Source organism: Chenopodium quinoa, unplaced genomic scaffold (assembly GCF_001683475.1).
Source record: "Chenopodium quinoa cultivar QQ74 unplaced genomic scaffold, ASM168347v1, whole genome shotgun sequence".
In the NCBI taxonomy this organism is placed as follows: Eukaryota; Viridiplantae; Streptophyta; class Magnoliopsida; order Caryophyllales; family Amaranthaceae; genus Chenopodium; species Chenopodium quinoa.
The window spans coordinates 2,074,823-2,146,911 of NW_018744498.1; the positions used below are offsets into that span (position 1 = coordinate 2,074,823).

At 38.0% G+C, this 72,089-nt stretch overlaps 1 protein-coding gene across 1 annotated transcript; it reads right to left on the minus strand.

The window, feature by feature from the left end:
- Positions 1–21,037: 21,037 nt before the first annotated feature.
- LOC110697775 lies at positions 21,038–22,441 on the minus strand. Its single transcript, XM_021875156.1, has 3 exons — positions 22,058–22,441; positions 21,368–21,892; positions 21,038–21,277 (listed from the first exon to the last, which is right to left on the minus strand). The coding sequence occupies exons 1-3, from the start codon at positions 22,439–22,441 to the stop codon at positions 21,038–21,040; spliced, it is 1,149 nt and encodes a 382-aa protein (XP_021730848.1).
- Positions 22,442–72,089: the final 49,648 nt, after the last annotated feature.

Here is a 72,089-nt window from a genome sequence, read left to right on the forward strand (position 1 = left end):
AGAATGAATCTAATTCCATATTCTTTGCTTATTGGATCGATCATGTATGCCATGATATGTACTAGACCAGATGTATCGTATGCCTTGAGTGCTACGAGCCGTTACCAATCATATCCAAGAGAGGCCCATTGGACTACGGCCAAGAATATCCTAAAGTACCTGAAAAGGAACAAGGGTAAATTCCTGGTATATGGTGGTTCAGAAGAATTAGATATTGAAGGTTATACCAACGCAAGCTTCCAGACAGAAAGAGATGATTTAAAATCGCAATCTGGATATGTGTTCTGTCTAAATGGGGGAGCGTTTAGTTGAAAGAATGCCAAGCAGAGTACAACTGCAGAATCTACAACTGAAGCCGAATACTTAGCAGCTGCTCAAGCGGCTAAGGAGGCTGTTTGGATTCGTAAGTTCATTGGTGAGCTTGATGTTATACCCTCCATAAAGGGTCCAATAGCCCTCTACTGTGACAACAATGGAACTATTTCTTAGGCCAGAGAGCAGAGGGAACATCAGAAAGTCAAAAATGTCAAACGGCGGTTTCACATGATTCGAGAATGGAAATCAAAAGGTGAAATAAAAATTTGCAAATTGGAACGGATGACAACGTAGCCGATCCACTTACTAAACCCTTGTCTCAGGTGAAGCACAATAAGCACGTTGAGGCAATGGGAATCAGGCATGTAAGAGACTGGCTTTGATTTCCCTGTTTAGTGTTTTAGTTAAAATTTTGAACATTTAATGTAAGACACTAAGAAAAATCATTCATGTTTTAGAGTAATATAAATTTCATGAAATATTTTATTACTCCGTTTTCTATTTAATTGTGGTTTAGCTTGATAAGGAAACAACTATTAAGTGAACATTGAATATTATAATAAAAAATTGTCCCTAATCGAGGTCATTTAAACGATGGACGATTAATGACCAATTGAGATTAGTGTGTAGTTTGATTTATAGCACTGTTTCGTATGCTACGAGGACATGATTGTCATAAATAATTTGCACATGTATTGGTTTAGAACCATACTGGATCGACCCATAAGAATACTTTAAGAGATAAAAAATCGTCATAAAGTATACTTCTCATTATGGCTATCGGAACCTATTTCCTTGACCATGAGTATTGTGAGTTCTCTTTTTTGAGTACTAGTCCGTTTTGATGTTGTCAAACGCCTGCCATAATAGGGGATTATAACGGGAACACTCGTGCGGCTAAGTCCACTCAGTAAGAGGAGCTACATTACAAGACTAGGAATGTCCCCCTACTAAAATAGGGAGGATGTCTTTGTTGTAAACAAGGCCTCTCATAGAGCGAGACTGTAAAAAATGCATGGCCGTGCTCGGATGGATTTTAGAAATCATCTGTTTATTGGCAGTCGGACTTGGAATCGAGAAACACTTCTGGACGTAATAAGGTTTACGAAATAATTTTACCTTATAGTTCATGAAGAAGGCATGAAGAGACATAGGAAAAAGGCGATACATTAAATGCTCACTTGTCTGGAAGGACAAGTGGGAGATTGAAAAGAATGGTGTCCTACGAACAAGTGTATTATTTTGATAGCGGGTTAAGAATTATAAGAAAGGTAATTCAGCAAAGTCAAGTGATAGGAATGCCTGGGTGGAGGCCGCTTCCGATCAGTAATATTAATGTATAATTAATATCACAGCTTAATCTTAACTGATCCCTTCGGGTCACACCCTAGAAAATATACGAACCAACTCGACGAATAAATTTTGAAGAAATTAATTCGTCGCCCGAGTATAAAATATTTAGACGACGAAAATTCAAGCTTAGAGCGTCGAAATCGAGCGTTGGAAGTCGAGTCAAAATAATAAAAGACGAGACAAGAAAATAATAAATCAACAAGACCAAAATAACCCTAGCATCGGAATGCCCTGAGCATACCGAGTGCTAGGGGAATTTCGTATAGCATGGTGGCTAGCATGCGCACCAAGCCGAGCCTAGGCTGGCTGGTGCGTGCTAGCGCACCGATGCCCATGCTAGCAGCACTGGCCAACGCACGCAAGGAGTATCAGCACTCAACAGCAGCCCGCATCCTTGATGCGCAGCTTACTAGCCGCGTGCACGAGTAGCCCGCACAAGTCGTGTAGGGCTTGCTGGCCAGCAGCGCCTAGCAGCCCGCACGCTTGTGCTAGGCCTGCTGGCAGCTGCACATTGCTGCCCACCTTGGGTGCCTTGGTGCCCAAGTGTGGTGCCATGTGGTGCATTGTAAGAGAAGGCTTGTGGAATGAGTTGGCCGGTTTTTGGAGAGGAAGTGGGGGGCAAGATTGGTCCCCCCCCCTCCTCCAAATGGTCCTCAAATTCTCCATATTGATGGGAGAGCTTTTTCACTCTCTTGTTTTCCCTATAAATACCCAAGTTGGGGTATTAGGAAAATCACTTGAGTGAGAGTTGAAAATGGCATCACCATTGTGAAAAACTTTGAACTCATTTAATCACTTGGGTTTTGGTCGGACCTTGCTAACTCCAAGGTAGCGGACCTAAAAGTCAGTGTTCGTCCTTTATGGGTGGATACCGTTGGAGGCTCCGTATTTTCGGAGCTAAATATTTCAAGTAAGAGCCCATTAGGTCGGCCAAAGCACGCGTCAAAGGTAAATTCCGATTTTATCCTTTTATGTTTATTTGTTATGCTTTATGATTTTATTAATTGCGAGTGGTTCTTTGGATCGGGGTCGTTTCTGCGGTAAGTTGGACTTACCAAACCCCAACAGTTTAAAGGGAATTTGTACTTGGAATCACGCTTAATAAGATAATTAATAATCTTGTTTAGGGTTAATTTGATTATAATTCAAGTGATCGCCAATAATAGATTTATTTGTGCATTAATATTCAACCAACATAGATAAACGGGTTTTAGGATAAAACTCTTGATTGCATGTTAGTTAGAAAGCGCACATGAATATGAGAAGAATAAAGTAGAGGCCTATTATTAGGGAAGGTTCAAGCTCTTTTACGTTGGATTTGTACCTTCATCCCCGAACTTCCAGTCTTGGCTACAGACCTATTGGAGTTAACGATCTCCTGGATCGTTAAGGGGTGTAACCTTCACCCTGTGAACGGTTTACAAGTTCCTAAAACATGTTAGCGACTCTTTTTCTCTAGCTTCCTTCCCTTAGGACGCCACCATGCTTAAGTGTATGATCACAGTGGGGTTCAAGTTTGGGGTAATGCTTGAAATATTCCCTACAGTTTTTGGCGACTCCACTGGGGAGGATTTCTATTTTAATTCCTGAAATTTATTTCGGCAATGATTTAGAATGGGTGGATGAGATTCAAAAAGTAAAGTATTTCATGTGCGTAATTTTGATTAACATTATTGTCATATGCATAAAAAAGATCTCATTGGAAACACCATCCGTAATGAGTGAAAACATAGGATTTTTACACGTAGGAAATTTCAGGAATGTCTTTCACAACTAGAATCGAAATAATGCTGCGCGAAACAGGAAAATTTAATCGAGCACATAATGCTACTGAGGCATGTAGGAACTGGCGTACAGAAAACAGAGTCTGTTCTCAAGATTTGACTCTGTCACCAGGCAATAGAACCAAATTGTGGTGACAGCCTCTGTTTGCTAGCGCCAAGTTCTCCAATACCGAGCTAGAACTATGCGTTCTAATTTTGACCAGTTTTTAGCACTGTTTACTCGATCCAACTTCTTGATTGAGTTTTTCTCACTTTTCTAAAACCCATATGTGTTCTACATATGGACATAACCCTCTAGGAATTCATGCTCCATCTACCTGATTGAACGCTGTGTGCAACAAAGGGTACATACGAGAATGTTGAATTCAACAAACCATGGAAGCAAGTTTTTAACTCGCAGTGTCCCATCCACTCGCGCCAACCCTTCAAAAGGTAAGGCTTTCGCGTGGTGCATCCGGACAAGAAACCATGGACCCTCTTTGACTAACCCATATCCCGTACTTTAGAGAAATATAGCCATGGTTAGGTTGCAAGCTCATTGCATCATGTTGTGACTACATGCATAATTGTGCATTATTTGTTGTGCATACTCTATGTGTTTTTCCTAACCGTTTGTTTGACTTGTGCTTAAGACTAAGTAAACTGATTAATGACTAAAAGGACTTTTTCTAATTAATTAGTTAATTAATTAATTTGAGTAATTTAAGTCTACTAATTTTATCGGAATTGACTTAATATGACTTTAGGCATGTCCCGTAGTGTTAAAATACTGAAAGTAGTCCCACATTAACGTTCCAGCAATGGCTCCACGATTTGGACTGCAGCGCCACACTATGTTGTGCAACGCCTGGTGACAACTTTGTCGTCTAACGCTGCACTGCAGAGTGCGGCGACTGTCCAGTTGCTTTGGAACAGTTCAGTATTTTGCTCAAGTCATCACTATGAGTCTAATTAAACAGTTTCCTAATCAATTTGATTATTTTTTTAATAACAGCAACTTTTGTTGTGTCCTTAATTGTGTCTAAATACTAAGTCCCATGGTCTTACACAAGAGTCAAAGCATGTCACTTGCACTCACAATATATAAATCACACACTAATATGTATATACACTTTGACCATGTCTAAGAGAGTCTTGTATGTGCGTGTTTTTCGTCATTTTTTTAGGGGGGTAAGTCGGATATTAATCCTCAAATTAAACGACTTGTTTGAACCCTATACTTGATTCCAAAAAATATACACCTTATTTTTCCTTTTTTTTTTCTTTTTCTTTATAAACCTGTAAAGTCAAAGTCAGTTTGAGTCAAGTCATTAAAACAAAAATGGTTTAATTTACAGCGCGTGGTCAAGAAAGGAAGGGCATTTAATCAAAGACAACCTTTTCGTTCAAGTACAACTTTTTAACAAACCAATCGCTCGAAAAAGGAAAGCTAAGAAGATAATGGCAACTCAGGAAGAAGTGAATGATCTTAGGAATCAATTGACTTACATAACTGAAGTATTGAAGGCTTTAACCCCTCGAATTAATGACCCTGTGAAGCAACAACAAATGGATCCTATGCAAGAAAGCTTGATCAAGCTATATAGTGACTACAGGTTTCAAGGCTTTAGTTCACAAGGGGTCTCGGTGGACAAGGAGCTTCTTCCGCAGAAGTTCAATGCCAACAACATCCCAAAATTCATGGCAACTAACAACCACTATTTCCATTTAAGAGCTTTCGAAACAATAATGAGTATTAATGGCATTGATAAAAACGTATTTCTCTCTTTATTTTCCTTATATCTTGAAATCGTTTGCCAATAATGGTTCTACTCCCTTGACAAAGAGAAAACCTCTACTTGGGAGACAATAGTAAATGCTTTCATTGATAGGTACAAGTGCAATATTCAAGTTGAAACTTATCATAGGGAACTTGAAATACTTAAGCAGAAAGACAATGAAGGTTTCACTTTTTTCTTCAACAAATGGAGAGAAACCTCTGCTAGGATGATTGAAATACCAAGCGAAAAAGAATCTGTGAGGTTGTTAATCTAGAACCTTCAAGAAACGTACTCCAAGCATCTCAAGTATCAAATTAATCTACACACCTTCATGGCCGTCTATGACATTGGAATTAACATTGAAGACGACCTTGAAAAACTAAAAGCTGCTAATAATAACTCCAATAGTGGCTGGAAAGGCAAGAAGAACGACAATCCTTCTTCTTCTAAAACCACCCACTAAAACAATGTTATCACCTTTAATTTGAGTGAAGTCCTTGCTATGAACAACCAAGGAAAAAAGAAACCATTTAAGAGGAATTTACTCCTATTGGTATGAGTTATGACACCGCATTTGACAGACTGAATACAAAAGGTCTTATAAATCCTATTTGACCATTTGGGGACCCACCAGTTGAAAAGAGAATAGCTAATTTGAACCCCAATGCACACTACAAATATCATCATGGTAAAGGCCATCTCACTGAAAATTGTTGAAAGCGTAAGGAAGATATCCAAGATTTAAATGATAACAACAAGCTACTATTTCCCCCTGCCAGTAAGAAGCCAAGCATTGACAATGCACCTCTCTCCCATGCCTTGGCCATCTCTGACGAGGAAAACGATATTGATCCCTTATCTCTCATCAAACCTATTGAAGAAATTCATACTGTCGAAGAAGAAGAGGTGATCTTTTTTTATGCCATGGATGGTTTTCCAGAACTTGCAAGCAAGGAAGATGTGCGAATGCTTATATGGTCCATGTGGGAGGGAACAGACTTACTATGTGAGGCTCTTGAATTTGCAAAGAAACAAGGGGAGGAACTTATGAAAAAGTATGATAAAGCTCCACCGATGGCAAAGAAAACGTTCCCTCTACAAGTAATTGATAAACCTAAGAAGAGTCATAACTTTTATAATCCAATTGGGACTACTTATGCTAAAATGTATAAAATGCTCTCCGATAATGGTAAGGTCAAACCTCTCGAAACGAGATCATTTGAATCCCTAAAGAGGGCAGACAGGTTCTATTGTTAATACCATCAATTAGGGGGACATACCATTGAAAGTTATTTTAAATTTAACGATTTAACTTAGAAGATGATTGATGATAAGAAGTTAGTTCAAATCCCATAAGAAGAAGATATAAGAATCAATGAGGTTTGGAATAGCGATGAAGAAGACGTATACCTAAAAGACATGGAAATCCTCCACTTTAAGTGTCGTATTCAGTAGGTGACTTTTGGGATGAAGAGGATTCACCTATAAACGTCCTCACATGATTTAGGAGAGCACAACTTCCCATCTCTACACAACCTATGCCAATCATGAATCAAGTTCCCGTACCTATCATAGAAGACAATTATATTGTCAAGCAATTAAAAAAGACCAAGGTCGAGATGAATGTATGGAAGCTCCTAGCTATGTCTCGAGAACATAGGTTGGCAGTAATTAATGCCTTGGTTAAATAGGGATATATTATCACACCACTCCTGAGGGGTTGGATAACTTCCTTACGAGTGATATCCCTAGTCCTATCAACTTGATCACCTTTTCTGACAAAGATTTACCTCCAGAAGGTGACAAGCATTACAAGGCACTAAACCTCACAGTAGTTTGCAAGAGAATAAGTGTCCCAATGATTCTTGTAGACAATGGATCGGCAATTAATGTATGTGCACTCAGAACTGCGAGAATGTTAGGCATAAGGGATGACAATACTCGTCGCCAAGCTCATGGCAAGATTACTATGAATGTAATGGAGGGAGCAATAGAACATGCCACTACCTTCCAAGTTGTAGATATTAAAGCTTCATTCAACTTACTGTTGGGACACCCTTGGCTTCATGACCTCAAGGCCGTCCCTTCATCTCTTCACCAATAGGTAAAAGCCATAGTTGGAGGAATCCCCATCACAATCGATGCTTCACCCATAAGGATTAAATCTGTTGAAAACCCGATCATTAATATGGAACACAATGAAGATGATGAAGACTTGTGGGGCTTTAATAAAGAGGTCTCCTTAATCAAGGAGGATGAAAGGACCCCTCTCTGTCACGACCCCCGTTTCAATATGACGGTAAATGCTATTCTCAAGAGACAAGGGCACTTTCCTAGAATGACTTTGGGAAAGAAGAAAGGAATAGAAAAACAACTGGAATTACCTGGCCTCCCTAAGTTAGATACTTTCGGACTTGGTTTCGAACCGACCCGGGAAGATGTTAAGCGAGCTCATGAATGGTCTAAGGCGCGTAGGAATGCTCACATCCAGAAGAAAGCAATCCCAATGGATCAGTATCCTCTTACTCTCAATGGGACAGTTCATAAGAGAAGGAGAAGACTACCCACGCTATGAATTTCCCGAACCTTTTGTTGTAAACAGCATAAGGCAACAGGGATTTGAAATATTTCTGGATTGCTACTTACTAGATTAAATCCCAACTCTTATTTAGAAGGAGAAACCACCCCCATGCTTTGAATTTAATGTCATGGGATTACTTTTTGGGAAAGAAAAAGATGAGCCAAGATCACAGAGGATAACTCCTCGCTCATCCAAACGATCCTACATAGCGAGAACTTTGATCCTTCAAAGCTCATCACTCCGGCAGAAGGATTAGTACAAGGGTGGCGTAAGACAGTCAAGGTGACTACTCCAAGTTGAAGGAAAATCTCCATAACAGTAGGGCAAGGACCAATTTTTGAAGAGTCGTCTGAGTTAGAGTCAGAATCTTTTCCTGTAGAGTCATCCAAGTCTTTAGTTGTAGCACCCCCTCCTTCTTCTATTTCTACTCCTAGGATATTTAGTAATCAAGTCCCTGAGGACATTTCTCTTTTTGATGTAATGATTTCAGAGTTCAATAATATGTCTTTTTCTGCTTACTCCTCATGTTTTTCATTAACCCAAGATGACGAGCATTGCTTAACTAACAATGAAAATGACAAAGAAATCATTAAATCAATGGAAACACTCGAAAAGAAAACACCAATAATTGAGGAAACTGACACGGTTGATATCTCAAACGATTCAACCATTAAAGGAGAAGTTAAATCAGACTAAAACTTAATGAACAAGAATGAACCGATTTAATTAATCTACTTAAATAATTTATCGATGTATTTGCCTGGTCATATGAAGATATGCCAGGCATTAACAGAGATGTAGCTCAACACACTATACCACTAATTCCAGGAATGAAACCTGTGAATTAGAAGTTGCGTCGAATGTAATCCAACGTAGATCTTAAAATAAAAGAGGAAGTTCAAAAACAAATAACTGTAGGTTTTATATGGGTATCTAAATACCCCGAATGGGTAGGATACGTGGTTAGTTCCAAAGAAGGATGGAAGGTTAAGAATGTGTGTCGACTATCGAGATTTAAATAAGGCAAGTCCAAAGGACGACTTCCCTTTACCACACATCGATATTTTGTTAGATAATACAACAAATCATGCACTTCTCTCGTTTATGGATGTATACGCATGATACAATCAAATTCTCATGGCAGAAGACGATATGGAGAAAATAACATTCATAAAACCATAGGGTACTTACTGTTACACGGTAATGCCATTCTGGTTGAAAAACGCGGGTGCTACTTTCCAACGAGCAGCGACTTCCTTACTACATGACATGATGCACAAAGAGGTTGAGGTATATGTGAACGACATGATTGTGAAGTCAAAAGATCGCCCAGGACATCAAGTAGCCTTGAGAAAATTCTTCGAAAGGTTAAGAAAATACAACATGAGGTTGAATCCATCCAAGTATGGTTTTGGAGTGACCTCAGGAAAGCTCTTGGGGTATGTCATAAGCTCTAGAGGAATAGAGATAGATCCAACCAAGATCAAAGCAATCATGTCAATGCCACCGCCCAAAACTGAGAAACAAATTCGATGATTTATTGGTCGGTTGCAATATATAAGTAGGTTCATATCGAAATTAACAATGATATGTGAACTAATATTCAAGAAGCTAAAAAGGAATGTACCGATAATATGGGATGATGAGTGTCAAAAAGCCTTTGAAAAGATCAAAGCCTATCTCGCAAATCCTCCCGTATTAGCACCAGCACTTCCAGGGATACCTCTTAGGTTGTATCTAACAGTCACAAAGGAGACAATGGGAGCCATGCTTGCACAAGAAGTAAAAGGTAAAGAAAATGCAATCTATTATCTAAGCAAAAAGATGCTCGAGTACGAAGTACGCTACACACCACTTGAGAAATTGTGCCTCGTATTGGTGTGAGCCATAACCAAGCTAAGACATTACATGCTCGTGCATACATTCTTTGTAGTTTCTCGAATGGATCCACTTAAGTATCTATTCGAGAAGTCTACACTCAATGGGCACATATCAAGGTGGGTAGTCAACTCAGTCTAGTTCGATGTGAGATTCATGCCTCAAAAATCTATCATAGGATTTGTGGTTTCGGATTTCGTAGCGGATTTTCCAATAGAAGATTCAACGCCAATACACGAGAATGAATTCCCATACGAAGAATTGATGATGGTAACGGAAGATGATACTTGGACTTTATATTTCGATGGAGCCCTCAAACCAAAAGGGATGTGGCGTTGGAGTATTATCAGTATCACCAAAAGAAGAGCACGTTCCGTATTCCATAAAGCTAGATTTTGACGTTACCAACAACGCTGCTGAATACAAAGCATGCGTGGTAGGCCTTGAAACAGCTTTGGCGTTGGGACTAAAAAAATTACGAATATTTGGAGACTCTTCATTAATCATCAATCAGATTTCTAAAAGATGGAAAGTAAGGAGCGAAAGTCTAGCCCCTTACCAAACTTATCTGGAAATTCTCACCAATCACTTAGAAAAGATGGAATACACTTATCTAATTAGAGAGGAAAATCAATTTGCTGATGCCTTGGCAAGACTAGACTCAACGGTTAGGATTCCTACGGAAATCGAGAAAATGCCTCTAACCATAGAGAAAAGGCACAAATGGCTTATATTCAAGTCATAGATGATGATGAAGTGGTCTAAGATGAATAAGAAAAAGAAGAAGAAGAACTGTGGTATACAGATATACTTATTATGTCACCAAGGGGGAATACCCTCCTCATGCTGACAAAAGAGCAAAACGAGCATTAAGACTGTTGGCTTCCTATTACGTACTCATAGACAACGAGTTGTATAAAAGGGTACCTAAGGGCCAAGCTCTCCTATGTTTAGGGAAAAAGGATGCCCAAAGAGCTATGAGGATAGTCCACGAAGGCATTTTTGGAACCCATGTTAATGGCAAAATTCTAGTCCAAAAGATCATGCGCAAAGGATACTATTGGACAACCATGAATAGGGATTGTCATCAATATGTAAAAGATGCCCTAAATGCAAAATTTATGCTAATTTACAACATGTTCCTCCTTCTCTACTTTACACCTACACCTCACCATGGTCGTTCTCTACATGGGGAAGTGATATTATTGGTAAAATTACCCTTCCAGGAACAGGAGGTCACAAATACATCCTAGTAGCAATTGTTTACTTCACAAAGTGGGTTGAGGCACAATCATATGCTAAACTCACTACAAAACATGTAGCACTCTTTATCGAAAGATATAATTTTTCGATACGGAGTCCCACATGAAATGATAAGTGACAATGGAACTCACTTTCAAGTTGAATGTGAAGAATTGTTACAAAGATATTGCATTCAACATCATCATTCTTCCCTTATAGACCTCAAGCAAATGGAGCGATTGAAGCAGCTAATAAAAATATAAAGACAATTATCGAGAAAATGACAGAAAATTATAAGGATTGACCTAACAAACTCCATTTCGCACTTTGGGGTTATCACTCGTAAATTCGAACATCAACAGGAAATACGTCATTCTCCTTAGTTTATAGAATGGATGTCGTATAATCTGTAGAGCTAGAGATACCCTCTCTACGCATTGCATTAGATAGTAAACTCGATGAAGTCGAATGGACTAGAGAAAGGTATGAAGAGCTAATTCTACTTGATGAAAAGCGACTAGAAGCTCTACACCATACCCAATGCTATCAAACTCGTATGGATAGACATTTTAATAAGAAGGTCAAGACAAGAAACATCAAAGTAGGAGACTTGGTGTTGAAATCATTAAGGAAAAATGTCTTAGATAGAAGAGGCAAATTTAGGCCTAATTGGTCCAGACCCTATATTATCAAAACAATCCTATCAGGAGATGCAGCAAAACTAACTGACATGGATGGCAATGAGTTCTCAAACATGACAAATCTTGTCTAACCTTAAAAGTACTACCCATAATTACTTGAGTAGGACACTCAAGAGAGCTACGTTTGGCCTAATTCCTTAGGAAAGGATACGTAGGAAACCCTTTACAAGGTGCGGCCACTTTAATTTTCGCAAAGAAATTCGACAAAAATTCGACGAAACAGAAGCGTCATAGAAAAAAGTCTGTCGCTTGCTGACATACTGCAGCGCCAGGCGACAGACAGGAACGGCCGGCGACAGCCTCGAAACGGCGGCGCCGCTCTTTTGGAAGTACCTGGGCAAATTTCAGTGTTTTTCAGAAAATTATCGATTTTCGTACTTGAAAAAATTTCTGGAAAATAAAATTTTCTGTTTTCATTCTTTAATAAATTAAAAAAGTTGATTAAAAGCCTGAAATATTATTAATAAAATTAAATAAAAATTACATTATTCATGGAATTTAAATAAAAGCTTAATATAACATATTCACATTAAATTTTAAACAAAGTTTAATAAATTGGAAGATAAGCAATGCTTCAATCTTTCTTTTCTTTCTTTGCTCTATTCCAATTTTTATCTGCATCCTCTTAATCATCCATGACTTTATCTAGTAGGCATCTTTTAGAGAACCTACATTCAATTTTGGAATAAATGGTTTCTCCCTTAGCTAGGAGTCCATGTTTCTTTTCTACCAAACCTTTTTTCTCTGAAGTGTCAGCTTTTCTTTTCCCTTTATCCTTTGTAGAGTCTTTCTTCTTAGGAATCATAGGTGTTTTGAATTCAATCTTTTCACCCAAGCGTTTCTTAATAGGAATTACTTTGTCACCTAGGCGATTCTTCACATTAGTTTTACTCTGATTTGTCTTCATGTCCTTTGAAGGTTTCTTAAGAAGTCACCTCTTTACATCATTGGGCAAGGAAGGAAGAACTTTTTGGGTAATCACTTCCCATAAAGGTCAAGTGCTCCAATATGCATCAAACTTCTCTACTTCTTGTGAAACATGGAATTCATAGGGACGACGAAGATCCCCAGAAGGAATTGTTTGATGTAGGCTGTACTGTCTTTTTACCCTGCTTGGATAATAAAAAGTCATGTTGGTTAAGCTTGAAAGACGGCAGATTGGTTGCTTGTTGACACCAACCATCTTCTCTATTTTCCACCAAGGGATGACCCACTTGATAGCAAATTTTCAAGAGGCAAAGACTCTTTTCCACTCATGGCACCCCATCTTAGAAGCATTTCTTTCGCCTCACAAAGCAATTTGGAGTATATTTTTCAACATTGTCAAGAGGACTAATTAATTCTAGCCTCTCCATTAGCCACATATATCTGCAAAAATTCAATGCAAATAAATTAATATTACTATACAAATATATGTTTTTGATTTTTGTAATTAAAACTATTAGTTTTCTACCTGTAATAAAATTGGAGAGCCCCGAAAAAAGTGCTTTTGGATTTCTCTTCAATTCATCAAGACTAAGCATAGTCTCTCCAACAATTAATGACATTGGATTTCTTCTAGATTCAATCTTCTCCAAAACAGTTAATATAATTGCTCGACCCTCATTAGTTCTACAACTAGTGAGAACATATTGGTTAAGCATGCAAAAGAGAAAAGCCCTTCTTCTATAAACATGAAAAGATTCAGAATAAGGTCTATCAAAGTAATGGCGTGCAAATTATTTCAAATTAACTATGCTACCATCTACAATATTTGTTAGATCTTTGTCCCTCAAATTAATGAAGCGCTCAAAATCTTTATAATAATATTCATTTATTCTGGGGATTACCGCAAGATCTAATGAAGGGAAGCCTAACTTGCACCAAATTCTTCCGATAAAGGGAAAATTTAATCACACCATACTCTAAATCAATGAGTATTTATATCCCAATACTCTAAGGCGGTATGAATAAAATCTATATCAAGATCTACCCCCTTAACACCATAAATACCTCCCATGTGAAAAAATTCAAGTTCTTTTCTCTCTTTAGCAGTTAAAGACCGACACCATTCATGAGTGAAATTGGTAAAACTCTTAGTAACTAAAGACATGATTATTTGTTGGGAAACTAAGACTATGATTAATCTGCCGGAATTATGAAGAAATTCGGCAGATTAGGGGGCTATTTATGCACAAAATTGACACAGTTTTACTCTAGAAAGGATTCGGAGTCAGCACTCTGTATTGCCCAACGACGACCCTGACGCCTAACGACAACAGCAACGCCTGGCGCCAACACAAAACGCTTGGCGACATGTGGCGCTGCAATGTTTTATCAACGAGCTATGTAAACCGCGTTTTTCTGGCTATGATTTGAACTCGTACAATGACTTTATTATTTTATCCCTTTCTACAAATACCCTTACATATTAATTTCATATATTTTCCATCAATTTTTCTATTTTGGATTTATTCAGACTTAATTTAATTTTAGGTTTGTTGCAAGTCCAATTTATTTTTTCTTTTTTCTTTTGGGGTAGAAAGTCAGATACCCTCCATTAATAATAAAAATGACTAAATTTTTTTGCGCAAAATTAATCACAATTTTATCACAATTCTTTGCACACACAAATATGCACATAAAAATGAAAAATAAATACAAAATAAATTTAGTCATAATAGATAATAATATCCATATACAAATATGTCTAATAAGTGAGTCAATCAAGCAAAGTCATATACAAGTCAAAATAAATAAAACACAAGTAAAACTACCGCGCTGGAGGACGCAATTGATTAGGGATGTTCATCATATCAAAATGCTACGCCGATCGAGGAGTATGCTCCCCACCAGCTCCAGCTCCACTCTGCAGGAGGTGGAAAACTCAGCTCAGGACCCGTCCACCCAAGGTCGCCATGATGAATCAACATAGGCTGAGGCTACGGAGCCTGCTGCGATAACGAGCCAACCTCGTACATCCAACCAACTCTAAGAGACGAATTGGCCTCTCCTTGGCCTACCGACCTAGCCAGTGCACCCTCAGATGAAAAGCCTAAGCATTCTACTGCCTCGGTCCTGGCATCGTCAAATCGACCACCCCGACCAACATAACTAGTGCGGCGACGCCTCGAGCTAGACCTCGCCGGCTCTCTTAGAACCTCATATCTCGTTCGAGTAAGAGATGAAATGGGCTGTCCCTACAAGGAGAAACCAACTCAGCAACAATAAAAATAAAAATATAACAATGTAGAAATAAGGAGAAAAGCTACCTCCTGAACAGCGTCGCGCAAGGACATGTAGCCACATTCCGCATCCGCACGAGCTAACTCCGAAAAGCGTCTATGTACCTCGCCATCTCCATACACCTCGCGCGAGAACTGTCAAAGAAATCAAGTCAGTAACAATACAAGACAGATATAAATAAATAGCAAGTAAATAACTCACCCGAGTCTAGTGGCGAGGAATGAATCGCTCCACAAATCGCTGATCCTCGGGAGTCGGAGGAATCATCTCCTCGATAGGCCCGTATATCCCATGGTAGTGGATGGACATACGAAGGGGCACAAGCTCAGTAGGCCAAGCCTGACAAAAAGAAAATCAAAGTGAATAACATATCACTTTTGGGCTACTTTGCAAAAGGTAAAAGATAAAAATAATACCGCCGCCTCCGCAGACAGAATAGGGGCCGGAGCTAACAACGACAACAACTCCTCCTTGTAGCACCGCCCCGGGATCGCATGAGATCGCCAAGGGGTACCAGCAGGGGACCTCTCGGACATGTTGAGCAGCCTCACGTCATTGAACATGTGACGTGGCTGAGAAGAAGGGACGACAAAAATATCCGAGGAGTGGTGAATAGCAACTTTCTCTACTAGGTACGCCATTGCCCCATACTTCCCAAGGAAGTAGCGACGCTCAACGCTGTACTGCGCGGTCAGCGTAGGGACAACTAAACTGTCCCATGGCATGTAAAACACCTCAAGCTCCTGCAAAGAATGCTTATGAGATAAAGATCTACCAAAATGCAATACAAAGATGTTAACTATGCAACAGATCATACCGAGAGGATCTGCTCTCGAATATGGGTGGTAGTCGTCCGGATATAGCGGCCTCCCCAGCAGGCACCAACGGGAAACTCGCGTTGTGATGGCCTCACATGCGCGAGTGAGGGAAAGTACTCGTAGAACCAAATCTACAAAAGATAAAAGATATCAGCAAACGCTAACGAAAAGCTTAGAGCTAATTTTATAGGAGATAAAGTATACGTCTACGACTCTCCCGAAGCCGGACAAAGCGATGTCTCCTGTGTAGGACCGGTGTCGACACGAGTCTCGTTACGCACGCAAAAAGTCGACATAGGCCAATCAAGCCAAGTTATAAGTCCCGATAAGGTTAAGATCGCGGACAGCAGGAAGGTAGTAAAACAGCGCCCTACTACCCTTGTCAGGGGAAAACGTCCTTGACAGCAAAATAAGCGCAAAGATGTGCATATGCTGCTCTCGGTTGGTCGCATCATCCTCAAAAGCTGCCGCCAAATAAGACCGGGGAATGCACTTGGTGCTGAAATTTGAGGACTCCACCTTTGCACGGGCCCGAACAACGATCGGACCCAACAGCTCATCAATCTCAGGAGAGTAGATGCTGATGGTGCTGTCAAACGAAAGCGTAGTCGAACTAAAATCTAGTCCCGAGATGAGACTTAAGTCGGCTGGGGTTACCATCATCTTACCCCAAGGAAAGTGAAAAGTGTTGGTGGTGTCCTAGAGAACTTTACCAGGGCGCAAGCCACACGGTGACCTCTGTCAAAAGAGCTCATGGCCTACGTGGCCTGAAACAGGGCAGTCAGCCCACAAGACTCCTAGAGAAGCCGCAAACTCTCGTCGACGCTGAAGAATGTCCAATACAGCTTGCCTAGAGTGTTGTTGCCCGATCCGTGGCATCGCGTCCTACCAGCAGTGATCCCACGACGCACCCTCTCAGAAATGTGGTGGTATATATGATTTAGTGTTTAGTGACATGCTATGATTTGTTATTAATCTTGTTAGTATCATGCCTAGGATCTTATTGTTATTATGTTTTATTTTTAACATGATTATTATGATTATAATTGTTATTATTATTATGTTGCTTGATTATATTTATTGTTATTGCTTGATCACACCTTTTATGCGTGTTTAAAGGGAATTTGTACTTGTAATCAAGCTTAATAAGATAATTAATAATCTTATTTAGGGTTAATTTGATTATAATTCCAGTGATCGCCAATAATAGATTTATTTGTGCATTAATATTCAACCAGCATAAATAAACAGGTTTAGGGTAAACCTATTGATTGAATGTTAGTCAGAAAGCGCACATGAATACGAGAAAAATAAAGTAGAGGCCTATTATTAGGGTAGGTTCAAGCTCTTTTAGGTTGGATTTGTACCTTCATCCCCGAACTTCCAGTCTTGTTCCTTAACCTTGTTGGCGATTCTTTTGCTCCATCTTCCTTCCCTTTGGACACCACCATGCTTAAGTGTATGATCACAATGTGGTTCAAGTTTGGGGTAATGCTTGAAATATTCCCTACAGGTATATACAACCTTTTTTTTTCTTTCTAAGTTTGTATTGGTCACGTACATATTTGTTATAATTCTTGTTGTGCTAGTGTTTCTATGAAATGTTTCTTGCAAGGGCAATGTAGTATGTATTTATTATATTCTTCTTAGAAATTATTGATGTTTTGTTTGGTAAAAATTGCATGACAATGCAAGCATCACGCATGGTGACAGGCTCTGTCGTTTGGCAATAGCTTTATCGTATAGCGCTAATTAAAAGATAAAACACGCTTTTCTACGGAATCCTCTTCTTAATATAATTAAGCAATTTAAACTTAGTTTTAATTAGTTTTGAATAAGATTATATCAAAATAAAATACTTGTTTTATTTAAAATCAAATTCATTATTTTTCTACAAAAAATAATTATCAATCCTAATGCTATTAGAACTAAAAAAAACCTTCTAGACTATTCTAGAAGATAAGAATTAATCCTAATATTTTTAGGAATAATAATTAATGGGCCCTCCACTAGACCATTGGGCCATAAAATCGTTGTAGACCTAATTTAGTATCTTGGCCATAACTTCCTCATTATTCATCGGAATTAGGCTTATAATATGTCATTGGAAAGCTCTTTACGAGCTCGACCCAACTACACTATGATTGGACCCTTTTCATGGACCAAAATAATTGGACTAGCTATTTTCATAAAATAGGGAAGATTTTGGAAAACGGAAAAAAAGATTTTATTAAAACGATTGCATCACAAGACTTTTCACACTTTCAACTCAATCGATAATCAAGCAACGTGAAAAGTATTAACAAGGGAATAAACGCGTCGTCAAATGCCTATCCCTAGATCAAATACAATTTATACAACCTAAACAAACCTAATATGAGTACAAGGCAAGCATAGGGGTCGAACTACAGGGAACGAATAAACACCACCAAATGTTATCCACAATTAAGCTAGTCCAAAATCGGAGATAAATAAACTAATGTCTAAACACACTAAAACTAGAAGTAAAACACTAAGGGAAATGGTCTAGGAATAGCAATCACTCAAGCTTGAACAAAGGCATAGAAGTTGAATAAATTATGAACTTAACATACTCGAATATCGATATAAGAGGTCCAATCTAACCACCTGTCGGGGTTCATTGGCTTCTCCTAACATAGCCTCTATGCTTCCACATTAGAACCATATACTAGGAGCTGCTATCAAATAACAATCAATACAAATGAATCTTGCTAGGTCCGCTGTCGCATCTTCTAACAATAATTCACTCCCAATCAAGTAACAACATGCATTTTGCAATTAGATTGAAGAATATCAACCATATAAAGACTTTAATCACAAATAAATCAATTCCAAACCCTAGAACATACTCAAGATCCATGATATGTTAAATTTATATAGTGTTTTACCCCCGTCCCTTGGTCATAATTAGTAGTGTTTTTGGCTCTTTAGAACCACTTTTATTAGTAATTGGTGTTTTCTAGTGTTTTTATAGATTTGATTGACTTTTGTAGGGATTTAAACTTTTGGAGCATTTTCCTGTGCTATTTTGGAGCAATTATAAGCATTGGAGAAGCACAACCAGTTTCTATAGCCCAGGGCCGGTTAGAGCCATCGAACCGGTGATTAAAGACTCGGTAACCGGGATACAGAGGTATTTGGACCGAATGATCTAGACCCTAAGTGGATATCTTGATTGGGCCGAAGAAATAAGCCCAATCGAAGTTCCAAGCCTCGAGGTGAAACAAGGGCCCGATCGGGCAAGCTTTGCTCGATCGAGCGTGGCGCGAGAGTGTGCTGGTGCGTTGCCAAAGGCGCGCCCAATCGGGTGAGTTCCTAGCTCGATCGGGGCGCGGCTGTTTAGAAGAGTACGCGGAGGAAAAGGCGCGCCCGATCGGGTGCGTGTTATTTTAAGGAGTTAATTTTCGGCGATTAAGTTTGTTTTAGTTTAGGATTCTTGCTTAGTATAAATACTTTTTTCCGTAAAGCGAGTTTAGGACCTTCTTTTAATCTTTCTTAATTATTTCTTAGATTTTCTCTCTCTACTTAGCTTTTAGATTAGTTTCTCTCTCATATACTTTGTTCTTAACTTTATTCTTAATTCCGGATTTCTTTGGTAACAATTTCTCTTCTCTTAATCTTAGTTATTTATTTTATTTCTTTGATCATGTCTTGTTTTTTTTTTTTTTTTTTGGAAAATAAGAGAAAATTTTATTACCAAAAGGAAAAGTTACAACTTACAAAAGCTAAGTTATAACAAACACCAAACCAAACAAACAAGCCAACCAAACACCAAACCGTTCAAGCTCTATCTCCTGCCACCTTCTAGGAAGGGTACAGGAGAAAGAGACAAGAACACCTTGAGCACAAGCTTCCAGCCACCTTCTAGGCAGGGTTCTGGAAACAAGGCCCAAGAACACAAAGACAAGCACAGAGCAATAACAAAAACACACCACCCCAGTAAACTTTAAAAGGCAAACCACCTCCTAGACTCAGTTGCAAAGCAACAGGACTAGACAAAAGAGGGTAAAAAAAAACAACCGAAGGACAATAACAAACAAAGAACATGAAATCAAAGCATTGCAACACAGACAGCAGCAGAAAATAACATCAACATAGACCATTGCAGCATAAAAAACAGCTACAGCACAGTGCAACAACTCCAACAATAGCAGCAACACCTGCAGCTAAACAGCACAGCAGCAACACAACAAGCAGGGTACAGCAAAAAGCAACAACAACAACAACTGAGGAGCAGCAGTACAACAAGTCAGCAGCAGCAGCTGAGCAGCAGCAGCAAACACCAACAACAGAAACTGCTGCAAAGAACAGCCCTCAGCAACAATTGCTGACCAGCACAGCAAGAGCAGACAACAAGCAGAGTAGGCAACAACAGCCACAGCAGTAGAGCAGCAGCAGTACAGCAGGGCAGGCATACAGCAGACAACAGCAGTTGCAGCCAGCAGCTGCAGCACACCACCTACCACAGACAGCTGCTGACCAGAGCAGAACCAGACTAGATAGCAAAGCAAACAAGTCAGCAGCAGCAAGAAAAACAGCAACTACAACTGAAATTCAGCAACAACAAGAAAGAAGAAGCAACAGCAGAAACCAGCATAAAAAATAGAGCTACAAGAGCAACTTAAGCAAAACAGCTAAAGCAACAACCCCAAAAAACCAGAAACCAGAACTCAAAAGTTAGGAACCAGAAATCAGCAAGAACCAGCAACAGCATCAGAAGACCAAGAAAACTGGAGAAGCTCCTAAACGATCAAATATTTGCTTCCCGCCAGGATTCTACAAACTGAATAAAAGACAATATCCCTAACTAGAGCATCAACATATTTGCAACAACCAGTAAACAGAACTGCATTCCTCTGAATCCAAATACCATAAACTGTTTCAGTGAAGGCCACCTGGATCACTTTGTTTTTCAATCTGGAACTTTTGCAGATTTTCTTCAGCCAATCAACCTTATCACTAAACTGCTGAACATGCTTGGAATCATGTACGATACCCAACACCTTGCTCCAAACCTGTCTAGAGTATTCACAATAAAAAAAATGTGCCATTGAAGCAACCTATCCTTAGTGACAAGCCTATTCCACAATGCTAGCCACAAGATAAAAACACTTTTAGGAGTTGCTAAGTTATGTCAAATAACTCTCTTCCACGGAATCTTAGGCACTTGAGGCCTAATAGCAACATTAAGCTTCTTGATTTTCAACTTGTTGCCCTGTATGAAACCATCCCATCCTCCTTGATCATTCACAACATCTCTACAACTCAGAATCTTCTTCAAGAACCAAGAGCATTTAGTAGGGGTAGGGGTGGTCCAACAATGTTTATGCTTGAAGTAGTAGACATGGACCCACTTAACCTAAAGATTATCAGCCTTGTGAGCAATATCCCAGAGTAACTTGGTGACAGCTGCTTTATTCCACTCAGGAAGAGAAAGCAAGTTCCAGCCACCACAAACATTAGGTAGACAGACATTATTCCAAGCAACCAAAGATTTCTTAGCAGGGGCAGAGGATCTAGTCCAAAGAAAACATCTGAACCTAGCCTCGATCTCTTTCAGAATTTTCTTCGGCAAGATAAAAATTTGGGCCCAATATGTCTGAATACCAAACAACACACTCTTCACCAATTAAAGCCTCCCATCATAGGGCAAGTGTTTAACCATCCACCCTTGGATTCTAGCAGTCACCTTCTCCACCAAAGGCCTACATTGAACAATAATAAGCTTCTTAGAAGAGAGAGGGACCCCAAGATACCTAAAAGGGATAGTACCTTGAGAAAAACTAAGAATCTCCCTCAGCTCTTTATGAACATCAACAGAAACTCCTCCAAAATAGACTTCACTTTTATCAAGATTAGCAGAAAGCCCAGAGGCACCCGAGAATTTCAAGAAGGCTTGGAAGAGGAGCTTAACAGAAACACTATCAGCTCTAGAAAACATCAATAGATCATCAGCAAACATCATGTGAGTTAGGTTTAACTTTTCACATCTAGGATGAAAGTTAAAATCAGGAGTTAACCTAAGCTCATCAAGGCATCTGGAGAGGTATTCCATACCAATAGCAAAACGAAAGGGAGACATAGGGTCACCTTGTCTTAATCCTTTCTTAGCTTCAAAGGGAGGAGCAGGAAAACCATTAATAAGAATAGAATAAGAGATAGAAGTAAGACAAGTCCAGATCCAGCTAACAAATCTCCGAGGGAAACCAAGCTCCTGCATAACAGTGATCAAGAATCCCTACTCTACTGAATCATAGGCTTTCTTCAAATCCACCTTAACCATGCATCTAAGAGAGATAAATTTGTGATCATAGCCTTTAATCAATTCAGTAACAAGAAGGATATTGTCACCAATGTGCTTGCCTAGAATGAACCCTACCTGAGCATCATCAATCACCTCACCAATGATAGCAGCAAGCCTAGCAGTTATGACTTTAGAAATGAGCTTATAAACCACAGTACAACAAGTTATAGGTCTAAAATCCTTAACATGAGAAGCATTAGGGATTTTAGGAACAAGAGTGATAGTTGTGCAATTCCATTGATTAGGCAAGGTCCCTTTAGTGAAGAAATCAATAACACAAGCATAAATATCAGCTTTCACAATATGCCAAGCTCTCTTAAAGAAAAAGGAGTTAAATCCATCAATACCAGGAGCTTTAGTGTTATCAATTCCCTTAAGGGCAGCATCAATTTCAGCATGAGAAATTGGCCTAATGACGTAGCTCTGAGCAGCAAAGCTAAGCTGCTTACCCCTCCTCATAGTGACAAGGTCAACAGCAGGGAGCCAAGGAGCCTAAGGCCCTAAAATAGACTTATAAAATGAGATAATTTCATGAGAAATAGCATTTGGATCCTTGAGCAACACCTGATTAGAGTCAAAGATGGAGTCAATTCTATTCCTTGCTTGTCTATTCTTCATCACAGAGAAGAAATAGTGAGAATTGCCATCTCCAAGCTTAACCCAATTGATCCTAGATTTTTGTTTGAAGATGCTTTCCTAAATATCATTCCAGTGTTTGACAACCTTAATAGCATCAGATTCTTTAGCATATAAATCCAAAGAGCCATTAAATTTTGAATTCCAGAAAGCTCAAAATTAGCCATTAAGTTTGAAGATGCTATTAAGAGACTTGATACTAGACTTCACATAATTAAGTTTCTGCCAAACTGAACTACCAGAACTCCAAGCCTGCAAAACTGAATCAAGGAAATCAGGGTGATTAGCAATACAGTTTAGAAATCTGAAAGGTCTACCTTTCCCAGTAGGGGCAGAACAAATATCTAACAGAACTGGACTATGATCAGATAAAGAAGGGGGGAGATAGACAGTCTCAACATGCCCATGAGAGGCTAACAAAGATTGGTTACCAAAGACTCTATCAATCCTAGAGAGAGTTCTAGGACCAGTGTGAGCCTTATTTGACCAAGAGTAAAAGGCTCCTTTGCTTTTGATCTCAGTGAGGTCCAAATCATCAACCACACTCTAGAAATCTCTAGTCTCATAATCAGTAACATCATTACCATGAAGCCTATCTGAAGTATGAAGAACAGAGTTATAGTCACCAACACAAAGCCAAGGAGAATGCTGAATAGAGATGCTTCTAATTCCTTCCCACAAAGGGAGCCTATCATGAATGGAGTGAAGCCCATAGACAACAGTGAGATGAATTTGAGTAGAGAGGTCCTTAGAAGAGACACTACAATGAATGAACTGTTCATGAACCTTCAAGACATTAACAGTTACCCTATCTGCATTCCAACCAAGCCAGATCCTCCCTTTGGGAGAGTGATCATAATTACACAACCAAAGCCAAGAAGAGCCAAACTTCCTCTGATAAGTGAGAACATTTTTCAACTTTATTTTTGTTTCAAGTAAACTAACAACATCAACTGAATGGGAATGAAGCAACCTCTTCACAGAGGCAACTTTTCCAGGTTCATTCAGGCCCCTGACATTCCAAACAGAGTAAATCATGAAACCAAAGGGGGATTAACCTCACCCCCGCTTGGATTTACAGTGAAGCCACCTGCACCATCCATTTCATTTGCAAATAAAGCAACAAAAGCATTAGAGGTAGAAGCAGGCTGATGAACTCTAGTTTGTTGGCTTTGTGTCTTCCTTCCAACTATTTTCCACCCCTCATCTTAATTTTGAGAAGTATGAACTTGTGGAGTAATGACAGATTGTCCATGAACAGAAGCACCGACATCAACAGCAGGAGCAGGAGCTTGGCTAGGTTTAGGAACCCAGTCCTGCTTTTGCTTAGGAGCAACCAGAGCTGGTTGCTTAGGAACCTGATTAGACTTAGCAATAGCAGGTTTAATAGAGCAATCATGACCAACCTTGTTGCACTTACAACAAAAAGATGGGGCCTATTCATACACTACCTTGATCTCCAATAGTTCCTTTGAAGGAATCTCAACCAAGACAGAATTAGGCATAGGCTTTGTAACATCAATTTCAATTAGGACCCTAGTAAAAGACACTTTAAGTTGTCTAGTAGTACACTCATCAACACAAATTGGCACTCCAAGCAAACTACCAATGCGGCTAAGAGTGTCAGATCCCCAACAATTAAGTGGGAGATTAGGAAACTTAACCCAAAGAGGAATAGTTCTAAGAATTTCAGCATTAAAGTCAAATTTAGGACACTAAGGCTTCACTCTTGCTGGTTTTCCAAGGAACATATGAGGACCAAAACAAAGTATAGTATCTTTATCATCACTAGAACAAAGATTAACGATAAAGTACCCATCATCATTCCAATTAACATCTGGGTTTTGCATATCACTCCATTGTTGAGCAAAAAATGAAGAACAGCAGCAATAGTAGGGTTAAAGCCAACCACATAGAAAACTAGAGCATTAGCCCATTTTTGATTACCTGCCTCAAGCTCGGCTTCCTGTAACACAGCAATTTGCTTCCCTTCCTGGACTTTCGGAGCAACAAAAGATAGAGAAGCTCCATTGACAGCCAAATTCCCAGCAAAAGGAGCAGCCCGATCCTCATTATGCTTGCGCGAATGTAGCTCCAGAGAGGGTGAAGAAGCAGCCCGATCCTTACTGTGCTTGTGCGTATTCTGCTCCAGAGAAGGTGAGGAATGGCGAGGAGAAATTATTGGCTCAGATTGTTGCTTAGATCCACCAGCAACCAATGGAACAGTAAACCCAGAAACCCTAGGTACTGTTCCAATGGAATGCCTCGATTCTGGCCTAGCCGTGGCTTCAGCAAACAGGGAAATTGTCTCAGCATCACTTCTGGGAATAGCTCCACATGCTGGGTGCACTAACGCCGGCGCCGGAGTAACCAATTCCATTCACCTCTTGAATCGGACTAGGAACGAATGAAGTACCTGAATTTCTCAAGTTATGCAAAATCGAGTCATAAGCTTCATGAGCATTCTTCTGTTGCGTTATTTGAGGTTTAGAAGTAGTCAGATTCTTCTTCTTAGCCATTGAAATCCAAAATTGATGAAGAAACCAATCAAAGATGAAGAACCATGGAGAAGAGAGAGAAGAGAGAAAGTCAACGCTGCTAATGAACCCTTTTGTCTTGTTTTATTGCTTTGATTAGTTTAGTTTTTATTATGTGTGAGTAGTTCTATTTCTAGGATTTATGGGGATCCACAAATAATATGAAGGGATAATTTATTGTTGTTAATTGTCAATGCTAGATTAATTTCCTATTGATTGATTTAATGCTTTGTGACTAGATTTGCGCAGATCTTTTATGCATGAGTTTGACAATAATGATTCGAGATTCGACATATGAGAATTAATGTTTAGGTCTAGTTTCTATAGGCAGGTTAATTTATAAATGGTTAAGTCGAGATTCGAGAGATGAGGTTTAATACTGGTAAATTAATTGAGTGATTGTAATACATAGCGAAAGCCCTTTACGATCTGATTAATGTATGCATTGATGATTGATTATTATATTTTACCCTGGAATATTATTTATCAGTGAACCTATGCCCTAGACCTTTTATTCAATGTTTTCTCCTTATTCTTAATCTTCGTATTTTAGTTTCATATCCAAATTTACATATTGGTTACTTTACAATTTAGATTACTTTAATTAATTAGGAATAGAAAGACTCGTTTCTCTGTGGATTCGACCCTACTTCCCTATCTACATTAGTTAGAGGATTTAGGAATTACTTTTGATTATGGGGATACGACTTTACCTTGTCAATCCAACTACACCACAATCATCCCCTTAATGGAGAAATTACCCACTAATAATGCCAATAACAAGATTAATTAACAAATAACCAAACATCAACAAGATTAATAAGCAATACTAAAAACAAAAACAATAATAAAAAGAAAGCAATAAAAATAGTGGAGAAACAGTAAGAGATTCTCATTGATTAAAGGTGAAAGTCTACAAGCAAGATGATCAATCTTCCTCTTCAAGACCTAAGCTCAACAATGGTGAAATCCTCATTTTCTCTCTCTAAACTACTCTAATCCTAAGCTAAACATAGAGATAGAAGCTCTCCTAGAACTAGAGAAAAATATCTAATAATATGAATAAGTCCCGTACAAAAACAAGCCCCCAAATATAAATAGAATCGCTCAAAAACGCTGAACAGGGCTCGTTGTGCGCCCTCGCACAAAACTATACGCTCGCGCAAGGCAGCTACCGCGCTAGGCGGCTTCTAGAGGTGGTTATTGGACAGGGTAGTCCAATGATAATTGGGTCAGGGCCAAGATTATAGGGCTATTAGTAGACAGGGCTATTAATGGACAGGGCCCTTATTGGGTAGGGTCAATATAGGGCCAACATGTTTTTCGAATTTAGTTGATAAAAAAAATACATAATGTAAAAATAGTTATATAGATTAATTTGTATTAATTTGTATTTAATAATGGCTTTGTCCAATATTTATTTTAATTGATATTTTGTAGGCCTGCCCATTATCGACCCGCGACCCGCATTGTCCTGAACCTGTATTGACCCTATAAAATGTTACCCTCTTTGACCCTAACCTGCAACCGACCCGCACTAACCCTGACCCGACCCGCCTAATAACCCGCACTGACCCTGACCCGACCCGTGCCTTTGTGGGTTGCAGCTTGCTGGCTGAGTTGTGCGACCATGCAAGGGAGTGTGCTCCCGCGCACAACTTGCGCAAAGCTCTCTGCCTCGATTATGAAATTTATATCTCTCGCGCACATTTTGCGCTCCGTCTCACTTTGCTTCTTCTATTCTATTCTTGTGCTTACTTGTCATCTTGTTTGCAATCCAAGACTTCAAATAGCTAAGCACAAGCACTAAGGGAAGCAATAAGGTATAGGGAACGGTAAAAACACGCAATAAGGGAAGCTTTTAAGCATGTACGCGATTTCATCCAATACACATCGAGACATGTATGAACACATTATTTGAACCAAACAACTACAAAACACCTTAAGACAAGCTAAAACAAAGCATAAACACTACCCTAAGAGTGACATACATGTCACTCATCAAATTTCCCCAAGCTAAACCTTTGCTCGTCCTCAAGCAAAACAAGAACGAAACAAAAGGGAAAATGACTCACTTATTCAAAGAAAGAAAACAAAGAGAGAAAGAATGTACACTAACTCACTGTTGTAGAAATCATGAATGCATTTAGCGTATGCATCAAGCCCTTTAAACCCCCATGTCGCCAAAGAGGACGAGTAAGCTCTCGTGAGGGTTTCCTAAGAGGTTTAACCCACAACTCTTGGCAATCCAAGCAAGGCAAGGCAAATATAAACAAAGAAAAGAAAAGAAAAAAATGAACTAAAATGGACAAAGAGATAAAAACAAGCACCATTGAATGCGAAACTTTCTAAATAGACAAATGTATGCACCTTTTAAGATGTCAATGGTTAATTGAAAGATAAACTATTCTAACCATAGAGAACAATAACATGCTCCACACCCCCCGCATTCCATACATTCTTACCGTGCTCCCTCATCTAGATTCAAATCCACCCTTGGAGGTAGCGTCTCATGACTCCATGAAGGAGCCATAACAAAGGTAAAACAATACAAAATAGGGAAACCCGACATTTTACCAAGTCATGCCTTCTCCATATGCTTAAAGTCTAGATCCCTCCACCGACTAATGACTTAACTAATACAAGTCAAAAGGAATTTAAAACGGGTTGTAACGTAGGCTAGAGGGTAAAGCTGATGAAAAATTTAAAAATTTGGTGGTAAATCCTAGTTGTGAAGAAAAAGAATGGGCCCAATTCTCAAAAACAACATAGAATATAACCAATTTCCAAGCAAAAATACATCTCCTCCAAGCTTATTTTAAAAAAAAAAAAAAACTCAAAAAAAAAAAATAAACAAAAAGCATAGAACCTCTACCCCAAGCTTATAAATGGAGCATTGTCCTCAATTTTCAAACTAGGGAAGACACTACATGAAATTTTTTTTGCGAATTTTAATTTTTTTTCTCTTTTTTTTCCTTTGTTTTTTTCTCTTTTGCTTTTGTCAACTTTAATTACATTGTGCTTGCCTTTTATAGCTATGGACGACTTTTTCATGCATTCACATTTTCTCTTTAATATATAAAACATTAAAAACACAACCTTACTTTCCATTCCGAACCATTACCTTTTAAGTTTTCAATCCAAAAACATAACCAACTTTAATGACCCAAAAACTTCACAAATCTTAAGATGTAAAATGAAACGAAGAGGCCTTGAGATTTGTAGTACGCTCATAAAAAAGGAGGGTTAGGCTCAACGTGGCTAGCAAAGGGCAAAATCCAAATAAAATTAAAAAAAGAGGCAACAAAAGAAAAGCTAAACCTAGAAAAACAAAAATAGTCATCGAAGGAAATGCCTTTGTCCTCACTAGATTTAGTTCGGTCACGATCTTAGGAGCTAGACATCAAGTTCTCGATCTAAGCATACCTTGGTAAGGTTCTTATGCTGCTCATACAAGAAGTGTTGGAGGCTTGAATAATAAAGTTCACATTGGGTTACAAAAACTACCTTTAGGACTTCAAATCCCCTAATGAGAGCAGCACGTTCTTACCACGAACAAGTGAATTTGGGTTCGATAGGGTTTTTGTGTTCTAAACCGGCTACCTTAGCATAGACATATCCTAGAGTAAACTAATGACACACTCAAACTGTGCAAACATTTTTCACTTAGGAAAATAAACATTTGTAAGGAGTGAGATCCCATCGTAAAGGGGTCCTTCCTTAGATGCCCATGGCCATTTAAAAGCATAGGACTTTGCACTTGTGAAGGTGTAGTAGTTATTGGATTCCTGACTGTTTGGGGACCTTGAGTTAGAATTGATTTCGTCATCACGATTTTTTTATAAGAAACAAGTAGGAGTCGCCAATGAGTTTTGGGAAAACTCATAAACCTCGTTTATGCCTTTCTTCCATATCGAGTTTATGGAATAAATAGCACAAATAGTAAGTTTACCCATTCCCAAATTGGCTACATATACCAGAAATGAGTTCGGGAGCGAGGGTACTAAAATAACGTTCCTGTTGTTATTCTAGCCCTAGTACGGCCTCTATTAGCTCTTCCTTTTTTACAATTTCCTCACCAAACATATATATGCAACACGATACCTAAAACTAAGTTAGTTGATTTTATTTTACACACATTAATTCACGTAGGAATTACATTGCAACGTCGTTATTCTTTATTTAATTAAATTCATGAATATGACAAGAAATAAACAATATTCACCTGGGCTTAAATGACCAACCAAAAATTAATTATTCAATTGTAATCTTATTTAAATCAAGATACTATATGGAATTGTTTAATTAAACCTTTTAAGGTGATCAAGCAACACTAATTAATTAATTAATGTTCTTTTAAACAAGAAAATAAAAAATGATTTATCTAAGTGTTCGGGAATTCACCACTTCTATTAGCTAGATCTCCGTTTAGAACACTTATGGACTCCTTCTTGTTGGGGAACCTCCATCGTAGTAACAAAATATCAAAATGGGTGAGTGTTTAGGACAAGAAGGGTTAGGTAGCACAAGTTCACAAGTTTTTTGCCAGAGTTTAGGGTTGATTTATTATTTTTTTCTTTTTCTTTTTAAGCCTCGGATTATGCCTATATTTATAGGGAATGAGTGGTTTAGGGTTTTTAACATTCTACCGCAGCAGGTGTCGCACGCAACTGGATTCGTTGCGCGCGGCCACCCATCGCAAGTGATTGAGATACGCTGCTATAGGCAGCGCAACTAATCGTCTTGCGCGCAGCTTTGTGGCAAGATTCCATTTTCAAATTTTCTTTAACTTTGAATCGTTTACGAGCGCAACTCTAGCAGTTGCGCTGAGTGTCGCGCACAACTGGATTAGTTGCGCGCGCCTGCCCAGCGCGACTCCTTGCGATGCGCGCGTTAATTTTCTGCGGCATCGCTTATTTTCACATAGGCGCTCCTACATCCGTTATAATTGGGTTTTAAGTACGGGCTTAAGCCTAATTATGATCAGATTTAATTAATTGGACTCTATTTGTCTTTGTTTCTTTGTTTGGGCTAGTCTTTTATGTTTTGTAGTTTTAACCAGTTAACCATAAGAATTCTTCACTTTGATGCAACACGAAGATAGTTTTATTTATCGTTATTGCATTTCTTGTCGGGACAGGAGGTAAAAAGTAGGTATCTATAATTAGCCCCCACTTTGAATGAGTCTAGAATAGACGATGATCAAATTAGTCAAGGAAATAAATTCGAGACTCATTCTGTGAAGTTCTCAAAGAGTAGAGAATCTTTCAGAAATGCTAAGGATGTAGAAACGATCCTTGATTCGCCAAGTGTATGAAACAGGTAGGTATTAAGGCCAGAAAAAGTTATTTCTAGTCTAAACTCTCTAAAGAATCTAGATTGATCCTTTGCTTTTGTAGAACACTTTTACAAGTAAAGGTGTTCTGGGTGATGTCAAATCACGAGAAGAGATTGGTTTAAAAAAGAGTAAAAGGGGGGTGATTTCCTCTCAATCATGTCATCGTTGGTCTAAAGTCCCTCGATATGTCATTGAAACTTTAACCTGACTTTAACAAAGTAAAAAGATGAAAAGGGGTGTTTTCGGCATTCGAGCCTAGATGTTTTCGGCATTCGAGCCTAAATGTTTCGGCATTCGAGCCTTAATGTTTCGTCATTCGAGCCTAAATGTTACGGTATTCAAGCATTAATGTTTCGGCATTCGAGCCTCATCGGTATTTAACCCGGATGTCCACAAGATAGAAATACATGTCTCAAGACTAGAGGCACATATCCAAATCCATTGAGAGAGAAGAAAGTTAGCAAATCTCTCAGCAGTTTTGTCCAAAAGATGAGTACATGTGTCTCAGGACTGGGGGCAACGTGATTACATGGGTGCGACATCGTCTTGTCGCTCTTTATACAGGGGGTGGAAAGACACCCTAACTTTCCAGTAAACTAGTAAGCTCACTATCTACCGTATTTGCTTCCAATCAAGAAGTGTTTGTTTATGATGGTTCAGCGCGCCTGTCAACTCGTGAGCTAACGCCTTAAGTAAAGTAATCCTCTACATTTTAGTTCCAAGAGGTAGATCTCGCAAAGCTTGGGCTGAAGTAAAATTTTACGCAACACCTACGCCGTACAATTTTACGATATACAATACGCCTTGCATTTTTACGCTGCATGATGACGCCTTTCTTTTTTCTTTGGACGTAAAAAAAGAAGAAAAGTTGGACATTTATAACGTTAGTACTTAAATAATCCAAGTCACAAGAACTTTAAAAGGGGTTGTAACATAGGCTAGGGGGTAAAGGTGAGGAAAAATTTGAAAATTTGGTGGTAAATCCTATTTGTGAAGAAAAAGAATGGGCCCAATTCTCAAAAACAACAAAGAATATCACCAATTTCCAAGTAAAAATACATCTCCCCCAAGCTTATTTGAAACAAACTCAAAAAACAATAAACAAAAAGCATAGAACCTCTCCCCCAAGCATAAATTGAGAATTGTCCTCAATGTTCAAACTAGGGAAGACACTACATGAAAATCTTTTTTTCGAATTTTCATTTTTTTTTCTCTTTCTTTTTTCCTTTTTTTTTTGAGCTTTTGCTTTTGTCACCTTTAATTACATTGTGCTCGCCTTTTATAGCTATTGACGACTTTTCTTACATTCACATTTGCTCTTTATTAAATACAAACGTTCAAAACACAACCTTACATTCCGAACCATCACCTTTTAACTTTTCAAACCAAAAACACAACAAACTTTCATGACCCAAAAACTTCACAAATCTAAATATGTAAAATGAAACGAAGATGCCTTGAGGTTTGTAGTATGCTCATAAACAAGGAGGGTTAGGCTTAACATGGCTAGCAAGGGGAAAATGCAAATAAAATTAAAAAAAGAAGCAACAAAAGAAAATCTAAACCTAGAAAAACCAAAATAGTCACCGAAGGAAATGCCTTTGCTCTCTCTAAATTTAGTTCGATCGCAATCTTGGGAGCTAGACATCAAGTTCTCGATCTAAGCATGCCTTGGTAAGGATGTTATCCTAGAGTCAACCAATGACACCGTCAAACCGTGCAACCATTTACCACTTAGGAAGATAAACATTTGTAAGGAGTGAGATCCCATCGTAAGGGGTCCTTCCTCAGATGCCCATGGCCGCTTAAAAGCCTAGGACTTTACACTTGTTAAGGTGTAGTAGGATTTGAATTCCTGACTGTTTGGGGACCTTGAATTAGAATTGATTCCATCATCACGCTTTTTTATAAGAAACAAGTAAGAGTCGCCAATGAGTTTTGGGAAAACTCATAAACCTCGTTCATGCCTTTCTTCCATGTGGAGTTCATGGAATGATTAGCACGAATCGTAAGTTTACCCATGCCCAAATTGGTTTACATAAACCAGAAATGAGTTCTGGAGCGAGAGTAATAAATAACGTTCCTTTTAAGGAGGAATCACTATTCTAGCCCTAGTACAGCCTCTACTAGCTCTTCCTTTATTACAATTTTATCACCACACAAATATATGCAATGAGATACCTAAAACTAAGTTAGTTGGTTTTACTTACACACATTGATTCACATAGGAATTACATTGCAAAGTCATTATTCTATATTTAAAAAATTCGTGAATATGACATGAAATAAACAATTTTCACCTTGGCTTAAGTGACCAACCAACAATTTATTATGCAATTCTAATCTTATTTAACACAAGATACTATGTTGAATTGATTAATTAAACCTTTTAAGGTGATCAAGCAACACTAATTAACTAATTAAAGTTCTTTTAAACAAGAAAATAAAAAATAATTTATCTAAGTGCTCGGAAATTTACCACTTCTCTTTGCTAATTCTCCGTTAAGAACACTTATGGACTCCTTGTTGGGGAACCTCCACCGTAGTAATAAAATATCAAAAGGGGTGATTGTTTAGGACAAGACAGAATAGGTAGCACAAGTTCACAAGTTTTTCGCCAGAGTTTAGGTTTGTTTTTTTTATCTGTTCAAGCCTCGGATTAAGCATCTATTTATAGGGAATGAGTATGTTTAGGGTTTTGAACATTCTGCCGCAGCAGGTGTCATGCGCAACTGGATTAGTTGCGCGCGGCCACCTAGCGCAAGTGATTGAGATGCGCTACTACATGCAGCTTAACTAATCGTCTTGCACTCGGCTTTATGGAAAGATACGATTTTCCAATTTTCTAAAATTATGAATCTTTTACGAGCGCAACTCTGGAAGTTCCGCTGAGTGTCGCGCGCAACAAGATTAGTTGCGCGCACCTGCCCAGCGCGACTCCTTGTGATGCGCTCATTATTTTCTACGGCAATGCTTATTTTGACCTAGGTGCTCCTAAATCCGTCATTATTGTGTTTTAAGTACAGGCTTAAGCCTAATTATGATCAAATTTAATTAATTAGACTCTATTTGGCTTTGTTTCTTGGTTTGGGCTAGTCTTTTGTGTTTTCTAGTTTTAACCAGTTATCCATAAGCATTCTTCACTTCGATCCAACACGAAGATGGTTTTATTTATCGTCATTGCACTTCTTATCGGGACTGGATGCCAAAAGTAGGTGTCTAAAACATTCAAGAACACAATTCCAATCAAGAAATGTCAAAAATAAGAACAAACAAAACACATTTTTGCTAAACTTCCCTCGAAGATAACAAAAATCCTTAGGGATTTTCCAAAAGCATAAAAAACATGGAAATGAATATACTCTAGTGCGTGACATAAATGAATCAACATCCCAGCAAACATGATAAAATACCCTCTCCTAAGCTTGAATGAAACCAAACTCTCAAATCATAAATAATGGAACAAAGGAGGGGAAAATAAGGAAAAATTAATCCAACATTACTAGCACATGATCTTCAAGTCGCAATAAGTAAGAGAGAGGGAAAATAAGGATATTATCGGATATTGGATAAATGAAAAATAACACAATAAACCGAAATAACCTCAAAGGAGCCACAATCTCTACAAATGAGGCTTGAATTCCACATGATAGGCAAGTTGACGCATATTTCCTTGATTCTTGATCATCACCAATGCACTAGAGTATATCGAATTTTGTACCTAGCGAGGAACACAAACACGTCCATGAAAGAAAATCTAATCTAAAAATAAAAGAAAATAAAAGCAATAAATCACGACTTACTTCCTACAAAGGCTTGTTTAACGTCCAAGTGAGACCGCTCTAGAAAATAATAATTCAACGCAAGCAAGAGCTTGTCAAATGCACTACTACTCATTTCTTGGGGGTGTATATAGGCAAATGACGGAACAAGAATGTGCAACAAGATCATTGCATTGCCTTCACTGAAACAGTCTATGGTATTTGGATACAGAGGAATGTAGTTTTGTTTACTAGTTGTTGTAAGCCTGCTGATGTTCTAGTCAGGGATATTATCTTTCATTCAGCTTGTAGAATCCCAGCTGGAAGCAAGCACTTGATTGTGTAGTTTTCTGTTTAGTTGGTTTGATAGGGAGCTGCAATTCTGGTTGCTGTTATAACAGGTTTTTGCTGCTATCCTGTTCTGGTTCCAGGTTGCTGTTGCTGTTCTGAAATCTGCAGCAGCAAGGGTTTCTGTTTGCTGCAGCTTGGTTCTGGGTGGCAGCTGGTTTTTAGGTGCTTTGGCATGGAGCTGCTTTTGTTGATGTTTCTGCAGTTTCTCTGTTTTGGCAGGCTATTCTGATTGCTTCTGTTGCTGTTCTAATTTGCTGTTGCTGCTGTTCTGGTCTGCTGCTGCTGTTTCTGGTTTGCTGCTACTGCTGTTTTTGGTTTTTGGTCAGCATGTCTGGCAGCAAGTCTACTACAGCTTGGGTGCTGGTTTTGCTTTTCTGTTTTGGCAGCTGGTGGTTTGGTGTCTTTCTTTTTTTAAGCTGCTTTAGCTTCTTTGTTTGCTGGTATAGGCTGGTTTTGGTGCTTTCAGCTGCTGTTTTTGTGTGTTGTTTCTGTCTTAGGTGTTCTTGTCTGGTCCTGGCTCTCAAAACCCTTCCTAGATGGTGGTTGTGAGCTTGAGTCCAATGGATGTCCTTGTTTATCTCAAGCACCCTTCCTAGAAGGTGGTTTGGGTAGATTCTTGGACTGTTGGTGTTGGTTTGGAATTTTTGGTCTGTGGTGTTATTTTGGTAACTTTCTTATTTTGGTAATAAAATTCATATTTTTCAAAAAAAAATAAAAAAACAAGATCATTGCACGCAAGTGAAGAGGGAGATGTTAAAAGAAAGAAGAAGAGGGGTCAAAAGGAAACTCAAGAATGTAAGAAGTAAAAAAGGGAAAAGAAGAATGGAAAGAAAAGGAAAACGACAAATCCTCATCACAAAATTTTTGGTTGACAAAATTCCTATCGTCCTCAACAATGATGGGATGAGGGACATGAAAATCCTCTATAGAAGGAGGATCCCCAATAGGCTCTTTAACATAGGAAGGAGAGAAATAGGGCAAGGAGGGATGTGGTCGAACCATAGAGAAAAAGGGGTGTGAGAAACGAGAAAAGGGGTAGCAACTCCCTCACCACAAGGTCTCACATTCGCCAATGAGGGCATGAAAATCAATTATAGAATATTGAAATAAAGGGCACTTATGATGTACACTTCCCTTAAGCTCAAAAACTCTAAGTGAATCAACCTCAACCTCCTTTTCACCAAAATAAACAACCTTTCCTTCAACTATCTCAAAACCCAAGGTCCCAAAATTGTGCATGAATGTTGGTAGATTTATCTCAAACTCATCTAAGTCCCAAGAAGTGTTCTTGATGAAGTCATCCAATAATCTATAAGTCCTCATATGAATCTCAAAAAATATGTGGGAAATTACCTCAAAAGAGTCTATATACTCATAGATTGAAGGGTTACAAACATACACTTGAGACTCATCAAGATGGTAGAGGGGGTTAGGATTCACAAATTCAACATAAGCTTCATTCTCAACTCCTTCACCATCACTCAAATGCTCTTTGATGAGATCCTCACTCATATTGGGGAGGGGAGAAGGAGGGGCAATTGCTCGAGATTAAGCTAGGTGGGAGATTTGGCTCTCAAGCATGTTCATTCTAGCTTCCTTTTCCCTATTCTTAACTTCCCTCATCCCATTATCCTTCTCCCTCATCCCTTTATCAATCTCCTTCATCTTTATTAACTTCTCCATAATCTTCTCTTTCCTTAAATTTCCGTAGAATTACCCTCATAAAAGGATTCATTAGAAGCATAAGGGAAATCATTTTGAGCCATGTAAGAACAAGAAGATTGGGAGGGAGGATCATTCACATTATAAACATGAGCATCATTATATTGGGGAGAGGGGGAATAATCAAGCGAATGAGATTCATCATCAACAATAGGAGATAAAGAGTTGAAACCACTTGTACTAGGTTCACATATAGGATCACAAGACAAATCATGGGGATTCATGCCACCAATAAAACTATTATCACATTGAGAATCAAAATTAGCAACATTACATGCCCTATTGCGTACATCCTTAGCAAACCATACAAAAAAGTTCCAAGCACTATGAACTGTTTTTGTTGATTTTGTTTTTATCCTATCTTTTGATCCAAAAGTTCAAATAAGGCATATAATATGTAGTTGGAAATCTCGTGAAGTCTACTTTCCAAACCTATTAGAATCTGATTAAAATTTTATACAGAGAAAAATATAAGGCCGAAATAGTAGGAAGGTGTCAATTTTGGATATAGTTTTATATTTCTTTCATATCTTTTTCGTTATAGCTCAGAATTAATATTATAATGTAACATTGGAAAGATAATTTCAATATCTATCCAACCACATAAGATTTGGATAAATATTAAGAGGCACAAAAATAATATCTGACTTTCTTTGAACATCTTTAAATTTTAATAGAATTAGGATTAAAAAAAAGAAAAGTTTTTATTTAACTAAAATTCTTTAATCTTATCTTTTCAAAAAGGATAATTAAGATATTTTAGAAATTTATAGAACTTTCAATTAATCTTAATTAGTTTAGGATAGGATTATATCTTTGGACCCTCCACATGATAATTGGGCCGTAGGTAAGATTCGGTTCAAGCCCAGTTTAGTATTTTGGCCATAGCTTCCTCATTATTCATCGGAATTGGGCTTATAATATATTGTTGAAAAAATCTTTTCAAGCCCATCAAACTATACTATTATTGGACCCATATCATGAACCAAACTAAAATGGAATGCACGTTTTTCATAAATAGGGTAAGAAAAGCAATATTTTCAAAAATAGAAAGAAGAGATACTTTAATAAAAACAACCACATTACTAGATTTTTAACACTTTCACTTTGTTTGATAATAAAATAACATGAAAGGTATTCATCACTGGGTTTGGTTTTGGGGAGACACAAATGGGTGTCTAATGAAGCCACCACCTTGACCGAGTTTGGAGAAACTTATGTTTTGAAAACAAAAGTCAAAGTAGCGATAGGGATGGAGAATGATTCAGAACTTTATGTGATTCCAAATCATTCTTGTAACGCCGATGCCTGCAAACTAGTGTTATTTTAAACAGATAAAAGTGTTAAGAAACACGTATCTTGCAGCGTCGAGTGCACGTCTCTGGAGGGTAACCGATCTGTTACTGCATTTTTTGTCGTGGCAACCTTCTACAAGCCAGGGAACGCCATCTTGCTGTTTTGATGTTCACTCGTCTTTTAACAATGGAGCTTTTTGACGATCTTCCTCAAGCTAGGGGATACCTCCTGAAGACTGCTACTCTTGTAACTACCTCCAATTTCTGTTGTGATAGTGTTCTGCAAGCCAGAGAATACTATCGAAAACTGCTTCGCTTGAAACGACCTTCCACCGCCTTATGACCATCTTCCTCAAGCTAGGGAATATGATCAAAGATTGCTTCGCTTGAAGCCACCCTCAGTTGTTGCGATAATATTTCAAAGAAAATTACTAAAGATCAACGCTTATTGATCCTTGTTGCTTCTTAAATTTTGTTGTTGATGCTTTGGGTGATGACAATCTTCTTTTTTTTGGGAATAGTTTCCAACACAACTCTTGTATGATGTATGACAATTCGATTTAGGGAAAGTTGTCAATGTCACGTAACAATCCATCCTTGGAAACGTTGCCACGATGAAGCGACAATCCGTATCTTGGAGAATTTTCCAACATCCAATTTTGGGAAAAGTTGCCAATGCTTCGTAACAATCTATCATAAGAACTTTGCTACGATCGACAATCCACATCTTCGAATATAACTCTTTAAAGCAATCCACCTTGGAATTTTGCCAATGCTATGCGACAATCCTTTTAGGAACATATTGCCACAATTGACAATCCGCGTCTTGGAACATTTGGAAAAAAGTGTCGATAAACAAACCACTTCGGGAAAATTTGCCCACTTGCTGAAATAAATGACAATCCACGTTGAGGAACCTTTGCTGAAATTTATGATGATTAGAGACCTAAGACAATCCTTTGGGAAATTTTGCCATAGGGAACTGGGTGTATGACAATCCAATCTCGGAAAACATGCCAGCAATGACAATCCGAACTTGGAAAAAGTCGCCAAACAGAGAAGGAGCACGACAATCCACGCTTGGAAACTTTGCCAGAGATGACAATCTAATCTTGGAAAAAATTTCGTTTAAGAAGAATTCCCTATAATCCACATTTGGAAATATTGTCATTTGGGGAAGACAATCTAATCTTGGAAAAATTGTCGTATAAGTGCTTGCTTTTGAACCAATGCCTTGGTGCTTGTAATGAGCCAATGCTTAGGCGCTTAAGCTAAATGAGACGATCGTAGTCAAGTCAATCACTTACTGCGATTGTAATCGAGCTGACTACTAATCATGTTAATTTTCTTATAGGGGCTAACTTACGTACCAAGGAACCCTAAATTGTTGTATGAGGTCCGCATAATTTAATATGGGGGCCATGTATCTCGTCGCTGCAATGGCGCTTGCTGGAAGACTCTGTCGTCGCGCTTTTCTTCTGTCGCCAGGCAACAACCTTGTTGTCTGACACTAGAGTAAGGTTTCTATTTGCGGCTTTTTTGAAAAAATCCGGGAATGTTCTTGCTCACGGGAATGTACCTTCATTTATATTTTGGACTATAAGACTTTTGTTATCTTTCTTTAGGGTTGACCTAAGACTTAGTGTTGCTTGACTCATTGACTTGATATGACTCAAGGTATGACAACTCACTTCATGTGACTCGTGTGTGCGTAAACTTAACTCAATGTGATAACACGACATGAATCAATGTATACATGACTCGTGTGTGCATTGTAATGTCATCGTGCGACTCGAAAATGCGAAAAAGAAAAAATTCAAAAAAATTTCGTCATTTCTGTGGAGGGTACCGACTTTCTCCCGAAAAAGAAAGACACAAAAACAAAGAAGCTTTTGATATTGCATGTTGAATGAGCTTAGTCAAATGTTGTTTGATACTATCTCTCAAAGTTCAAGGATTAATTCATCCTAGGCTATCTCAATTTTTGACTCAATGATGAAAGTATTTGGGTAACTTAAGCACGGAGGCTAAACACTTCATACTTTGTGGTGCAATGATGAGTGATGAGTGATTTTGTTATGACAAAGCATGCTTTAAGATTTCATGAAAAAGGGTTCCTTAGGAAAGGATTATTTGGTCATGTATTTGTGCAGTGTGTGAAAGTGACACTAAGGTTAGGCCGCAAGGGCTAATAGTAAGTGGAAAAATATTTTGAGAATAGTCGAAAGATGGTGACTCTTAGGATAGATAAGCTTAACAATGTAAGGTTCAAGCCCCTAAGTCTAGCTCTAAATGAATAAGGATGAGCATTGAATATCCTTTTATATGGTCATGGTGTGAGTGTGTGAATGTGAGTATGAATGCATGTTTATTATGGTCGCACCTCGATATGAGGTTGCCTACATATCCGTTAGGAATCAGGCCGAACGTAGCTCTAGCCGAACCTCGCACAAGTGTGTGTATACCTCAAAAGGTCTTTTTAAGGATTGTAATGTGTTTAGGCTAAAGGTTATAGAAGAAAGGGATAAAAGCTCAAGACCCTAGATAAGCCCCTAAGCTGTGCAACCTTACTTTTGAATCTTTATATTTTATGCTTGAGGCTTTTAGCTCTTTTTTAGCTCTCTATCTTTTTTTTGTATTTATTTTTACAAGTGTGGGCAATCCCGATCATGCGGTCTATCACTCACTTGGAATTCATGTTTCTCTGACACGATACCGAGCACTCGATAAGAAACGCAATCTGAGACATGTTCATATGAAAGACATTTTCATATCAAAGGCATTGGAACACTCGCCCTTTTGTACACTTTATTATTTCTATTTTTCTATTTTAATTTAATCTCTTTATTCACTTAAGCTTTTGCTCTTTGAAAATTGCATAATTTACACACCATCCCATCCCAAGGTTAGGTAGATGTGGGTTGAAGAAAGAAAGGTCAATCGTTAGATGAGGCTCAAAGTGGTTTATCAAGATAGGATTGCATATTTGAAGGGTAAAAGATGATATGATGTGGCTAAAAGGGGTGCCTCAAATCATTGGTATACCTTGCGCTTAGTTCGACATGAAATTATTTTTTTTTCATTTTTTTTTATTTTTTAATGCGGTGTAATGAAATGATCTTATGTAAGAAAACAAATGCTCATTTTTATTAAAGGAAAAGAAAGAATGATCCTATAAAATGAATCTAAGGGGAATAAAAAGGTGCCTATGCTAGACTTATTGGGGAAGGGATAAATAAAAGAAATAGAAATAAAAAGAGGTCACAAAACTTGTCGTTGAAGCTCACCTCTTATCTTTTGCTTTATCATCACCCATTCTTCTTGCTAGCTAGAGGAAATGAGATCTTGTTTGTTTCTATGAGATCTTGATTGGGATTATGAAACCTGTAGCATTCATCCCTGGTATGACCATTTCCTTGATGGTACTGGCACTAAGAGTTGGGATTCCATCTTGAAGATCAATTTTCTGGTGTTGGATCCTCGGTAGGGCGGATAGGTTTGGTTAATCCTCGATCATAGTGACGATCGAAAGCAACATCATAGGTCATTTAAATGGGTGTGAGCTCTCTTTTGGGCTTCTTTTTAGATCCTTGATTATCCATGGCTAAAACTTCACTGAGATCAAAGGTACTAACATTGTTACTAGAGTGGGCGTTTTCGGAAGAAGAAGGATTGTTATCCTTCTTTCTTTTCCAGCCACTATGGTTACTATTGTTAGTAGCTTTTTGCTTTGCGAGGTCTTCTTCGATCTCGATGCCTATGTCATAGACAGCCTTGAAAGTATTCAAGTTGTGTTGATATTTTAAGTGCTTTGAATACTTTTCTTGTAAATTTTTGATGAACATCCTCACAGATTCTTTTTCTATAGGGATTTCGATCATGTTAGCGGAAGTTTCCCTCCACTTGTTGAAGAAGGAGGCTAGTGATCCCTTCGTTTCTTTTTTGTTTTAGCATCTCAAGTTGTCTATGGTTGGTTTCAATTTGAATATTACACTTATATCTATCAATGAATGCATTAATTATTCCATCCCAAGTAGAGGTTTTCTCTTTATCAAGAGAGAAAAACCAATGTTGACAAATGGTTTCAAGAGATAGCGAGAATAAAGAGTGAAAAATATTCTTATCAATCCCTTTAATATTCATTACAGTTTCAAAGGACCTTAAATGAAAGTAAGGATTGTTAGTTGGCTTAAACTTAGGGATGTCATTGGAATTGAATTTATGTGGAAGAAGCTCCTTGTCCACTAAGACCCCTTGTGAGCTTATGACCTGGAATCTATAGTCATTGGATATTTTGCTCAAGCTTTCTTGCATGAGCTCCATTTGTTGTTGTATAACAGGGTCATTTATTTGAAGGGTTAAAGCCTTCAACACCTCAATCATGTCTTCCATATGCTTCTTAAGCTCATTGACTTCATCTTGACTTGCCATTATCTTCTTAGATTTTCTCTTTTGACGAATCGGTTTATCAAAAAGTTAAACTTGAATAAAGGTGTTGTCCTTGATTAATCTCCCTTCTCTCCTTGATCAAGTACTTTAGAAAGGAAAATTAGGGTTAAGTTTTTATTATTTATTTTTGGCACTAGCTCAATTTAACATGCAATAAATTAAAAGAGGATATGGAAGAGAATAGAAATGGAATGGACCCTCAACTCAAAATGACAGAAAAAACCGACTCATGCTTGAACCTAATTCATGGTCATGGTTTGAAAAGAGTATGTACAAAGTGTGTGCTAAGACTAGTGATCTTAGGTGACATATTAAGACTTGTGTCATGACCATGTGGCTAGACTATGTGACTAGAGTCGAACAAAGACTATGTTAAGACCTCACGTACGTATATGCATTAAACTGGACAAGCTGTGGTATTTTAGTCATAACTTTTTATCCATGACTCTGATTGGGATGAAACCAACGCCAAATTAAAGATACAACTCGGGGCTACAGATCCATATGTTTAAATACTCGTAACTCTTCCTAGAACTCCGGCTATGACCAAAACAGGTTGACACTTTTGTAGTATACGGGAATAAAAATCTGGGTTGACTTGAAAGAACTATGACTCGATTTAAGTATATTTTTTAGCTTAAATTAATTAATCAATTAATTAAGAAAAGCCCTTTGGTCATTGGTTAGTTTATTAAGACTTATTTAGAAATAAACGGTTAGTTTAATCACATAATAAGTATGTACAAGTAAGAGATGCATAAGTAGTCAAGTAGTTACAACATGATGCAATGAGTTTGCAACCTAACCATGGCTCTAGTTCTCTAAAGTTCAAGGATATAGGTTAGTAAAAGAGGGTCCGTGGTTATGAGTCCGGATGCACCACTCGAAAGCCTTACCTTTGGAAGGGTTGGCGCGTATGGATGGGACCCCGCGAATTATACTCGTTTCCATGTTTTGGTTCAACATTCTCGGATGTACCCTTTGTTGCTCAGAACGTTTAATCAGGATAGATAGCGCATGAATTCCTAGAGGGTTATGTCCATATGTAGAACACACAAGGGTTTCAAAAAAGTGAGAAAAACTCAATCAGGAAGTAGAATCGAGCCAACAGTTCTATAACTAGTGGAAACAAGAAGGAAGATTACCGGGTCGATATTGGAAGAACGTAGTGCCAGCCAACAGGGACTGTCGCCGGGATATGATCCCTGTCGCCAGGCGGAAAAAATGTCTCTCGGCGACAGAGCCATATCTTCGGGGACATGCTCTATTTTCTAGATACCAGTTCCTACATGCCTCAGCAGCTGTCTGTGTTCTTAGAATTTTTTCCAGTTTTCGCAGTATTATTTCGATTCTAGTTGTGAAAGATATTCCTCAAATTTCATACGTGTAAAAATCCTATGCTTTTGACTCATTACGGATGATCTTTCCAATGAGAACCTTTTTTCTGCATATGACAATAATGTAAATCAAAATTACGCACATGAAGTACTTAGAACTTTTCGAGTCTCATCCACTCAATCTAAATAATTGCCAAAATAAGTTTTAGGAATTAAATAGAAATCCTCCCCAGCGGAGTCGCCAAAAACAGTAGGGTATATTTCAAGCATTACCGCAAACTTGAACCCCGCTGTGATCATACAATTAAGCATGGTGGCATTTAATGGGAAGGAAGCTAGAGCAAAAGAGTCGCCAACAAGTTTTAGGAGCTTGTAAACCGTTTAGGGTGAAGGTTACACCACTTAACGATCCAAAGAGATCGTTAACTCCAATAGGTCTGGAACCAGGACTGGAAGTTCAAGGATGAAGGTACAAATCCAACCTAAAAGAGAAAGAGCCTGCCCTAAAAATAGGCCTCTACTTTATTCTTCTCGTATTCATGTGCGCTTTCTAACTAACATGAAATCATTAGGGTTACCCTAAAACTGTTTAATCTATGTTCGTTGAATATTAATGCACAAATAAATCTATTATTGGCGATCACTTGAATTATAATCCAATTAACCATAAACAAGATTATTAATAATCTTATTAAGCGTGATTACAAGTACAAATTCCCTTTAAACATGCATAAAAGGCGTGATCAAGCATTAACAATAATAAAAATCAAGCAAAGTAATAATCATAATAATAATCAATATAATCATAATAAAAATAATCATGTTAAAGTATAATAATAGCAAGATCCTAGGCATGATACTAACAAGATTAATGACAAACCCTAGCATGTCACTAAACATTAAAGATCAAAGCTTTAACCCTAACATGATAGTAACATGCTATAAGGAAAGAAAATAGGAAGCATTCTTTTAATCATTCTTGATATTAGAAATATTAATAATTACCCTAAACAAGATACTAGGAAGCAATAAAACATCCAAACATGATACTAGGAATCAAAATAACAATCTAAACATGATTTCTGTATCAAAATATCAATAAAACAATTAAAATACTTACTTTGATGCCTCATACCTCTTTCTAATAACAAAATACACACGTTAGTAACTTCAAGGGAAATAGTAAAATTATTAAACAATTAAATTAAATAATTGAAATAGAGCTTTGGGACCAAACACTCAGATATATCAAACCTTTCACGTCTAGGGCGAAGGCAACTTCGAACTTGGGTAGGTGTGTCTTGTGCTAATGTATGAGGAATTTTGTTTGTAAAAGGCTAGTTTAGAAAGAGAGAGAGAATTAAGAAATTATTGATGAGATTTCATGATTTGAAAAAGGGTATATATGACCTCTATTTATAGAGAAAAAAGAGAGTGTCGAAGAATAAGAAAAGAATCCGAATTCGAATCGAAATAAAACTCGATGGACAGCAGTTTTTGCGGATTTTGTTTTTATCATATCTTTCAATTTTTGCGGATTTGAAAGCTCTTGAAGTCTACTTTCCAACCCAATTAAAACCAGATAAAAATATTAAGAAGATATAAAGATATGGCCAAAATAGTCGGAAGGTGTCAGTTTTAGATAGAGTTTTGTATTTCTTTCATATCTGTTTCATTATAGATAGCTCGGAATAATATTATAATATATCATTGGAAAGATAATTTCAATATCTATCAAACCATATAAGATTTTGATAAAGATTAAGAGGCAAAAAAATAATATGTGACTGTCTTTGAACATCTTTAAATTCGAATATAATTAGGATTAAAAAAAAGAATGTTTTTATAAAAGGAAAGTTTTTATTAAACTCAAATTCTTTAATCTTATCATTTAAAAAAGGATAAGTGAGATCTTTTAGAAACTTATAGATGCTTCTAATTAATCCTAATTAGTATAGGAATAGGTTTAGACCTTTGGACACTCCACATGATTATTGGGCCGTAAATAAGATCTGGTTCGAGCCTAGTTTAGTATTTTGGCCGTAAATATGTGACTGTCATCGTTGAAAATGTATTTTCAAGCCCCATCCAACTACACTATTATTGGACCTATATCATGGACTAAAATAAAATTGAATGCATGTTTTCAATAAATAGGGTAAGAAAAGAAATATTTTCAAAAACAGAAAGAAGATATATTTTAATAAAAACAACATCGCTAGACTTTTCACACTTTCGCTTTATTTGATAATGAAATGACATGAAAGGTATTCATCAATGGGTTTGGTTTTTGAGAGACAAAAATAGGTGTCTACAGGACTACGTACTCTATTTTTGTTCAAACATAGTATCATGCGGCTAGGAAAACCATAGATACTATAGAACCTTTTATTTATTATTGTTTTGCACAATTTAGCATATCTCGATGTCGTGGCTCTGGTTCTCGTTCTTGCGAGGCTCACTAGGAGGACGGGCCCGTTGACGGAGGCGAGGGAGCTTCCACTAGCCTAGGGGAGTTCCCTAAGTAGGATGAGCGCACTCTCTACTTCTAGCCCGAGTTTCACATCTCAGATAGAGTGCGGTTTGGGATGTTCGACGATCGTGTTCGTTGCAACATCTCAGGAAACGGGTCTATTAGTAAGTTTTACGTCCATCACTATTGCGACAACAACGAGTTGCGCGAGCTATGGGAGTCTTGTGGTCTAACCCCTGTTTTTTTGGCTACTAGGGCCACCTATTCTTTCACGCCGAGCTGTTCTCTAGTTCGAGCTTGGTGGAGTTATTTTGGGACAACACCAACGCTTTTGACTTTCCTTGGGGTAAGATGACCATCACTCTATTGACTTCATTTAATTTTCTTTAGGGTGGAATTCCTTCTATTTTATAGCTCTTTTCTTTAGTTTTTCCTTATTTTTACTCTTTATTTCTTTAGTTTGTATTTTCTTAGTTGAATTTCTATTTTTTTATGCATTTCTTGGTTTATTTTGTTATTTTCTCTTTTATTTGCTTATTTTCGTTCATTTTCCAGGTTATGATCGTAATTCGAAGATTCCCGAGTCTTCTCCTAAGTTTAATATCGATTGAGATGCCTCCTGCCTACCACTTGAAGTTGATGTTTAAAAGATTGTATTGGCTAAGTCTTCTAGCTCGTGCATGCAAGCGCTGGGTACACGAATCCTGGTGTTGAACTCACTGTGGGGGCTATTTGAAGACTGCATCCTTCCGTGTTCATCAGCATCAAATGGAGCGCACGAGGAAGAGCAAGTTGAAGATGGAGGAAGCTACCTTGCTTCCAGGCGCAGGTGCGCGTGACCATGGCACATCCGCGCAACCTGGTGGCGCGGCTGCGCCTCTCTAAGTCTCTGTTCTGTACCCAGTTTTGCCCGGCCACGCTCTCCCTTGTAGTTGGCCGCGCCTGTACTGGTCTATTTTGGACGATCTAACTAATTTCTCTTCGTTAGTTTTACTATATATATGCTTTCCTTCTATTTTTAGATAGGGAGAGTTCTTTTAGAATTAGAATAGAATTAGGTTAGATTTTGTAAAGAGAGAAACTTTAGTTTGTAGAAAGAGAATTTCTTGATTGATGATTGAAGATTCTAAGTATTTTCTCCTTTGATTTGAAGCTAGTTCGTCAGGATTTCATTACTTTAATGCAATTTCTAGCATTTGATTTCAATTATTTTGTTAATTGTTCAAGTTTAATTGATATTTGATTGATTTTAGCTTGATTAATATGATGATGATGAATTTGTTGTTTAGCTTAGTTTTGATTTTGATTTCCATGGATTGTGAGTGGTCTACTTGCTAGGGTGATGGTGAAGCATATATGAGTAATGGTTGATGCTAATTGGGTGAAATTGATGGAGTTGATGTATTGCTTAAATTGGTTGATTGATTATGTGCATATGTGTGTTTAATAGATTGCATTGTAAGATCACATTGATACGACAATTGATTTGTGGCTTGCATTTGTCGATTGAGTTGGTTTGCAAAGTTCCTAGCTAGAGTCTCTCATAGTTGGCGCTAGTTTTACCTCTAGGAGATTAGCCTACCATACTCTCTTGATTGCTTAACTGATTTTCCCTCGCAACACTCGATTTAGTCAATTCCATTCCTAATTAGTTGTATACATTGAGTGTATATGTAGATCCTAAACTCTAGTGTTTTATATATTTGATTTCACTTAGATTGTTTGATTGTTTTAGAATATACACACCTTACTTCAGTACTTCGAAATTGCTTAGCTTTAGCACTAGCATTCACCTCCCACTCCTAGTGGTTCGACCCTCGACTTACTCCTATGCTAGTTATAAGGGTGTGTTATGTGATAAGAAATTTTGTTTGGCCTAAGGATGATTAGTCCAACAACCTAGTCTCAACCCTTTTTCAAAATGGAGCCGTTGCCGGGGAGTGACGAAGTTGTTTGCTATTGTTGTTGGGTCTATTTCACTAAATTTCGAAAATACAATTAGATTTTTCTCTTTTGGCTACATTTGTAGCCCTGTTAATTTTCCTTTTAGTTTGTGTGTATAAGTTAACATGGGAGAAGTACCGAGGGTTACGTTGAAGGAGTTGGGCACTCCGGGTGCATAAAAGTATGAGAGCGGGATTGCTACGCCTGTACTCTCCAATTCCGCTGTGATAGTCTTCTGTAAGCTAGAGAATCCTATCAAAGATTGGTTTGCCTGAAACGATCTTCTACAGCTTTGTGACCATCTTCCGCAAACCAAGGAACATGATCGAAGATTGCTTGGCCTGAAGCCATCCTCATTTGTTGCGACAATACTATGAAAAGTATCACTGAAGACCAACGCATGACGATCCTTTAAAGTTCGCTTGAACTTTGCTTTTGTTATGCCAGTGCGCCAGCGCTTTTGCTGCTTGTGAACTAGTATGTCGGTGCTCATGTTGTTTGTAAACCAGTTTGTCGGTGCCTTTGCTGGTTATGAACCATTATATCGGTGCCTTTGTGTTGAGCCAATGTTTAGGTGCTTTAAGCAAAGTGAGACGATCATTTATTAGGTCGATCACTTAATGCGATATTAATCGAGCCAATTACTAAATCATGTAAAATATCTTGGAGGGGCTAACTGGCATACCAAGGAATCCAAAATCGTTGTATGATGTTGAAATAATCGTTCTGAGAGGCTTAGCATTCTGTCGCCGCTGCAACGTAGCTGTCGCCGCGATTTTTCCCAAACGCTCCGCGCTGCACTCTGTCGCTTGGTGATAGAGTTGTTGTGCGACGCTGCTGTCGGGATTGTCGAATAAATCCCCTTTCTTCCTCATTTCGCTGCTACTGCTTTCATTCATTAGAGTTTCGCCACGAAAAATTCGAATTTCTCGTACTTGCTCGTTTCTCAACCGAATTCGCTCATATTTGTTGCAAATCAAAGCTTTGTTGAACTAGTTTTATTATCTATATAAGTTTTTGTCCAAAGTCACTTGAATTTTTGTGAATTTCGCAGATGTTCATTCACGAATTTCTTGAAAATTCAAAACTTACATTTCTCAATTTTCTTTGTTTGTCAAATTTTATGCTATGAAATTGGTTGATTATGTTCATACACTGACTTGGGAGTATTTTGAGACTTATTTGATTCAATTTGGTGGAGAAACGAACGATTCCTGATTGTTGAACCTTTTAAGGTCGTGATAACAATGTGACTCGTTCTTGGTGTTTTTCTAGCAATTCTTATCCAATTTATCACAATAATTATCACAATATTGCAAGAAATGGTTTGATTGCTTGAAAAATGCCATATATGCTTGAATTGAAATTGTGCTCTATTTTAGTAATACGTACTCATTTTTTTGCAAACATAGTATCATGCGGCTAGGCGAACCTTAGATACTATAGGACCTTAACTTTTGTCAATTTTGCATAATGTAGTATGGCTACACAGCGAGTTTCCAGCTCCCGGTCTCGAGACACACGACGGGAGCATGAACCCGTTTAGGAGGACGCTGATCCGTCCACCTCTCTCAGTCCCTTCCTTGAGTTGGATGAGTGGACGTTGTTCTTTGCCCCCGAGCACCATATTTCTGAGAGGGTGCGTCGCGGGATTATGAGTGGTAGGACGTCCAGCCATGGATTGGGCAACGACACCCTAGGAAAGCTATACATCAAGTATTTCAGCGACGATAAGGGGCTGCGACTTCTTTGGGAGTCTTGTGTTCTGACTGCCCAGTTCCGGGCCATGCAGGCCATGTACTCGTTTGACGCGAACCACCATGCAGGCCATGTACTCGTTCGACGCAGACCACCATGAGACGCAGACTCACTCGACTACACTACCGTTCGGCAGCTCTATTAGTGTTTTCTCTCCTGTGGTCGACGAGTTGATGGGTCCGATGGAGGGTATCCGACTTACTCCCCCTACCCAAAAAAAAAAGAAAAATAAATTGGACTTGAAACAAAACTAAATTTAATTAAGTTTGAATAAATCCAAAATGAAAATAGAAGGAAAATGTATTAAATTAATATATATGGGGTGTTTGAACAAAGGGAGAAATTGTAAAGTCATTGTACGAATTCGAATCATAGCCAAAAAACGCGGTTTGCATAGCACGTTGAGGAAACGATGCAGCGCCGCCTGTCGCCACGCGTTTTGCGCTATCGCCAGGCAACAGGATTGTCGTTTAGCGTTGTAGCTGGCTGCCTCCAAATCCTTTTTTGGAGTCAAACTGCATTTATTTTGTAAATAAATAGCCCCCTAATCTGCCGATTTTCTGTATAATTTTAACAGATTAATTATAACCTTAGTTTCTCAACAAAAAAATCATGTCTTTAGTCACTAAGAGTTTTGGCAATTTCACTCGTGAGTGGTGTCGGTCATTAACTAATAAAGAGAGAAAAGAACTCGACTTTTTTCACATGTGAAGTATTTATGGTATTAAGGGGGTAGATCTTGACATAGATTTTATTCACACCGCCTTAGAATATTGGGACACAAATACACATTGCTTTAGACTAGGTTGTGATGAAATTAGCCCTTTACCAGAAGAATTTGGTGCCATCCTAGGCTTCCCTTCCTTAGATCTTGCGGTAATCCCTAGAATAAATGAATAATATTTTAAAGTATTTGAGCGCTTCTTAAATTTAAGAGACAGAGATCTAACAAATATTGTAGATGGTATTGTAGTTAATCTAAAAGAATTTGCACGCCACTACTTTGATAAACCTTATTCTGAATCTTTTCATGTTTATAGAAGAAGGGCTTTTCTCTTTTGTATGCTTAACCAATATCTTCTCACTAGTGGTAGAACTAATGAGGGTCATGTTGGGGTTTGGTGAGACCTACTCATCGCGGAAAAAACCCGAGCCAAGGATCACGCTCGCAATAAATAATATCACTAATGCATAAAATAATCACAAAGGGAAAAATAGGAAATATACCTTTGTCGCGTGCTTCGCCCAACCGAATGGGATCTTACTTGAAAGCTTAGCCCCGAAAACACAAGAGCCTCCAACGAAAATCCACCCGCAAGAACGACTACCAACTGTTAGGTCTGTTGCCTCGCGGACCAAAACACGAGTATTATATGAGTTAAAGGGTTTTTGCAACGGTAATGCCCTATTAAACTCCTACTAAAGCAACGAATTCTCAAGCCATGCTTTGGTTGTTTATAAGGAAGGATAGCTTGTGAATTCCACTCATCTTTCAATATGGGACTTTTTGACAAAAAGATCCCACATGAAAAGATTGTTGAATTCAACCCTTAGTTAAATAAACCAAGGAAGAAGTAATAAAATGTCACATGGTTAGGTGAGGACCACTTTCTCACTTGGTCCCTAAGGCATTTCACATGCATTGTGAACTAACCATGTGTCACCCAACCTTGAGCCCCAAGTTGGGTTCGGTTGGGCCATTTTCTTTTGGCCCGTGTCCATGACCTGTCACGCGGGTCCACAACCCCTTGCCATACATGCCACCACCGCGGCACACTACCACCATGGCGCGCTACCATCGTGGCGCGCTTCCAACATGGCACGCTACCACTTGGCGGTTGCCAACGTGGCTGCCACGCGTGATGCCACACGGCGTTTTGCCATTGTGCTACCGTGTGGCACACTCCTATTGGGCGCGCTTTCCTAGCCTTTTACGTGGCTAGGATTTTACTTGTTACTTGAAACATTTTCCCGTCTCGCCAAATCCTAAATTTTGGCTCGACATTAGAGATTCTCCGACGCTCGATTTCGACGATCCAAGCTCGAATTTCCGACGTCTAAATATTTAATACTCAGGCAACTCATTAATTTTTTCCGAATAAATTCGTCGAGTTGGTTCGTTAATTGTTTGGTCGTGACCTGAAGGGTTCAGATTAAGCTGTAATATTAATTATTCATTAATATTACTGATCAGAAGCGGCCTCCACCTAGGCATTCTGATCAGGTTACCTTACTGAATATATTAGCTTTCTAATAATTCTGAACCCACTATCAGAATAATACACTTGTTCGAAGGATACCATTCCTTTCAGGTCAAGCAATTATATTAACTGTTTTGGAGCAAATTCAATCTAGAAGAAATCCAATTCCATTAATGTTGGAGATATTATGCTTAGTCTTGATGAATTAAAGAATAATCCAAAAGCACCTTTTCGGGGCTCTCTAATTTTATTACAGGTAGAAAAATAATATTTTTAATTACAGAAATCAAAAACGTATTTTTCTATATTAGTACTAATTTATTTGCATTGAATTTTATTTATTTATTTTTTATCTTTTTTTTTTTTTTTTGGCAGATATGGCTAATGGAAATACTAGAATTAATTAGTCCTCCTGACAATATTGAAAAATATACTCCAAATTGTTTTGTGAGACGCAAAAAACGCTTCTCTAAGACGGGGTGCCATTAGTGGACTAAAGTCTTTGCTTCTTGCAACTTTACTATCAAGTGGGTAGTTCCATGGTAGAAAATAGAGAAGATGGTTGGTGTCAACAAGCAACCCTTCTGCCGTTTTCTAAGCTTAATTAAGATGACTTTTTATTATCCCTGCAGGGTAAAAAGGAAGTACAGTCTTCTTCAAACAATTCCTTCTAGGGATCTTCGTCGTCCCTATGAATTTACTGTTTCACAAGAAGTAGAGAAATTTGACACAAATTGGAGTGACAGGCCCTTATGGGAAGTGATTATCCAAAAGGTTCCTCCTTCCTTGCCCAATGATGTGAAGAGATGGCTTCTTAATAAGCCTACAAAGGACATGAAGAAAAATCAGAGTGGATCCAATGTGATGAATCGTCTAAGTGAGAAAGTGATTCCTATTAAGGAACACTTGGGTGAAAAGATTGAATTCAAAACACCTGTGATGCCTGAAAAGAAAGACTCTACAAAGGTTAAATGGAAAAGGAAAGCTGACACTTTAGAAAAGAAGGTTTGGGTAGAAAAGAAACACGGGGCCCTAGCTAAGGGAGAAACCATTTACTCTAAAATTGAATGTAGGTCCTCTAAAGGATGCCTACTAGCTAAAGTCCTGGACGATGAAGAAGATGTAGATAAAAATTGGAAAAGGGCAATGAAAGAGAAGAAAGATTGAAGCATTGCTTAACTTCAAACTTATTAGAATAGTTTAAATTTAAAGTAAATTTGTTTTATTAAGCTTTCATTTAAATTCCATCAATAATGTAATTTTTTTTTATTTTATTAATGAAATTTCACCTTTTTAATTAAATCAACTTATTTAAATTTAATTTATTAAAGCAATGAAAACAAATTAAATTATTTTATTTTCTAGAGATTTTCCCGAGTATGGAAGTCGAAATTTTTCCGAAAAACATCGAAACTTGCCAAGATATTCCGAGAAAAAGTGGCGCTGCTGTTTTGCGTCTATCGTTAGGCGTTGCTGCCTTTCGCCGAGCGATAGGATATGTCGCTTTGCGCTGCAGTCAGTCGGCCAACGACTGACCTCTTTCTGTGGCGCTACTGTTCCGTCCAATTTCTTTTTATTTATGGGATGCGAGGTTTGCGAATATTAAAGTGGCCGCACCCTGTAAAGGGATGCCTACGTATCCTTTCCTAAGGAATCAAGCCAAACGTAGCTCTCTTGAGTGTCCTACTCAAGTAATTATGGGTAGTACTTTTTAATTTGGTCAAGGTTCGTCATATTTGAGAACTCATTGCCATCCATGACTGATAGTTTTGCTGCACCTCCTGATAGGATGGTTTTGACGATATATGGTCCGGACCAATTAGACCTAAATTTGTCTCTTGGATCTTACACATTTTTCCTTAATGCTTTTAACACCAAGTCTCCTGCTTTAATGTTTCTTGTCTTGACCTTCTTATTAAAGTTCTTAGCCATACGGGTTTGATAGCATTGGGTATGATGTAGAGCTTCTAGTAACTTTTCATCGAGTAGAATTAGCTCTTCATACCTTGCTCTAGTCCATTCGACTTCATCGAGTTTACTTTCTAACGCAATGCGTAGAGATGATATTTCTAGCTCTACAGGTTGTACGACATCCATTTCATAAACCAAGGAGGATGACGTATTTCCTGTTGATGTGCGGATTGACGTGCGGTAACCCTAAAGTGCGAAATGGAGTTTATCAGGCAATCCTTGTAATTTTGTTTCATTTTCTCGATTAGTCTTTAGGTTTTTATTAGCTGCCTTAACTGCTCCATTTTCTTGAGGTCTATAGGGGCAGGAATGATGATGTGGAATACCATAATTTTGTAGCAATTCTTCACATTCAGCTTGAAAATGAGTTCCATTGTAACTTATCATCTCATGGGGGACTCCGTATCGACAAATAATATTCCTTTCGATAAACAGTGTTACTTATTTTGCAGTGAGTTTAGCATATGATTGTGCTTAAACCCACTTTTTGAAGTAATCAATTGCTACTAAGATGTATTCGTGACCTCCTGTCCCAGGAGGGGTAATTTTACCGATAATATCAATTCCGCATGTAGAGAATGTCCATGGTGAAGTGTAGGTGTAAAGTAGTGACGAAGGAACATGTTGTAAATTGGCATAAATTATGAACTTAGGGAATCTTTTTACATATTAATGACAATCCTTATTCATGGTAGTCTAATAATGCCCTTCTCGCATTATCTTTTTTACTAGCATTTTTCCATTAATATGGGTTCCACATATGCCTTCGTGGAGTATTCTCATAGCTCTTTTGGCATTTTTCTTTCCTACACATAAGAGAGCTCGACCCTTAGGTACCCTTTTATGAGTACGTATTAGGAAGCCAAGAGTCTTAATGCTCGTTTTGCTCTTTTGTCAGCATGAGGAGGATTTTCTCCTTTGGTGACGTAATTAAGTATATCTGTATATCATGGTTCTTCTTCTTATTCTTCTTATCTTGGATCACTTCGTCCTCTTCTATAGCTTGAATATAAGCCGATTTATGCCTTTTCTCTATGGTTAGAGGCATTTGCTCGATTTTCGTAGGAATCCTAACCATTGAGGCTAGTCTTGCCAAGACATCAGCAAATTGGTTTTCCTCTCTAGGTAGATAGGTGTATTATACCTTTTCCAGGTGGTTGGTGAGAGTTTCTAGATAAGTTTGGAAGGGGCTGGACTTTAACTCCTTAATTTTCATCTTTTGGAAATTTGGTTGATGATCAGAGAAGAGTCTCTGAATATTCGTAATTTCTTTACTCTCAATGTCAAAGCTGTTTCAAGGCCTACCACGCATGCTACGTATTCGGCATCGTTGTTGGTAACGTCGAAATCTAGCTTTATATAGATTGGAACGTGCTCTTCTTTAGGTGATACTAGTAGTACTCTAACGCCACATCCTTTTGGGGTTGAGGCTCCATCGATGTATAAGGTCCAAGTATAATCTTCTGTGACCATCAAGTCTTCGTCTGGAAATTCGTTGTCATATATTGGCGTCGAATCTTCTATTGGGAAATCCGCTAGAAAGTCCGAGACCACAGATCCTTTGATAGCCTTTTAAGGCATGAATCTTACATCAAACTGGGTTAAATTGACTATCCATCTTGAAATGCGCCCATTGAGTGTAAACTTTTCGAATAGATACTTAACAGGATCCATTCGAGAAACTACAAAGACTGTGTGCACGAGCATGTAATGTCTTAGCTTGGTTGTGGCCCACACAAATGCGAGGCACAATTTTTCAAGCTGTGTGTAGCGCACTTCATACTCGAGCATCTTTTTGCTTAGATACTAGATTGCATTTTCTTTACCTTCTACTTCTTGTGCAAGCATAGCCCCCATTGTCTCCTTGGTGACTGTTAAGTACAACCTAAGAGGGATCCCTTGATGTGCTGGTGCTAATACGGGAGGATTTGCGAGTTAGGCTTTGATCTTTTCAAAGGATTTCGACACTCATCATCCCAATTTACTAGCACATTCTTTTTGAGCTTCTTGAATATTGGTTTGCATATCGTTGTTAATTTCGATATGAACCTACTTATATCTTGCAACCGGCCAATAAATCCTCAAATTTGTTTCTCGATTTCGGGCGGTGGCATTAACATGATCGCTTTAATCTTGGTTGGGTCTATCTCTATTCCTCTAGAGCTTATGACATGACTCAAGAGCTTGCTTGAGGTGACTCCAAAAGCACACTTAGATAGATTCAACCTCATGTTATACTTTCTTAGCCTTTCGAAGAATTTTCTTAAGGCTACTTGATGTCCTGGGCGAGCTTTTTATTTCACAATCATATCGTCTACATACACTTTGACCTCTTTGTGCATCATGTTGTGGAGTAGGGCAGTTGTTGCTCGTTGGTTAGTAACACCCGCGTTTTTCAACCCGAACGGCATTACTGTGTAACAGTAAGTACCCCATGGTGTTATGACTGTTGTTTTCTCCATGTCTTCTTCTGCCATGAGAATCTGATTGTACCCAGCGTATCCATCCATAAATGAGAGAAACACATGATTTATTGTATTATCTTCTATAGTCGTCCTTTGGACTTGCCTTATTTAAATCTCGATAGTCGACACACATTCTTACCCTTCCATCCTTCTTCGGAACTAGTACCACATTTGCTACTTATTCGGAATATTTGGATACCCTGATAAAACCTGCAGTTACTTGTTTCTCAACTTCTTCTTTTATTTGAAGAGCTACGTCGGGTTTCATTCGACGCAGTTTTTGTTTTACAGGATTCATTCTTGGAATTAGTGGTATAGTGTGTTGATCTATTTCTCTATTATTGCCTGGCATATCTTCATATGACAAAGAGAATACATCGATAAATTCTCTGAGTAGATTAGTTAAATCGGTTTTTTCTTGTTTATTAAGCGTTAATCGGATTTTAACTTCTCTTTTTATTGTTGAATCATTTGAGATATCAACCGTTTCATTATCCTCAATTATCGGTGTTTTCTTTTCAAGTGTTTCCATTGCGTTAATAATTTCTTTGTCATTTTCATTGCTACTTAAGCAATGCTCGTCATCTTGGGTTAATGAAAACACGAGGAGTAAGAGGAAGAAGACATATTATTGAACTCTAAAATCATTACATCGAAAAGTGAAATGTCCTAAGGGATTGATTTCTAACTATCCTAGGAGTAGAAATAGAAGAATTAGAAACGGAGGATGCTATAGCTAAAGACTTGAAAGACTCTACAAGAAAATACTCTGACTCTGACTCCAACTCAGACGACTCTTCAAACATTGGTCCTTGTCTTGTTGTTTTGGTGATTTTTCTTCTACTCGGAGTAGTCACCTTGACCGTCTTACGCCATCCTTGCACTAAACCCTCCACTGGAGTGATGTGCTTCGAAAGATCAAAGTTCTCGCTTTGTAGGACCGTTTGCATTAGCGAGGAATTACCTCTACATATTTCAGCTTATCTTTTTTTATCCCAAAGAGTAAGAGTAGTCCCATGACATTAAAGTCAAAGCATGGGGGTGCTTTCTCCTTGTGAATAGGAGTTGGGATCTCATATAAAAACTAGCAATCCAAAAAGAGTTCGAACCCAGGTTGCCTTATGCCATTTACAACAAAAGGTTCGGGAAATTCATAGCATGGATAGTCTTCTCATCCCTTATGAACTGTCTGTTGAGAGTAAGAGGGTATTGGTCTATTGGGATTGCTTTCTTTTGGGTGCGAGCGTTCCTATGCGCCTTAGACCTTTCCGGGGCTCGCTCAAGATCTTCCCGAGTTGGTTCAAAACCAAGTCTGAAAGAATCTAACTTAGGGAGGCAAGGTAATTCCATTTGTTTTCTATCTCCTTTTTCTTTCCAAGAATCATTCCGGGAAAGTGTACATATCTCTTGAGAATAACATTTACCGTCATATTGGAGTGGGGGTCGTGACAAAGAGGGGTCCTTTCATCCTCCTCGTTTAAAGAGACCTCTTCATTAAAGCCCCACAAGTCTTCATCATCCTCATCGTGCTCCACATTAATGATCGGATTTTCGACAGCTTTAATCCTCATAGGTGAAGCATCGATTGTGATGGGGATTCCTCCCACTATGGATTTTTCCTCTTGGTGAAGAGCTGAGGGGAGAACCTTTAGGTCATGAAGCCAAGGGCGTCCCAACAAAAATTTGAAGGAAGCCTTAGTATCTACCACTTGGAAGGTATTGGCATGTTCTATCGCTCCCGCCGTTACATTCATAGTGATTTTTCCAAGAGCTTAGCGACAAGTATTGTCGTAGGCTCTTATTCCTTGTGTTGACGGGGTTAATTCTTCATCTCTTATGCCTAACATCCTCGCAGTTCTGAGTGGACAGACATTAAGTGGCGATCCGTTTTCTACAAGAGTCATTGGGACGTTCATCCTCTTGCAGACTACCGTGAGGTTTAGAGCCTTGTAATGCTTATCACCTTCTAGAGGTAAATCTTTGTCAGAAAAGGTGATCAAGTTGATAGAACTAGGGAGATCACTCGTAAGGAAGTTAGCTAACCCCTCAGGAGTGTTATTGGAATCTATCCCTATCTTATCAAAGGCATTCATTTCCGCCAACCTATGTTCTCGAGATGTAGCTAGAAGTTTCCGTACGTTAATTTCGACCTTGGTCATCTAGAATTGTTTGACAATATCATTGTCCTCTATAATAGGTATGAAAAATTGTTGCACGGTAGGAATAGGTTGTGTAGAGATGGGAGGTTGCATTCTCCCAGATCTTGTGAGGACGTCTATGGGTGAATCTTCTTAATCCCCAAAATCACCTACTGAATATGACATTGAAAGTGAAGATTATTCCATGTCCTTAAGGTATACGTCTTCATCGTCGTTGTTACAAACCCCATTAATGGTTATATCTTGTTCTTGTGGGATTTGAACTAGTTTCTTGTCATCAATCATCTTCTGAATTAAATCTTTGAATTTAAAACATTTTTCAATGGTATGTCACCCTAATTGTTGGTATGGACAGTAGAACCTATATGTCCTCTTTAGTGATTCAAATGGTCTCGGTTCAAGAGGTTTGACCTTACCATTCTCGTAGAACATTTTTAACATTTTAGCATAGGAAGTCCCAATTAGAGTGTAGGGTTTATTATTCTTCTAGGGCGTGTCAATTACTTGAAGTGGGAATGATTTCTTCTTCATAGGTGGAACTTTAGCACGCTTGCTTTGAAGTTCCTCTCATTGTTTCTTTGCTAATTCAATAGCTTCACGTAACAAGTCTATTCCCTCTCACATTGACCATATAAAAATATGTACTTCTTCCTTGGTTGCAGGTTCTTGTTCAGAAGGAAAGTCATCCATGGCATCGAACAAGGTTTCCTCATCTTCTTCGATAGCATGAATTTCTTCAATAAGTTTGATGAGAGATGAGGGATCAACATGATTTTCCTCATCAGAGATAGCCAAGAAATTGGAGAGTGGTGCATTGTTAATCCTTAGCTTCTTGCTTGCAGGGGGAAATGGTAGTTTATTGTTTTGAATCAAATCTTGGATAGTTTCCTTAAGCTTCCAACAATTCTCAGTGAGATGACCCCTACCTTGGTGATATTTGCAATGTGCATTGGAGTTCTAGTTAGCTATCTCCTTTTCAACTGGTGGGTCCCCAAATGGTCCAATAGGAGTTATAAGACCTTTTGCATTCAGTCGATCAAATGCGGTGTCATAACTCATACCAATAGAAGTAAAGTTCCTCCTAACTGGTTTCTTTTATCCTTGGATGTTCATAGCAAGGACTTCACTCAAATTAAAGGTGCTAATATTATTTGAGTGGGTGTTTTGGAATAAGAAGGATTGTCGTTCTTCTTGCCTTTCCAGCCACTGTTGGAGTTATTGTTAGCAGCCTTTTGTTTAGGTAGGTCGTCTTCAATTTTAATCCCAATATCATAGAAATCCTTGAAAGTGTGTAGATTGTTTTGATATTTAAGATGTTTGGAGTAATTTTCTTGGAGGTTCTTGATAAACAACCTTATGGATTCCTTTTAACTCGGTATTTCAATAATCCTAGCAGAGGTTTCTCTCCATTTATTGAAGAAAGAAGTGAAACCTTCATTCTCTTTCTATTTAAGTATTTTAAGTTCCCTATGGTCAGTTTCAACTTGAATATTGCATTTATACCTATCAATGAAAGCGTTTACAATTGATTCCCTAGAAGAGGTTTTCTCTTTGTTAAGGGAGAAGAACCATTGTTGGCAAACGATTTCAAGAGATAAGGAAAACAAAGAATGAAATACTTTTCTATCAATACCCTTAATATTCATTAGTGTTTCAAAATCTCTTAAATGAAATTAAGAGTTATCAGTTGCCTTGAATATAAGGATGTCGTTGGCATTAAACTTCTGCGGAAGAAGCTCCTTGTCCACCGAGACCCCTTGTGAGCTAATGCCCTGGAACCTGTAATCATTATATATCTTGCTCAAGCTCTCTTGCATGAGCTCCATTTGTTGTTGCTTCACATGGTCATTAATTTAGAGGGTTAAGGTCTTTAGCAGTTCAGTAACACCAGCCATTTGCTTCTTGAGCTCATTAACTTCTTCTTGACTTGCCATTATCTTTTTGGCTTTCCTTTTTTGACCAATTGTTTTCTCAAAAAGCTGTACTTGAGCAAAAAAGTTGTCTATGATCAAACGCCCTTCCTTTCTTGACCATGCGCTGTAAATTAAACCATTTTTTATTTAAATGACTTGACTCAAATTGACTTTGACTTTACGGGTTTATAAAGAAAAAGGAAAATATCAAAAATAGGGTGTATATTTTTGGGAATCAAGTATAGGGGTTCAAACAAGTGTTTTAATTGGAGGATTAATCTCCAACTTACCCCCCCTAAAAAAATGACAGAAAACACGCGCATACAAGACTCTCTAAACATTGTCAAAGTGTACATACATAGTAGTGTGTGCTTTATTTCTGAGTCCAAGTGACATGCTTTGACTCTTGTGTAAGACCATGGGACTTAGTGCTTAGACTCAATTAAGGACTAAGCAAGGGTACTGTCATTAACAAAATATTCGAACTAATTAGAAAATTATTGAATTAGACTCGTCGTGATGACTCGAGCAAAATCCTGAACTGTCGCCAAATCAACCGGACTGGTTAGCAAATTGTAGTGTAGCGCCAGATGACAGCGTTGTCACTCGGAGTTGCAACCCAAATTTTTGCGCCATTACTGGAGCTTGAATCAGGGATTGCTTTCAGTATTTTTACTCTACAGGATAGGCCTAAAGTCGTACTAAGTCAATTCTAATTAAATTATTAGACTCTAATTACTTAAATTAATTAACTAATTAATTAGGCAAAGTCATTTATCCATTAATTATTTTATTTAAGGCTTAAACTCAAGTCAAACAAACGGTTAGGAAAAACACATAGTGTATGCAAAGCAAATAATGCACAAATAGTCAAGTAGGCACAATATGATGCAATGAGTTTGCAACCTAACCATGGCTCTAGTTCTCTAAAGTTGGGGATATGAGTTAGTTAAAGAGGGTACATGGTTATGAGTTTGGATGCACCGCGCGGAAGCCTTACATTTGGAATGGTTGGTGCGAGTGGATGGGACCCTGCGAGTTAAACTCGCTTCCATGGTTAGGTGTATTAAACATTCTCGGATGTACCCTTTGTTGCTCATAGCGTTCAATCAGGTAGATGGAGCATGAATTCCCAGAGGGTTATGTCCATATGTAGAACACATATGGGTTTCATACTAGTGAGAAAAACTCAATCAGGAAGTAGAATCAAGCCAACAGTGCTAGAACTGGTCTAAATAAGAACTCATATTTCTGGCTCGTTATTGGAAGAACGCAGCGCTAGCCAACAGAGACTGTCGCCGCAATATAGTCATGTCACCTGGAGACAGAGCCATATCTTCGGCGACAGGCTCTGTTTTCTAGACGCCAGTTCCTACATGCCTTAGCAGCTTTCTGTGTTTGTAAAATTTTGCAGTTTTTCGCAGCATTATTTCGGTTCTAGTTGTGAAAGATATTTCTGGAATTTCCTACTTGTAAAAATCTTATATTTTTTACTCTTTACGGATGGTCTTTCCAATGAGAACCTTTTTTTATGCATATGAAAACAATGCTAATCAAAATTACGCAAATGAAATACTTAGAAATTTTCGAGTCTCATCTACTCATTCTAAATCATTTTCAAAATAAATTTTAGGAATTAAAATAGAAATCTTCCCCAGTGGAGTTGCCAAAAACTGCAGGGAATATTTCAAGAATTACCCCAAACTTGAACCCCACTGTGATCATACACTTAATCATGGTGGCGTCCAAAGGGAAAGAAGGTAGAGAAAAAGAGTCGCCAATAAGTTTTAGGAACTTGTAAACCATTCACAGGGTGAAGGTTACACCCCTTAACGATCCAGGAGATCGTTAACTCCAATAGGTCTGGAACCAAGACTGGAAGCTCGGGGATGAAGGTACAAATTCAATCTAAAAGAGAAAGAACCTGCCCTAATAATAGGCCTTTACTTTATTCTTCTCGTATTCATGTGCGCTTTCTAACTAACATGCAATCAATAGGTTTACTCCTAAACCTGTTTAATATATGTTGGTGGAATATTAATGCACAAACAAATCTATTATTGGCGATCACTTTAATTATAATAAAATTAACCATAAATAAGATTATTAATTATCTTTGTAATCGTGATTACAAGTACAAATTCCCCTTTAAACATGCATAAAAAGCGTGATCAAGCAATAATAATAAAAGTATATCAAGCAACATGATATTAATAATAATCATAACAACAATTATAACAATTATAAAAATAATCATGTTAAAAATAAAGCATAATAATAATAGTAAGATCCTAGGCATGATACTAACAAGATTAATAACAAACCCTAGCATGTCACTAAACATCAAAGATCAACGCTTTAACCCTAACATGATACTAACATGCTATCAGGAAAGAAAATAGGTAGCATTCTTTTAATCATACTTAATGTTAGGAATTTTTGGTTGTTACCCTAAACATGATTCTAGGAAGCAATCAAAACATCCTAACATGATACTAGGAATCAAAATAACAACCTAAACATGATTTCTATATCATAATATCAATGAAACAATTAAAGTTCTTACTTGGATGCCTCGTACCTCTTTCTAATAACAAAATACACACGTTAGTAACTTCAAGGAAAATAATAAATAAAAACAATTAAATTAAATAATTGAAATTGATATTTGGGACCAAACCCTCAGAAATATCAAACCTTTCACGTCTAGGGCGAAGGCAACTTTGAAATTGGCTAGGTGTGTCTTGTGTTAATGTATGAGGAATTGTGTTTTATAAAATGCTAGGTAGAAAGAGAGAGAAAAAGTTAAGAATTTCTTAATGAGAGTTGATGATTAAAAATGGAGGTTTATGGAGACTATTTATAACGAAAATCAGCCGGAATATGATTACAAAAGAATCAGAATTTCAAGAAGAATAAAACACGATGTTGTAGCCACACAAGCCTCTATCGCTGGGTGAAAAAGCCTTTCGCCGCAGCGATAGCCTGTGGTGCGGTGCTGCAGACAATTTTTTCACACGTTTTCAAATTTTGATAAAATTTAAGCGTACGAGGGGTAAAACTGTAATTTCCTTTAAAACACTTCTTTTGTTCCAAACAAAACTCTTAAAACTCAATTATAAATGCTAATCACATTAGGGTTCAAAAGAACCTTCTAGAAGATTCTAATAGACTATAATCAATCCTAATTGCAATAGGAATGTTAAATCATAATAGGCCCTCCACTAGATCATTGGGCCGCATATAAAGATCAAACCGGGCCCAATTTAGTATTTTAGCCGTAACTTCCTCATTATTCATCAGAATTTGGCTTATAACATATCGTTGGAAAGCTCTTTTCAACCTAATACAACTACACTATTATTGGACCCTTGATATGGTCCAAACTAAAATGGATTGGCTATTTTCATAAAATAGGTTTTCAAAAACAAAGAGAAAGAAAAGAAGTAAAACTAACCGCAACACTTGAATTTTCACACTTTCACTTCATTCGATTATGATATGACGTGAAAGGTATTCATCACTGGGTTTGGTTTTAGGAAGACACATTTGGGGGTCTATACGGCCGCACCCCCCTTGTAGTTGGCTGCGCCTGTACGGGTCTATTTTTGACAATCTAACTAATTTCTCTTTGTTAGTTTTACTATATATAGACTTTCCTTCTAATTTTAGAGAGGGAGAGTTCTTTTAGAATTAGAATAGAATTATTTTAGATTTTGTAGAGAGATAAACTCTAGTTTGTAGAAAGAGAACTTCTTGATTGATGATTGAAGATTGATGATTCTAAGTATTTTCTCCGTTGATTTGAACTAAGTTTGTAAGGATTTCTTTACTTTAATGCAATCTTTAGCTATTGATTTCTATTACTTTTTTAATTGTATATGTTTGATTGATTTTAGCTTGATTAATATTATGATAATGAATTTGTTGTTTAGCTTAGTTTTGATATGATTTCCATAGATTGTGAGTAGTCTACTTGCTAGGGTGATGGTGCAACATATATGAGTAAAGTTTTGATGCTAATTGGGTAAAATTGATGGAGTTGATGTTGTGATTAAATTGGTTGATTGATTATGTGCATATGTGTGTTTAATTTAGGAGTGATCAACCTAGTTACTCGCACTAGATTGCATTGTAAGTGAACATTTATACGGACAACTAATTTGTGGCTTGTATTTGACGATTGAGTTGGTTTGTGAAGTTACTAGCTAGAATCACTCGTAGTTGGCGCTAGATTTACCTCTAGGAGATTAGCCTACCATGCTCTCCTGATTTCTTAATTGATTTTCCCTCGCAACACTCGATTTAGTCAATTCCATTCCCAATTAGTTGTATCCAATTCATGTGTATGTGAATCCTAAACCCTAGTGTTTAATATATTTGATTTCATTTTGATTGTTTAATTGTTTTAGAATATACACACTTTATTGTACTTCTTCGAAATAGCTTAGCTTTAGCACTAGCATTAACCTCCTACTTCTAGTGGTTCGATCCTCGACTTACTCCTATGCTAGTTATAAGGGTGTGTTAAGTGATTAAAAATTTTATTTGGCCTAGGGAAGATTCGTCTAACGACCTAGTCTCAACCCTTGTTCAAAATGGAGCCGTTGTCGGGGAGTGGTGAACTGTTTGCTATTGTTGTTGAGCCTATTTCACTAAATATTAACAATACAAAAAGATTTTTCTCTTTTGGCTACATTTGTAGCCATGTCAGTAATATTTTCCTTTGAGTTTGTGTGTACAAGTTAACATGGGAGAAGTCCCGAGGGTTACATTGAAGGAGTTGGGCACTCCAGGTGCATACGAGTATCAGAGCGAGATTGCTCCATTATAGATCTCGCATATTGATTTTGAAATCAAGTCGGCAATGATAACTTTAATTGAAAGGCGTCAATATAGTGAAGGAGTAAGTGAAAGTCCCCTAAATCATCTTAATGAGTTCGAGAAATGTTGCAACACAATTAAGGGGGATGGGGTTGCTCAAGAATTCATAAGGCGTAAACAATTTCCTTTTTCTCTAATTGTAAGAGATCAAGAGTGGCTAGATAAGGAAGTGAAGCCTAATTCTTTGAGAACTTGGGATGAAGTAATCAAAGAATTCCTTTCCCGTTTCTTCCCTCAAAAGAAAACAGCGGAGGCAAGAGCTTTGATTCAAGGTTTCAAGAAAAGGTCTAGTGAAAGCCTCTATGAAGCATGGGAGAGATACAACGAGTATCAACGGGAGTGTCCTCACCATGGAATCTCCACTGTGGTGGTTTATGTCCTCAAGGGAGGTCAAGTCTTGATGCCTAAGCTGGAGGCCCAATCATGAATAAGACCAAGGAAGAGCTTTTAGATATCATTGAGGATGTAGTTAGACACTACATGGAATGGCAAGATGGTGAGAAAGCAAAAATAAACAAGAGTAGCACTATAGGATGCTCGATTGAACAACTCAGTGCTATCAACAATTTGTCAACTCAAATTTCGGACATAGGAATGGAGGTAGTTTTTATCAAGTTTAAGATTGAAAGTGCAACCTCACAAGCACCGATTCTTCCCTCCCAAATTAAGGGGAGAGGTACACCTTCTTCCCCTTACTCTCTTCCTTCTTCTTGTTGAATGGTTATAGAATGTTGGTCTTGTTATTTGTGTGGAATGAATGACCATGATGCTTCTATTTGCCCTAATGTTCCTTGTGATGAATGCATTGGGAATGATAATGAACATGTGAATTTTTTTGCTAATATGAATGTTGGACCTAGATTTGATGCTAAAAGGAATGTTGGGAATAGGAATTACACAACAAAGGGAATTATGATACTTATAACAAAAATAGTGGTTACAAAAACCATGGAATCCAAGGGATTTGTGGTAACTATAACAACCATGGTTATAGTTGTCAAAGTAATGGCCAAGGATATGGGGATTATAACCAAGGTTATGGTAACCATAATCACGATTGTGGCCAAAATTAATGTATAGAAAATTTTAGCAATCATAGTAGGGGAAATCTTCAAACAAATGTTCAAAGAGTTACCCCACTTGGATTTATTCCAAATACCTAAGGCCAAAGTGATAATTTGTATGAACAACCATTTTCTTCTAGGAGTTTATTAGAGGATGTCATAGAAGAGAAAACCAAATTGTTGAACACCTACATGACCCTAAGAAATGAAAAGTTCAATGACATGTTAACTTACCAATATGGGTTGGAGATCCAAATTTCTCAATTGGCTAGTGAGTTTAAGGAATTTACAAATCTTTCTTCTTTGACTTCACCAAGCTTAGATCCGAAGAGCCCTATAAATGCGATTGTGACTAGGAGTGGTAGGGTCCGTGAGAGTGAGGTTTCTAAGAAGAGCGATGCTAAAGAGAGTCCTAGCAAGAGTCAAATTGAGAACGTGCGAGTTGAGAACCCTTTGGTTGTGGAAATCGATAAGGAACAAGTTGAGAATGTAACAGAGAAAGAAAAAGAAGTCTACAAGCCCAAGGTCCCTTACCCCAATAGTTTAATAGGCACAAATTAGAAAAGCAATTTGGGAAATTTATAGAGATGCTTAGACAACTTCATCTTACACTTCCTTTCACCAATGTGATAGAACTAATGCCAAATTATGCAAAGTTCCTTAAAGAGATCTTAAGTGGAAAGAGGGACATGTGATGTGGCGGAAACGATGAAATTGATCGATAATTGTAGTGCAATTATAGTGAACAAAATCCCACCTAAGTTGAAGGATCCCGGAAACTTTTCTACCCCTTGTGATATTTATAAAATGAAAATTGAAAATGATTTGTGTGACTTAGGAGCTAGTGTTAGCCTTATGCCATACTTAGTTTATCAAAGACTAGAGAAGGGAGACCTTTTACCTACCAACATTATCTTGCAATTAGCCGATATATCAATTAGGATTTCAAGGGGTAAGGAGGAGGATGTTACCTTAAAGGTAGGAAAGTTAAACATTCTGGTAGATTTTGTGGTCCTTGACATAGATGAAGATTCTACAGTTCCTATTCTTCGTGGTAGACCATTTCTTGCTACTTCGGGTGCTTTGATTGATGTCAAAAGTGCTAAGGGATTACTAATCTTTTAGATAGAGGAATCATATTCCCCATCTCAAGCTCTAGGTGGGTCTTACCCTTTCATGTTGTTCCAAAAAAGGGAGGCATGACCGTCATCAAGAATGAAAAAAGTGAGCTTACTCTGACGAAGACAGTCATCTCAACACATCCACAAAGGAAGATCACTTCCCCCTTCCCTTCATTGATCAAATGCTTGAAAGACTAACGAGGCACAAGTACTATTATTTTCTTGATGGTTACTCGGGATTTTTCTAATTCTTATTAACCCCGATGTTCAAGAGAAAACTACTTTTACTTGTCCCTATGGTACCTTTTCTTATAGGAGAATTCCATTCCGCATTTGCAATGCTCTTGAAACTTCCAACTGTGTATGATGAGTATCTTTGGAGACATGTTGGAGGAGGAGATGGAGGTGTTTATGGAAGACTTTTCTGTAGGTGGAGTTTCCTTTAAGGCGTTCCTTGAAAATCTTGAAAAGTGCTTGGCAAGGTGTGAGAAGGTGAACTTGGTGTTGAGTTGGGAAAAATGCCATTTTATGGTTAAAAAAGGCATAGTCCTTGGGAACAAAATTTCTCACAAGGGCACAGAGATGGACAGGGCGAAGATTGAGGTTATTGCAAAGTTGCCACCTCTGGTTAATGTGAAGGGTGTAAGGTGATTTTTAGGGCATGCCGGGTTCTATAAAAGATTCATCAAGGATTTTTCTCTCATTGAAAGGCCTCTCAATGATCTTCTCTAAAAGGATGTGGAGTTTGTGTTTGATGAGAAGTGTTTGGAAGCTTTCAATAAGTTGAATAAAGCTTTGATTTCTACTCCCATTGTCTAAGCCCCTAGATGGGATTTACGCTTTGAGTTGATTTGTGATGCAAGTGACACGGCAGGTGTTTTAGGTCAAGGAGATTATTATATGTCAAAAACTCTTAATGCTGCTCAAAATAATTACACTACAACGGAGATAGAGTTCTTGGCTATTATTCATTCTTTTGAAAAATTTCGTTGCTATTTGTTAGGGCCCAAAACAATTGCGTTTACTGATCATGCGGCCCTAAAATATCTTTTTGGGAAGAAGGAATCAAAGACAAGGCTAATTCGTTGGGTGTTAGAGTATTAAACTTTTCACCTTGACATTAGAAATAAGAAAGCAGCGGAGAATGTTGTAGCGGATCATCTATCTAGACTTGAGGATTTTTAAGTTCAAGATGTTGGGTCTTCCATTGAAGATAGAATGTTAGATGATTCTTTTTATGCTATAGATGTGAAGGAACTCCCATGGTTTGCCGATTTGGTGAACTATCTTGTTTGTGGGGAGTTTCCTCCTTCGTTTTCCAAGAATTGGAGAATAAAGCTCAAGAAGGAGGCTAGGCATTATGTATTGGATGACACAATTTTGTATAAAAGGGGTGTTGATGGGTTATTGAGGAGATGTGTTCCAAATGAGGAGTTACCTAGTGTATTGAAGATGTGCCTCTCGGATCCAAGTAGTGGTCACATGGGTGTTTCAAAAATGGCTTAAAAGGTACTTCAATGCTGATTGTGGTGGGCAAATCACTTCAAGAATGTTTGGGAGTTTGTCAAGAGTTGTGACTGATGCCAAAAGACCAGAAACATTTCAAAGAGGAATGAGATGTCCCAACAACCTATACTAGAGTTGGAGATTTTTGATGTATGTAGAATAGACTTCATAGGTTCTTTTCCTACTTCATATGGGTTCAATATATTTTGGTTACCGTCAATTATGTGTCAAAATTGGTGGAAGCCATTGCCTCACCAACAAAAGACCATAAGGTAGCAATGAAGATGTTAAAGAAAATAAATTTCCCACGATTTGGCATTCCAAATGTGGTTATTAGTGATAATGGATGTCATTTTGTGCATAGCACCTTTCGCATGATGTTTAAGAAGCATGAAGTTAATGAACGTTTTGGACTCTCATATCATTTTCAAACTAGTGGGCAAGTCGAGGTCTCTAACCGTCAAATCAGATTGATTCTTGAGAAGACGATCTCAAGAAAGAGGAAGGATTGGTCGGATAACCTAGATGATGCTTTGCGAGCATGTAAAACGACTTTCAAGATTCCTATTGGCACTACTCCTTAACGCTTAGTTTATGTGAATTCTTGTCATCTTCCGCTCGAACTTGAACATCGTACTCTTTGGGCTATTAAGAAAATAAATTTCGACTTGGAAAGTGCGGGTGAGCAACGTTGGCTTGATCTCATGAGTTGGAAGAACTTTGATTAGATGCATATGATTGTGCAAGCATGTATAAGACTCGCACCAAGGAGCTGAATGATAAGCTTATTGAGAAGAAGGAGTTCAATGTTGGTGACAAGGTGCTCCTTTACAATTCTAGGATGAGATTATTCCCCGGGAAGCTAATATCTCATTGGAGTGGTTCTTTTGTTGTTCAAGAGGTTTTTCCCAATGGTGCTATTGAAATATCTCCTTTGGATTTCTCAAGAACTTTCAAAGTCAATGGTTAAGACTCAAGTGTCACTATGATGGAGTTTTTGTAGGAGTCGTGCATGATATGACTCTCTATGATCCACCTTGAAGGGTGGATAACGTCAAGCTAATGACGTTAAACAAACGCTTTTCGAGATGCAACTAGAATTTCTAACCATTTTCTTTATTTTCCTTGAGTTTTGTTTTTCTTTGGATATTTCTATTCTTTGTTGATTTTCTTTCTTGATTGTGTTTTAGGTGGACTTGATTGATTTCCAACAATTTTGGTGCCTATTTTGAAGAGGAAATGTTCGTGTTTATGAATTGGAAGCATGTGTAAGAATTGAAGATTGGTGGGTTCTAATGGTAGGTTTGAGAAAATCTAGGGTCGAACCCACTATTTTGGAGTTTTGGGTCTGCCTACTATAATGTTCAACGTGATCATCCCCCTTGTACTCACTGATGTGCGCACAAATGGAGATTTAGAAGATCATATACCCAGAAGGGCGCAGACGCACGTGACCATGATGCGGTCGCGCAGCCTTCTGGTGCAGGCGCGCGGCCTCATGGCACAGCTGCGTCCCCGTAGCTCATCCTACCTTAAACGCATTGACTTTCTTTTTCTCTCTCTTCCTCTCATTTCTCACTTTATTTTCTTTTGGTTTTTGTTCAAGCATCATCACCATCTTCATCATTATTTTACTATTGCAATTTCACCAATTCTCACTTCATCTAGTTGATTGTTACTCTAAGCCCCCATTTTAACACTTTCATTGTGGTTTTCTGTTTCCTAAAATTGGGATTTTTTGGTACTCTTTGGATTGAGGTTTGGAGTTTGCAATTAGGATTGTTTGTGTGTGATAGTGCTATTTGTTCCATTTCTTTTTATTTCTCATCAATTCAAGTTATGTTTCATCATTTCTATTGATTTTTATGATAATTTTTCTACCTTGGTTGTTCATGAGTGCTTAGATTGACTTGGTACTAGCTTTATTACTGTATCCATATTGCTTTCTACTTACCTAATTTGTTGTGTTAATGATGAATTTTTTATGATTGTATGAACTTGTGATTGACGATTTTGTTTGAACATACTATGATTTTGGCACTACCATTGTTGGATTTGTTGTTTGATTATGATGACTTGGAAGTGTTGATGTGCATAATAGATTTTAGATGATGGTTTAGAGTGTTGTTGCTCTTGATGCATAATTGTGTGTCATGATTTTTACTTACTAGTGCATTTTTCACATGAATGTGTAGATGGCTCCTCTCCGTCGAGCTAAAAGGGCAAGATGCTCAAACTATAGAGAGGTGGTTCCCCCTCCTCCAAACATCACGGAGACTTTTGGCATTGAGTTCACCAAACAATAGCATTGGGAGAAATTTGTCAAGCTTTCATCTCGGAAACTTTTGTCTACTAGATTCTATGATTCATCGGCAACTACTTCGTTAGGTATTGATGATGATGTGCGATTTTTGGTCCGAAATTTGGGGCTAGAAGAGTTCTTAAGCCTAAATGCTCCTACCTATACTCGGATAACTTTTGAATTCCTCTCTTCACTTGAGGTTCATGAGGAGGAGTTGGAAGGTGAAACTTCTCAAAGACTTACATTTCAAGTCTTCAACAACGATCATTCGATGCCTATTTCCTATTTTAATGAGGTCTTCAAATTTCCAAATCCAAGTGAGGGTCTTCCATATATTTATCCGGCGTTTGAAGTACTGCAACGTGATAACAAATATGGGGAGCGCAAGTGGTAGAGGAAATTCTGGATTGAGGATTCATATCTCCCTCAATATTCAAAATCAGCCTCAATCATTCATGCGGCTTTGAGATATTTTAGCCGACTTCTTACTTCTGCCTTTTTCTCCAAGGAGTCCCTTGGTGCTATCTCTCGAGAGGAGTTGAGTTGGTTGTGGCTAGCGGATAAGCCGTTTGAGAACGAGGTGGCGGTCATTGACTTTGCTTTGCATTTGCTTGATCGTTTCATCGATATCAAAGATGGTGTTTTCCTCTCCGGAAGTATCCAACTAGGGGGAATGATTACCATCTTGATTCTATCTTTCAATAAGAGGAATGAAGCAATGCTCGAGTCTCTTAAACCGGTCCATGATAAAAAAGAGAAAACCCCTTCCCACTTCCTCAGTATCTATGCCTTGATAAATCAAAGATTTCTATAGAGCATTACTCAAGACAACTTGTTTATTTGGAAACTTACAAAGACAACGGATTGGTGCCCCATCCTTCACCCTGAGGATATGGTTAGATGCTTAGATACCCCTCTTC

Excerpts from the sequence above, each read along its gene's own strand:
- LOC110697775 (XM_021875156.1), bottom strand. The coding sequence starts at position 22,441 with ATGAGGAGGGGTAAGCAGCTTAGCTTTGCTGCTCAGAGCTACGTCATT. Across the intron at positions 21,893-22,057 it reads AGGTGATTGATGATGCTCAG|GAGCTTGGTTTCCCTCGGAG; the intron begins GTAGGGTTCATT and ends ACTGTTATGCAG. Across the intron at positions 21,278-21,367 it reads GTAGGCCTTTGGTGGAGAAG|ACATATTGGGCCCAAATTTT; the intron begins GTGACTGCTAGA and ends TTTGGTATTCAG.